This window comes from Medicago truncatula, chromosome 6, assembly GCF_003473485.1.
Source record: "Medicago truncatula cultivar Jemalong A17 chromosome 6, MtrunA17r5.0-ANR, whole genome shotgun sequence".
In the NCBI taxonomy this organism is placed as follows: domain Eukaryota; kingdom Viridiplantae; phylum Streptophyta; class Magnoliopsida; order Fabales; family Fabaceae; genus Medicago; species Medicago truncatula.
In genome coordinates, this window is record NC_053047.1 from 27,805,849 (window position 1) to 27,856,687 (window position 50,839).

At 33.6% G+C, this 50,839-nt stretch overlaps 1 protein-coding gene and 1 long non-coding RNA gene across 2 annotated transcripts; both read right to left on the minus strand.

Annotated features, from left to right (window-relative positions):
- Window positions 1-3,431: 3,431 nt before the first annotated feature.
- On the minus strand, window positions 3,432-8,197 carry LOC112422824 (uncharacterized). Its single transcript, XM_039827047.1, has 3 exons — window positions 6,622-8,197; window positions 6,079-6,503; window positions 3,432-3,458 (listed from the first exon to the last, which is right to left on the minus strand). The coding sequence occupies exons 1-3, from the start codon at window positions 8,195-8,197 to the stop codon at window positions 3,432-3,434; spliced, it is 2,028 nt and encodes a 675-aa protein (XP_039682981.1).
- An 8,740-nt stretch (window positions 8,198-16,937) lies between these two features.
- On the minus strand, window positions 16,938-34,861 carry LOC120580910 (uncharacterized). Its single transcript, XR_005646676.1, has 2 exons — window positions 34,621-34,861; window positions 16,938-17,022 (listed from the first exon to the last, which is right to left on the minus strand). It is a non-coding gene; the product is annotated as an uncharacterized lncRNA (long non-coding RNA).
- Between the last annotated feature and the right edge of the window lie 15,978 nt (window positions 34,862-50,839).

A 50,839-nucleotide genomic window follows, 5' to 3' on the forward strand; every position in this document is an offset into this window, starting at 1 on the left:
TCAGGCAAGAATGAGCGTCTCGATGAGCCGAAAACCCGGAAGGGCGGTTCATGCAAAAATGAGATTGAAACAAAAGGCAAGTAACTATATCTGGCCAACCACCATTCCCTTGGGGCATCTGCAGCTGTTAATGACCATCTTCATCTGAAGCTTCTGTGCTTGCGAATTCAAAATTTCCAGGAAATGTAGTGATTACTGTGTTCAATGTACCACCAACCAATAAAATTACCATTTTCCAAGCTTTGTAAATCCATGGAGTCACGCCTTCGGCTGACCACCACTCTTATACATCAAATTGAGCCTATGCTTTTGTTTGAAACTCTACTTTCTTTCTACTTTCAAAGCTATGTACAAAAAACATTTTCTTTCTATTTTGATAATGACAATGCTTGAAACAAACATCTTGAAAATTGAAAAAGTTTTTGTCTATTTTTGAAAGCAAACCTGAGCAATAGGGTACAATCAAATGAAACATGCATGAGCGAGTGTATGTTGATGTCTATTTCAATATGTGTTACAAGCAGGCTCTTCCCCAGGATAGTCTGTGGTCAATGGCAAGAATGAAAAAACAGAATGAAAATGCATGAAAATGAATAGGCTTGCTAAGTTGAAAACCCGGAAGGGCGGCTTAGGCAAAAAGGAGCACCCCCGCTGGATTGACAACCCGAAAGGGCAGTTCAGGCAAAAATGGGGCATTGAAAAGAATTTATTTCCCCGGTGGATCGAAAACCCGAAAGGGCGATCCAGGCAAAAATGGGATGCAAAAAAATGAAAGAATGAAAATTGAAAACATAACATGCAAAAAGCATTGACCATAGATGCGACATCCACGGTACACCCGGCACTGAAATGCCCGGCAACGACGGCATTATCCCTAGTAGAGTCTTCCGAGATTCTATCCCCAGCAAGTTGCATAGCTACCTGCCCTCAGCCATGGTTCCGATACATCTCCCAACGATGTTATCTCCAAAGAGGATTTCCAGGAATGTGTAATATAGCACGAGCCATTACGTGCCCAATACTCCAGTGTCTTGTCTGTCTCTGCGGAATTGTGTCTACAAATCGCCAACAGTCATGCATCACAAGCATTCATACATGCATAATCATGCATATTACGTGCCCATGCATTTAATGAAACTGTTATATCATCCATGCATATTGCATTTCCAATGTCAACATCAGTCTCAATTCAATACTCATGTCAGGTTCTCTGTCAAAACCTTGTGAGCCAATAATATTGGTCAATTTCTACCTTTCAAATCAAATCGACATCAAGTCAATTTCAACCTATATTTTGTAAAAAAAAAACCAATCCCCAGTGAATATGTTTCTGTTTGGTCAAGTGGCTAGTTCAAGTCCAAGAACAGCTTGTACCTATCAGTTTGCTTATGTTATCGATCGAGTTACCAGTTCGAATCCAAGAGCAGCTCGTACCTGTCTATGTGTCTATGATTTTGGTCAAGTGCCCAGCTCAATCCAAGAGCAGCTTGTACCTATCAATATGTTTCCGTTTGGTCAAGTGGCTAGTTCAAGTCCAAGAACAGCTTGTACCTATCAATTTGCTTATGTTATCGGTCGAGTGCCCAGCTCAATCCAGGAGCAGCTTGTACCTGTCAATATGTTTCTGTTTGGTCAAGTGGCTAGTTCAAGTCCAAGAACAGCTTGTACCTATCAGTTTGCTTATGTTATCGGTCGAGTTACCAGTTCGAATCCAAGAACAACTTGCACCCGTTTACTTTTCAATGTTATCGGTCGAGTTACCAGTTCGAATCCAAGAACAACTTGCACCCGTTTACTTTTCAATGTTATCGGTCGAGTTACCAGTTCGCATCCAAGAACAAGCTCGCACCTGTCTGTCTGCCTTTATTCCCGGTCGAGTGCCCAGCTCAATCCAAGAGCAGCTTGTACCTATCAATTTTCTTATGATTTTGGTCAAGTGCCCAGCTCAATCCAAGAGCAGCTTGTACCTATCAATATGTTTCTGTTTGGTCAAGTGGCTAGTTCAAGTCCAAGAACAGCTCGTACCTGTCTATGTGTCTTTGATTTTGGTCAAGTGGCTAGTTCAAGTCCAAGAACAGCTTGTACCCGTCTATCTGTTTCTGTTCGCTCAAGTGGCTAGCTCGATCCAAGAGCGGCTTGCACCTGTCTATTTGCCTTTGTCTCCGGTGGAGTAACCAGTTCGCATCCAAGAACAAGCTCGCACCTGTCTATTTGCCTTTGCTTTCAGTCGAGTGACCAGTTCGAATCAAGAACAACTCGTACCTGTCTACCTCTTCCATGTCCCAGGTCGAGTGACCAGTTCGAATCAAGAACAACTCGTACCTGTCTACCTTTTCTATATCCCCGGTCGAGTGACCAGTTCGAATTCAAGAACAACTCGCACCTGTTTGTCTGCTTTTATCCCCGGTCAAGTGCCCAGCTCAATCCAAGAGCAGCTTGTACCCGTCAATTTGTTCCTAGTCTCCTATCTACCCCGTTATCTGTTATCTTGTCAATGTCTACCAATCCCGCAATGGATACGACATCTTTTGTTAATTCCAGCTTTCGTTTGTCTCGCACTCATAATCCAAATGTTGCATGGCATTCATGATATTTGAAAATGTACAAGCGTATTTTTACGTCCAAACACAGTGCAAATGTTAATATTTAAGTATCTTCGTCCCGTCAGGCCAAAGACTCCGTCTCTTGACCCTCCAGACAAAGAAACTTAAATAGGGGCAGCTGTTATACCCTGATTTTGGACCTAAAAATACTCGTTCAAATTTCTTTTTAACACTGATATTTGTCAATTCTCTGTTATTTTACTCTGAATCTTTACTCTCTTTTTAAACGTATTTTACTACCTCTGTCTTTTCTGACATTACAAGTCATTTAAGAACTCTCTGAAACGTCGCATTACTTTTCTTGCATTTTTATTTCAAAAATCATACAAAAGGATATTTTGGCCATTTCCCGTAGTGGAACCCATTTTTAGTCCCTGTGTTTGCCTCTGAGTCTTTTCAACTTGTCTGTACGAATTATTGTTGAGTCTTTGTTTAAAAGTCATTTCAAAAATTTCATCTGAGTCAGTTTGAGTCAGTTTAGTCCCTAGGGGCATTTTGGTCTTTTCCTGTCAAAATTTCGGCAGAAAGGTATTTTAAAATACCTCATTTTTGTAGCTGGTTCATTTTAGTCCTTTTGTTAATTTTATTTTTTGGTTTCACTTTACGTTTTGTCCAAATTACCAATTTTAGTCCAATTTTATTTTTATTGCATTTTAGTCCCTGAAACAGTTTCTCAAAATTGTATTTTAGTCCAGAACTTTTTAAAATTGCAGTTAGGTCTTTTTTTATTGCGGTCCAGTCCTCCAATTTTCTCATTTTGCAGATAGGTCCTTAAAGTCAAAAGTCCAAGGCAGAGCCAAGCAAAGTCCAAAAACAGGTGTCCCTTTCTCATTGGGTTTCAAGTACACATGTCAGCTATAAATACAACACAGTGTCAGATTTTCAAGGGATCCATTCATTCTACGCCACATCACCAAAACAGAATCAGTTTTTCTCTCTCTTGTGAGTTAGATCAAAACAGAAAAATTCACAAGAACACGAAGAACAATCCGAAACCCTAATTCTCCAGAATCACCAAATCAACACAAATTCAACAATTTTTCTGCGATCCTCAGAGATTCATGGTGAATCTTCATCATTGAATCGGATTCCTTCGCAATTCAAAGTGCGAATTCGTCACTAGAAGTGACAAACTCCAGCACTGATCACGAAGGAACCAGTGAAGAGAAGAGAGAAAGAAGATGAAGATCTAAACCGGCAAAGAAGAAAAAGGGAATCAAACCAGCAAACAACATCGATTTATTTTCGATTTCCAGCAAAAATCAACAAACAAGATCAAATCGAAGATTTCCGAAGAATCTTCGATTCGAAATTTTCTAGAAAAATCACAGGTAAACTCAAACCTCATCTTTTCTTTCTCAAGAACAATAATAAGAACGAATCAATGTAGATCTTCAAAGTTTCAAAGAGTTTCTTTCAAAAAAACTGAAAACCTAAAAAAAAAAAAGATTTCAAAACCGTAACAAAAAATGTAGATCTACAAAGATTCAAGCCTTGCATGTGATTTCTAGCTTTAGATTCATGTTTAGAATGAAAAGACGAGTGGTTTAGGGTTAGTTTGGGTTAGATCTGGAAAATTAGGTCAACCGGAACCTGGAGTTTCTCGCCGGAGAAGATGAAGATTCCGGCGAACCTTGAAGGTTCCGGCCGATCTTCATCTTTCTCAGCCGTTTCTTTCAGAAACCGGCGAAGGTGAGAAGAGAGAGGTAGGAGAGAGGCGAGAGCTTCTCTCACTAGTTTAGGGTTAGAGAGAGAGAGAGCGTAGAAGAATGAAAAAACCGGCGTGAGCTCGCTTTTATAGACCCCTAGACCGGACCGGTTCAAGACCGGCCCAATCCCTTGCAATCCTGAGCGTTGGATCTAGGGTTTCCCTTCCTGGATCAATCCAACGCTCCCTGTGCTTCCAGGCTTTTAGGTTTTGGGCTTGGGCTTTTTTCTCTGCAGTTTCCTACGTTTTTTGCTTTTTCTTGCTATTCACACCCTGTTTTCTTGCTGATTGAACCTCTGTGTGCTTAATTTTTTCTCTAAAAATTCCTAAAAAAAATTGTTATATGTTTCTTAATACATTTTAACACTTTTGTGATGTTTTTCAATGGTTTAAAAAATGATAAAAATGTGTGTGTTATTTTTCTTGATTAATTTTGTGTTTGATCTAAGTTTGTGTATTTTTGTGGGATATTTTCTCATAAAATGTTGGCATGTGATGTGGATGATTGGTGTGTAATTTCATGGTGAATATGTTGCTGATCATATGTATGTCTTGCTGATTGTGGATGTAGATTTTCATTTCTTTCTTGCTTTGCAAGAAATATGTGTTTTTATCAAGAAATAAAGTGCAAAATATCTTTAAAAATGTGTCATGATTCTTGGCTTGAATGTGTCCTATTTGTTCCCACATTATAGCTCAAAATCAAACCCCTTTAACATTGCTATAATGAGGGGATTATAGGTCATGTGCATGTCTAAGTGTCATAACCAATTTTAGGTATATTTTGCCATTTTACTTCATTTCATTACCCTTTTTTTCTCTTGCTATTCTATTCAATTTTGTTTACCTTTCCACTATTTCTATGCCTTATGATACTAACCATTTCATCTCACATTTCATTCATCCCATAGTTTAGGCATCATTTTTCTATTCATTTCTATATCAAATGGGTTTGTAATAATTTTAGATAGATTAGTTCCTTTTAATTCCTTGCAAGACCATAGCATGTATTTAGGACTCAATGTAAAGGACTATGGACACTATAAGTAATGTACACCGACACAAGCACCGACACGCACACACGTTGCATGTTTACCGTTTAGATGTATGCTTAGGAAACGCGATTTTTTAGACAAATGCCAATTTTCAAAAAAATACTAAACCAATTCCATCACTCAAATTTTCCCAAACAAACCTTGGAGTCAAAACTCCATTGATTTTTTTTCCTTTATTTTCTTAAACAAATCCAAATGAATCCTAATTCCTACTTAGACTTTTTTAATAACAATGGAACCAACCATTCACCATTTTTCTCTCTTATGCCTTTAAGGCCTCTTTCTCTTCTTCAAAACCATTTTCCAACAAAAACTAAAATCAACCAAACACACAAAAAACATTTTTGAGAGAGAACTACATGGAGTTTGATCCCTTAAATGGGTATGTAGGCATGAGGTCAAAACCTCTCCAAGTCCACTAAAATAAAACCTCAAACACTTTCTTCCCCCCATTCTTAACATAAATCAATTTCCTTTTTCATAAATAGCATTAAAAATAAAGCGTAGACATAAACTAAGAAAACGGCTCCTATAGAGTACTATAGTCACCGCGGGTGCCTAACACCTTCCCGTAGTGAAAACGACCCCCGAACTTAGAATCTAAGGGTTTTTTTCTCAATTTTGCCCTTCCCAAGAAAAAATAGAGAATATCAAAGATTGAAAGGTTCAAGCCTAATTAATGACTTGACACCCGAAAATCGCGATAACACACGTCTTCAACCACCCCAAACGGATAGGAGATTGACCGATCAGCTAAAGTGAGAGTCATTCTTGTAGGTTTTGGCTCTCCACCTCCAAGATTCTTCATCATTGAAAGGGGCATCAAATTGATGCTTGCCCCTAAATCACATAAAGCTCTTCCAATGTCTACCGGCCCAATGGAGCAAGGAATAGTAAAAGCACCAAGATCTTTAAGCTTAGGAGGAAGTTTCCTTTGGAGAATAGCACTACAATTCTCGGAAAGAGAGATGTTCTCATCATCTTTTGGTTTTCTTCTCCCCGTTAACATTTCTTTCATGAATTTAGCATACACCGGCATTTGATCAAGAGCGTCACCAAAAGGAATATTCACCTGAAGTTGTGAGAAGAGTTGCATGAATTTCTTGAATTGTCCTTCCTCCTCCTTCTTCTTTTTGGCTAGATGAGGGTATGGAAGCTTCACATAAGATGGGATAATTTGTGGTTCATCCCCATCCTTCAAAATTTGGCTCTTAGACTTTCTTATGATCTGAGTCTTCATCTATTAACTTCTCACTTTTTTCTCCCTCTGTTTTTTTCTTCTTTTCATTTTCAACTACACCTTGATCACTCTCTTTTTCAACTACTTCCTCATCTTCAACATCTTCATCTACCTCCACAACATTTTCATCAACTTTATTGGGAACTTTTGGAACTAAAGGTGTCAAAACCTTTTTACTCCTCAACTCAATAACATTGCAAGTTTCATTTTTAAGGTTCTCTTGAGTATTTCCTGAGAATCCCCCTTTGTTCTGTTCAGCCAACTGCTTAGCTAATTGCCCAAGCTGTGTTTCAAGCATTTTCCTTGAGGCTTCATTGTTCTTCCTTTCAAGGTCTTGACGCTTCTTCATTTCTTCAAAGTTACTTTGAGTCATTTTCATGAAATTCATCATTGTTTCCTCAAGACCTGGAGGCTTTCTTGGTTGTTGTTGTTGTTGTTGCGGATTAGGAAACAAGGGATTTAAGGTGTTGTTGTTGGAGTAACTCAAGTTAGGGTGCTTATTCATGGAGTAAGGGTTTTTCCTTTGATAGTTCACATAGTTGGCTTCTTCACTAGCTCCCTCTGGCACACACTCACCATTAGGATGGCCTTCACCACACAAATCACACCGTATTGCAGCTGCTTGTTGTTTGTTGGACAATTGATAAGCATGTACCTCCTTGGTCAGAATTTCGATTTGCTTATTCATGGCTGCTTGGTTAGCTAGTATGGAAGTAGTGTCACTTACCCCAAAAACACCTCCTTCTTTCTTTTTCGCTTCAGCACGGTACTCATTGCTGGCCATGTTTTCAATCAGAATTTGAACTTCGTGATCAGTTTTTACCCTTAAACTACCTCCAGCTGAGGCATCTAGAAACATTTTGTTGCTATGAGTTAATCCTTCAGTGAAGAATTGGAGGTACTGTTTCTCAGAAAACTCATGTCCTGGACATCTCTTCAGAAGCAAATTGAACCTTTCCCAAGCATCATAAAGTGATTCACCTTCACCTTGCCGGAAGCTTGCTATTTCTTGCTTCTTATCCAAGTACTTGGACATAGGGAAATACTTCTCTAGAAACTTAAGCTCTAATTCCTCCCATGTTTGAATAGTCCCATTGGGAAAAGTCAATAACCAGTCTTTAGCTTTACCGATTAAAGTGAACGGGAATAGCCTCAGTTTCTTTTGGTCTTCATTAACATTTGCTGGAGGAACACAAAACTCACAAGTTTCAGCAAAGTGGCTTAGATGTTCATGAGGGCTGATGGTCCCAGTACCATCAAACTGTCTTTCCTTCAATCCATTCTGAACTGATGCCTTGATTTCAAAAGCAACAGGATTAGCAGGTCGGAACACGTGAGTTAGGCGACCACGGTGATTTGCTAGCCCATAATCTCCCAACTTAGGCCTTGCTGCTGGTGGGTTACCCTCTTCCATTGTGATTACCGGAGGAGGGGTGGTTGTTTCAGTTTCAATAAGTGTCGGATCTAGTATATGTGTGCGTGTACCCGGTGGAACTGAATTTGACAACCGGACAGCTCTCCGGTTGGCTCGTGCAGTCTTTTCGATTTCAGGATCGTACTCGAGGTCTTCGGAATTACGTCTACCTCGCATAAACAGCAAAATACCTCAGTAGCACTACACAATACAAAATAATTAATGAATACTGAAACAAGAGATAATTTTTTTAACAGAAAATAAATTGCAGAAATCCTAATTTAAAACGCAATTGCCTTGTTAAAATAAATCAACAGTCCCCGGCAATGACGCCAAAAACTTGATAGATATTTGGCAAGTGTACCAATAACTATCGAAGTAGTAATAAATATCGTTCCACAAGGACTGTATTAATTCCAATTATAGCAAGTACGTTATTATTTTAGGATATGTAAAAGTTATATTGATTGCCCTAGGCAGATGATTTTTGTATAACAAAAGTAAATAAAGGTTGTTTGAAAAGATGATTAAAGAAGAATGATTAAGCCGATGAATCCCCTATTGTTCTATATGAGTAATTATCTCCCTTATTTACTAATTACTATTCATTCTTTACGACGAATTAACAAATTGGTGTTGATCAATCTCTTGAATCAAAACCCTTTCCTAAGTTATAACCTTTTAATCTCTTAAACCGATTGAATAACTGCAGAAGCGATAAAAGAACGTTAATTCATATGTCATAATTCTCAATTTCCTATCTCTAGGTTCCTATGTTGAATCAAACAGAATTACTAATTCAGGATAAAAAGCTAGGGTTAATAGTCATTCAATTCCTAATATCAATTCATATAATTCAAGAAGCTAGGGTTAATAGTCATACAAGCAATTATATGAAAAGCAATGAACACAAATAACTCTGAATAAAGACTGAATAATATTATTAAATAAGAGAGTATCAACTACTAATTCATATATTACAAAGGTTCATCATGGCTCAATCATACTGAGAGTTTAGCTACTCATGGTTTTACGATTATAAACATAATTAACAGTGAACATACATAATCAGGACCAACTATGAGTTGGTATGAGATTCAGGGCTTGTTCTTCTGTCTTCTGATGTCTTCTATGCTCAAAATCGTACTTCCCAATCGAACTCTAATCCTTGGCCGCATCTCGCCTTATATAGAAAGATTTTTAGAGTTCCAGAAAGCCCATCATCGTGCCACGATACGATCCAATCGTGGCACGATAGCATCATTAATCCTACGTGGCAGCAGACAAAACCTAGCATCGTGGCACTTTGCATTTTGCTTCGTGCCACGAAATTTCCAGTGCTGAACCTTTGTCCCACGTTCACTTATCGTGCCACGAACCAGCTTCATCGTGGCACGATTCTTAACTCTTAGGAATTTTTCATCTTTTTCTCAGTTTCGTCAGTTGAGCTCTTGTTCCTGTTTTGGTCTGATTTCACCATGATTTACAAATAGTTGACTCTCTTAATGTCCTAAAAACGACATAAACATAACTAAAAACTAGTGTTGATGCAACATCATCAAGAATATTGATTTTGATTGCTTCACGTCTTCGGTACCCTCATGGAGGGTTTCCAAAGCATCCAATATTGCCTTAGCGGCCTTACAATGTGAAACCGACTGATACTCATTCAAGCAAATGGTGGAAATAAGAATGTTTCTTGCCTTCAAATCATATTGAACCTTCTTTTTATCATTGTCGGTCCAATTGCCCTTATGTTTAATTTTTGCAACGCCGTTAACTTCAATTTGGGGGGGGGGGGGGGGGGGTGAATAATTGATTTTCAAAAGAGTTTGTGAAGGTGTGAATTGAAAAAGTTTGACTTATCAGATTCCAATGATGACCAGTCTAAGACAATGTTTAGTAACTAAGATTCAAAATTTAATTGAGAGGTTCAAATATTGAATCTTATTAAAATCATCAAATATCAATAATCAAGCATACAAATTTCAAAATTAGACATACTCAAACCAAACCTAATTGCAATAAACCACACAGAGACTAAACTTAATTATGATCAAATTGAATTTGAAAAGAATCTTAATTCAATGAATCAAGATTATGTTAAGTGAAAAAATTAATCACAATCAAATCAAATAGTGTCAAGCACAAAATTCATATACAAACAGTAATGCAAAAATATAAAATGATAGGGTAGAGAACACTAGGATTTATAGTAGTTGCCCCTTTCGTCCTTGCTTCGAGATATGTTTACTCTTCTTCATAGAAAACGTTGTTATCATGAACTTTTACTATTGTTAAAAATTGTTTACAAATTGTTACGATTACAAATAATTCCCTCGATAAACCTAATCTTCAATCCTAAGCAATCACAACACCACCGATCTTCAAGTAACCTTTGAAATTGGAGATTCTCTAAGTTTTCGAAACTTAAGTTCCCATGAAATCCTAGGAATTCCTTCACTTTGAATTCTTATTTTCTATGTTTGAAGTTTGGATCCCCTTAAACTTGAAAAGTTAGAAAGACTCCCATAATTCCCCTTCGAGGTGGAAAGAAATCCCTCTTGTCCTTTATGTCCTTGATCCTTGATCCTCAATCAAGTTACTTGAAATAAACTAGTGTACAATTCCTATAACACTCTAGCAATCTATGACTAAAAATCCACAAAAAATCTTAGAAAAAGTGTTTAATCTCAAGAACAAGTGGAGAGAGAGGTTTGGAGACTCTAGAATATTATTTGCAATTGATTAAATGAGTTGGAAGGTGTACGAGTATAAATATATATATACATGACTGACAAGTGCAATTTTTGTGGCAAAACAACTACATGATTCGAATCATGTTAAGTATGATTCGATTCAGACACACGAAAAAGGAAAAAAAATCTAAAGCTGTGAAGATTTGATACGAATAAAAAATATTTGATATGATTCAAAAGTTTTCAGATAAAGATTGATACTTAAATTCTGGCGAGTAGGGGACAAATATTCTATGAGATGTCCAGGACACCAGGAATGTCGAATGAAATGTCCAGAACACTTAATAACAAATACTTAACACAATAAACAATGAACAACTTTAAAGTAAAGTACAAGAAGGAAATAACACAAGATATTTGTTAACCCAGTATGGTGCAACGTCACCTACATCTGAGGACATCCAAGCCAGGAAGGAAATCTATAATAATAGTATTAGTTTGAAGTCCTATGTGAACAACATTTGGTTCACTGCCTATCTCACCTAATCACTTCCCGTGATATTTCTATCTAAGAATATCTTAGATATGAGATCCCATCTCACTTTCTCTTAATCACACAACCCGTGATTTCAATGATTACACTCAAGAAGGAGACACACTCCAATAAATAAAACCTACTATTTGCTTAAAAGCTTTAGAGCAGTTCACAAATACAACTCAACTATCAGTCCAACTCAATGCATCAAGGGTATACAAGAGTGGCTCACAAATAACAAAGTACAAACTAAAACTCTAGATGACACTTTTCTCAATTGCGGCTTCAGTAGTCTTCTTTAGGTTTGAGTCTTCCTTTACATTGACAGAGAGTGCATGGGCTTGATCATCTGTCGGGCTAAACAATACAGTTGATCCAATAGTGTCTTCAGCTACAATTTTATAGAAGCATATATAATGTTTCATAAACTGTTTAGGACATTAAATACTAAAACACGGTCAAGGACAAACCGACAAAGGAGGCTTCTAGAACCACACGCTTCTTGGAGCACAAGCTACGTGAATCATCTCTTCTATCAAATCTTCTGTGATCTCACACATAAACCAAATCTTCCAAGATTGCGAAACATAATACTTCACCTTAAGTTAAGTTGTTGTACTAACATGTCTAGGACAACTGTCCCAACATCTTGCTAGAATATCTTATTTTAACATAATGCGGCCAACACAAATAAAAACCCAACATATACGAATCAAGAATATTCGATATGATTCATTCAGCCAAGGATAACTATGAAGCTATAAAGATTGATACGAATAAATAATATTTAATACAATTAAATTTTTTTCATATAAAGATTGATACAAATAAAGAGTATTTGATACGATTTGTTCAGGCAAATCACAAGACTAGAGAACTCAAATGATACGAACCAACAAATTGTGATTCGATTCGAGCATGATATAAATCATCAATTTGTGATATGATTCAAAGGTTCAGAGAAATGAGTTTTGCCACAAACTGAAACACAAAATGAAACTTGACACACAAGACACTTTGAAGAAACTTAAGATCATGGATGGCTAGATGCTTTAATATATACTAATTACTATGCACATGTAAAGATCGTTAGTAATTACTATGAACATGTAAACAATAAACATCATCAACACACTTAATACCTAGTTTTAATCAAACATCATCAAAACAACTCCATTACCAAGGGCAGCTTCATTATGCTCGTTAAGATCTACTTTAACCATATTGAGTACCTATTTATGCAGTTAAAATTTAGAATTACTCAAGTATCCTTATGAAATGAACTAGGACACAATTGTCTGTTAGTCTTGGTTATTGTAACTGGATTTTGGATAAATGTTCATTAGATAAACGCTTTAGACATATTGCATCATCTTAATGTGATAATTAGCGTTCTTTCAAACTTTAAATAACATTAATTCACGTAAGAAATTCAAAAGTTCTAATCGCTTTTTCCATCCTTGTTTTATTCAATTTATTTTCATTCTTTAAAACCAAAGTTTATGCAAACCCTCCAAATTGATCTTTCTATTGACTTCACCTTTATTCCTTCCTCATGGTAATGTTACCTAGAAGACTAGTCTCTGACATGGATCATGCTTTCATCAATAATATTTGGCGCAAACTGTTCAAGTTGAGAATGAGCACTTTCTACCATCCTAAAATAGATGGATAAAATGAAGTCTTGAATCTTTCTATATATAGTGCAATACCTAGAATTTGTTCACCACCAACCTTCCCTTTGGTTCAACTTCCTTCCTTTAGTTGAATGGCAAGATCCTCCTTTTACCGCTCAATGTTTAATTTTGGGTTCATCACCAATAGAAGTAGTTGACAAAATATGTTGCAGACTCTACAAGTGTATTTAGAGTAAGTTATTCACGTACAATCTTATCTAACTAATTAACAACATAACTAACTAACTAACAGACTAACAGTAAGAAGTAGTTAACCAGCTGTACTTTCTAACAATAGCTTGTAGTTCAAGAAACTATCCAAAAATCACTTATTCTCACAATTAACACTAGTAGTTTTTGTTATATAGTTCTTACCTATAAGATGATGATACTGCTAAGGTACTGCGATTGAAGATAGCATGATGATGAGTTTTAATGTCTACAATAGCGGTGGTGTTGAAATGTATATCCCTTTAGGATAGGATAGCTCATTTGGTTTGAGCTAAAGGTTAAGGAGTTAGAGGATTAGGGTTCAAGTCCTAGAAAGGAGAAAAAACTAGCATAAGAATTAACGTACCAATATTTTCCTTTCAGAAAATAAAGAACTTTATGAATTGCCAAACTTCGTCTTAAGCGTGTGGCATCACTGAAGAGGATCCAGTCACTCGGGGAGATCTCAGTCAAGTTCGAACATGCATGCTACCCTCCTACCCACACAGACACTAGAACATATGTTGGTCTAAGTGTCAATTTTCCTTCTTGTGAGTCGATCAAGAAGTTAATGAGCGTCTCCTTCTTCAAAGATACGATCGCCCGCCTAATTATATCAAAAAAAGACATCCCTAACAAAACCATGCCTTTATTTATAGCTGAGAAACTCCTTGCAATGAATAACAAGGAGAAATGTAAAAAATGTTTAAGCTAAACACTCGCAGGGCAGCTCTCCTTTGGCAAGTGAATTTCTAGAGCCTCTAAGTCAAATGAAATATCACCTGCCAATAGAGACATGCCCTATGACTGATTTGCTTACTTTAATGTGTCTAGTTTGCTAAGTATCAAATGACACTCCCAACAAGTTATATAGGCTAATTCTCAAGGGTTTTATGCTTAGGATATACTTCTCTTGAATGCTACTACTTCTCCTTTTTTAAGAACAATGGCATATGCTTGAAGGAACTAGTATCATATATAGTCTTGAAATAAGTTTTTCCATTAAGATTCTTTCTTTATTATTTTTCATGTTCAGCTTTTAGAAATAGAATCATAATATGCTCCATTTTATGAAGTGGTTGAGAGACCACATCCAATGTCATAAGGTAAAATTTATCACCACTTCATAATATATGAAAGAGATTGCACACAAGGAATTAAAATTTGATACCGATATGTTTTCTTCTCATTTGTGTCTTTGTTTGAAATTAGAAGAATCAAATTTCCACCTCACTGTTTGCCTCATTTAGTGTGCTATGTTTCAACTGTATTAGAAGAATGAAGTCATTCTTTCAAAACAATATAGATTCTCTGTTTAGATATGATTAAAAAATACTCTGATTTTATATATTCACAGCTTCTGTTTTCTACTTCTTTAAAGTGCAAGAATTGGGAGGATGGACCAAAAAGGCTTACTGAGTTTTGGATATCCATGGTATAACCCACAAATATATGCCAATGTTTCATTGGCTTATTCGATCTTGTTAATTCATAGAGGTTTATTTATGTTTTTCTAACCTATGCAACATTGCATAGGATAAGGTGCAATAAATGTACCTCTTTTTTCAACAAAGACTATCATATTAATCATTAACTACTTTTTTTTTATAACATTTTTTTAAGTGCATGGAAAAGAATCGATGAATTAAATGGAACGCTAAGTGCGAAGAAAATTTATTTAAATATAGAAGCCAGAAAAAATTTAACTCAATTATGAAAGCAGAAAATTTATATACTCCAAAAATAACTATATGCTTCAGGAATATTATGGAAGGATTTAGATAACAAGAACAAATTTAACTCAAAATTTAGATAGTATCAACAAATTCAAAGACTAATCATTCCGTAAAATATAAAAAAGTCATTTTGATGTACAATTGCAATTTAAGTAGTGGAGTATAGTCATGCTACGTTACATAAGGAACAATTTCAAATAGAAACAAAATAGTTATAGCAATTTCTTTGTTTGAATTCCAAAAGGCTTGTTTGACATGGTTTGACATGGTTGACAGATATATGTTTGACATGGTCATTAGAAACAATTTCTTTGTTCTTTTTAACTTTTTCTTATACCAAATCATTGAGTTCCACATGTCTAGATATACATAAACCTTTGTATTGACCATAAAAGTCTATTAAGAAGAATTCAAATCAAAATAGTTAAATTTCAACCTCATTGTCTTTCTTAATGTTCCGAAGAAATATTAAATGTACAACAACAAATGCTTGTGTCTTTAAAACAATATTCAGCTTTAGCCTTCAGCTTTAGAACAAAAGCAAAGAAAAATAAATTTCAATGAGCTTATTTTATTTATTTTGTTTTAATTTTCAGTTCAAACTGCCAAAGATGCTCATCATGCTTTGGTCACTCTTTTTGTAAAAAAAAAAAATGCTTTGGTCACTCTTCGAAACTCTAAAGGCTTGTTTGATCTCATAATCGGCGAGTTTCATATATTTGTAATGAATGGATTTGAATTCCAAAAGCAAATTCAAGATGAATTTCAACTTCCTATTATAGGTAAGTATCATTTTTCACTCCCAACTATTAAATCTACCTTGCAATTTTGTCCTTTTTAACTTTTTATGTTTTGAATACTCTTTATTAATATTATGCAGTTCTTTCACTATCGTATACATTATGATATGTTTAAATATATGACTTTTACCTTTTGTTTCAAATAGTGATGTCGAAAGACAATACATCAGACATAATCTCCATGACTTTAGAACACGGAGCAACACACTACATTGTTAAACCATTTTGTCCTGAAGACCTTAGAGATATTTGGAAATATGCTATGGAAGCAAAGAAAAATAAACTATTTATTGATAGTTTATTTGCAGCAAGTGAAGAAGAAGAAACATCAACTGATCAACTACAAACAAAAAAGAAATGTAGTAAAAGAAAGAGTTTTGGTAATCACCAAGGTGAATGGGAGTTTGGAGTTGTTAAGATGAAGGGGAGTTGTGATGATTTTACTAAATTTCTTATTAATTTCAAACTCCCCTTCATCTTGGCTATAATCACAACTCTTTCTTTTACTACATTTCTTTTTTGTTTGTAGTAGATCAGTTAATGTCTCTTGTTCTTCACTTGCTGCAGATAAACTATCAATAAATAGTTTATTTTTCTTTGCTTCCAATGCATACTTCCAAATGTCTCTAAAGTTTTCAGCACAAAATGCGTTAACAATATAGCGTGCTGCTCCAAGTTCTAAAGTCATGGAGATAATGTCTGGTACATGTATTGTCTTTAGACATCACTATTTGAAACAAAAGGTAAAATGTCATATATTTAAATATATCATAACTTATACTATAGTGAAACTACTGCATAATATTAATATAGAGTATTGAAAACATAAAAAATAAAAAATTGCAAGGTATATTTAATGACTAAAAATTAGACTTAATATTTAGTTGGAAGGGAAAAATGATACTAACCTATATCAGGAAGTTGAAATTCATCTTGAATTTTCTTTTGGAATTCAAATACATTCATTTCAAATATATGAAACTTACTGATTATGAGATCAAACAAGCCTTTAGAGTCTTGAATAGTGACCAAAGCATGGTTATCATCTTTGGCAGTTTGAATTGAAAATTAAAAAAAAAAAAAAAAAAAAAAAGCTCATTCAAATTTTGTAATGTACAAATGAATGTTAGCCACCATTTAAATATTGAATATTTAACAATTAAATGGATAACAATTTAATATTTATGGATCTTTTCAAAAAAAAATACATATTATTTTTGGATACTTTTGGTATTTCGTCGATTTGATTTGGAGGTTTTTGACAATTTTATTTGATGAATATCTTCATTCCCATCTGCAGATTGACCTTCATCCATTATTGCAATGATCAAACTGGATCTGTAAATCTGAACAATTTTGAGAAAAAACAAAACATGTAGAAGAAATGGTCAAACTATTAGATTGATAATTCTATTGATTGGTATTGTCGTTACAAATTAGTTGTAAATCAAATTTAAAGCACACAGTTTGACAACTAGATTAATTTCTGAACTTTTCAGATGAATCAAGGATCAATCTCTAATGGAATTTAAGAGGCACTGAGATATTGAAAATTTGATTTAATAAATAAAGTATATATGAGAACACGTGAACAGAAAAACAAACAGTATGAAGAATCGCGAAAAAACTGGTAAACATAAAACAAAGGAAAAATAAGGAAGAAGAAGAAATTGGGGAGAAATATATTGTGGATGCGGCCACTTTTATATGCAATTTCCACCGAGAGAGAAGATGAAATTAGGTTTAGGTTAATGGACTTGGGCCAATGTAAGTTTTATACCACAACAACAAACTAGTTCTATCGGCCCCTCTTATTGGTCCCACCTCCCCCCGCCCCCCCAAAATAAAATAAAATAATACCCTTGTATTCACCGGTCCGTGCTTACATTCCAATTTGATAGGACTGTATCATACGTACGATAAATAATATTGTAGTTTTTTCATGTGGATATGAAGTTAAAACTTGGACGTTTATTTTTCCAGCATCGAATCAAATACATTTTCTCAATAATATGCAAAATAACCATACGAGACACTCCTCACCTTACAAGTCGGTTTTGTAAGAATGAGTTAGACCCTAAATTTCGACATAGTATCAGAGCCTATCCTAGATCTTTTGTTGGGTATCCCATATCATCCACGCTTTAGGCCCATTGGGCTAGGCTGAAGCGTGACGGGGTGTCTTGGAAATTCCACCTTTATTACGGTCCGCCCCTAGTCGCCTAAATTGCGACCTTTGGTTTGCCTTCATTACAGCCTCTAACACCTTCATTGTGTTGGCTTTGAGGGGCTGGATTTTGTCCCACATTGGATAGATAGGACTGTTAAGAAGTGTTTATTAAGAGGAAGCACCTCTCACCTTACAAACTAGTTTTGTACATATGAGTTAGGCCCCAAATTTTATAATCATTTCTGCCAAGTTGCATATAGTTTGACTCGTTTGGATTGAAAGAAACAAGAGGTGCTTCAAAGATCACATGAAAAGTCTGATAGATAGGATAATATCAGAAAATAACTTCAACTACAAGCTAATTAAAGGTCATGGCAATGACTCCATGCACGATTTCAAAGTAACTCAATTTTCTAGACTACAGCCAAGAGTGCTATGAGTCATACCCTCTTAGAGGTTTTACAAACTCCACCTTCTCCCTCTCTTGGATCAAAACCAATGTGGATGTGATGCAGTACAGAAGCGTAGGCTAGCAAGCTTTAAACCTAGATTGAAAAAAGACAAGTTTGCATTCGACAAACTTATGAAATAAAGGTTCTGGAAACCACCAAAAATTGAGAAAAGCTCTCTGAAATAATATTGAATAAAAAGTTGCCTCTTAGGCTACATCTGTAAAGCTTAACTAGGGAAATAACAAACCTTAAAGGGCCAAAAATAACAAACATAAAATAAAACAAACAAATAATAAAATTAGGCTGAATTAATAAATACTAATAAATTACTAAGAAAACCCTCCTACATCAGTCTCATCCACCTCTAAGGAAATAGACCCCAAGTTCTCATTATGATAAAGAGCTTCCCATGTATATTGACTCCTCCAATGAACAAGAGACAACCCTCCTGAATGCATTCTAACACTAATACAGTGGTTTCTACACTCATTTCATCCAAAAATCAAAGAATCAAAATATAAACCCAATTCCCAAATTAACCAAAACCCTCATGTTAAAATCAAAATCAGAACTTTAATCTATACTATTGAGAGTAAACCTCACCCTTACCTTAATCGAAGAACAAAGCTCTACAGAATTCTTGTTCTCTCCTCTTGGTTTCTCTTCTCCTAGCCTTTTCTCCCAAAAACTGCTTGTACGTAAAACTGTTTTTCTGACTTCTCCAACTCCTTACTTAACTCCCTCTTAATTCTAATTAACTTCCGCTTAATTCCCTTAATTAAAATATAACCCCTAGAATTCCAAATAATTCTATTTCTCATATTATTCTAATAAATACTAAAAATAAATCATTTAATAAAATATAACACACCACATAATCAACAATAATTATTTAAAATCATATAAAAGACTCTAAATAAATCAGAAATAATTAAAATAACAACTAGTGCGTTATAGAGCGTACAATGAGTTGGATGATCGTAATTGACTAAGAGAAACCCACAACTAAGATTGACACCATATTTTCAACTAAGATGACTCTTATCCTTTCAACTAAGATTGACTAAAAAAAATAGTTCATCATTAAAATCCTTTTATCCATCATAATCAAATTCAACAATCAAATGTCTTGACTCTTGAAAAATGAAAACCATAACCTAATCACTAGTAAATATTGTTGGTTCAATTTCTCTTTGATTCGTAAGGGATAAGTTTAGATCTGAGTAGTGGGAGACAAGGAGAAGTTCTCTTTACCAGCCCCCGCGTCGGATTTCTTATTCACGCAAAACTATGGGGATTTGGAGGCTTGTTCATGTTTACATGTTAGAGATTTAATCTGTTCGTGTAAACTAGGACAAGTTTCACAACTTGAAAAATCCATCCAATTTGAATCATACTTGGATGAATTAGCTTTAGGTGGCTCAATGTGAGGAATTAGAATTTTCTCATTTACTAGAGATGCATACTCGTCTTTTCAACATTTTAAATTATTTTTACGTGGTGAAAGCTCGGCTTCCAGTTTTAGATTATTTTTCTTTTAAACAATTAATTTCTCAAAAGCTTTCAAAGCATCATCATGCATGTCTACTAGAGCTTCTTGTAATTTCTCATAGGAAGGATTATATTTGGATTTGGAGTTGTAACGCCCTAGTCTTTAATTTAATTATTTTGGATTTATGTGGAGTCTATTTATGATTTTAAAATAATATTTGTGGATTTTATGGTGTGTTAGATTTTATTATATAGTTTATTTTAATAATAATTAGAATAAGTGAGAATTAATATTATTTTGGAGTGTGGGGAGTTAATTAATATTTAATAGAATTAAGGGGAGTTTAATGAAAAGAAAGGGAAGTTACTTTTTGGGAGTTAAGAAAAGAGAAAAGTCAGAAAAACGTTTTTACGTGAAAATCAAGTTTTGGGAGAAAAAGGAGAGAAGAGCAAGGAGAGCCAAGTCTGTCAATTGATGTGCTTATTTTTCTGCAATTCTAAGGTAAGGGTGAGGTTTACCGCAATTGTATAGGTTCTGAATTCTGATTTTGATTTTAATAGGTTTATGAGAGAATTGGGAGAAACTAGGTTTTTGTTAGATTAATGGGTTTTGAGAGTAAGGATTGCTTTATTGATGTTAGAAATGGGTTCTGAGTGCATATAACCATTCATTCATATCTGTAAACTGATTTGGGGAGTGGATTGGAGGAAAATGGAATTTTTGGGAAAAACCTGCATTCTGCCCCTACAGAAAGTTCATCGCTCGCCTCGCGAGTAGCCTTTGCTCGCCATGGCGAGTACCTGTGAGGAAAACTGGATTTTTAAAGTGTTGTTATAAGCCGTAATTTGGGTAGTTTTATGTACCTAGATGATTTAAGAGAGGACTGGAGCAAGTTTTAGATTAAAAAGATGAATAGGGAGCTTAGAATTGATGATTTAGTGAGAAAAATGTCAAAACTCCCGAGAGCACCATATTTTCGTTCGCCTCGAACTCGCCATGGCGAGTGTCCTGTTTTTTGAGCTCGCCATAGCGAGCATATGTGCTCGCGAGGCGAGTTGCCCAGTATTTGTTTGATTGATTATGTTGTTGATGGTTGATTTATCTTGATGATTAAGCATGGCTATTATAATGGTGTATTTTTCTGGATGTTCTAAATTGGTTATAATGAATTGATGCTGGCTGGAATGTATGCTTCATTTAATTAAGTCATACATGAATGTTGTATTTTGGAGTGGTGAGTCATATACATATATATGCATAGGTTGGGTTGTATGTAGATATACACAAGTGGGTCAGCTGCATAAGCATAACAGTGGGAGAGCTTCGGCTCTGGAACGCCTTGTCGTTCAAAGTGGTGGAGCACTAGTTGCTCAAAGTGGTGTTTAGTGGTGAGGACTTATGTCCTGAAAATGAATGCTTTAACCATTCTACAGCGGTGAGGGCTACGGTCCTGATTATGGTACCACATACATGGGTGTTGTTAGAGGAGTCTTAGTGGAGTGGTGATGAGTTGCATGATTCGTTGAGTTGGTTTTTAATTACCATTTGTTGATGACATTGAAAATGATGATATTAATATAATGTTGATGAATTATTATGATAGGGTGTTAGATTCAATTGATGCATTCTTTATCTATATTATTGTTGTGAATCTCACCCCTTCTGCTTGAAAATGTTGCCCTTCCTATGGGTAACTTGCAGGTGATCCTGAGTAGTTGGTGCTGGCTCAAAGTGTCTAGGGCTCTGATACGTGGGATGAGATTTCATCGTTTAATTTCTTTCCTATGTATCAAATTTAGAATATTGCTGTTGTAGCCCTATTGATGTTGGATTTTATGATGTTAAGGCTTTCATGCCAAGAATTTATTATGGAGTTTAAAACAGTTATGAATTGTTGTTTGATGAGAATATTCCGCTGCAGATTTAATGATAAATTCGAATGATGTTTAATTAAATAGATTTTTATATTCTATTTAAAGTGATTTTGAAAATGTGATGTGACATGCCCGTTTGGATTTTACTCTGATGTTGAATTATTATTATTTAATTAATTTTGGGAAACGGGGTGTTACAGGAGTCGGAAAAAATTACTTCATGATGCTTATGTCCCATGAGACATAGGTCGGCAATTTCACTATTATCATTGTCCTCCCATGCAATATAAGCTTTCCTTCCTTTTTCTCTTTCCATTGATGTTAAACTTGGACTTTCTACTTGCTTTGGTCAAGTCCAGACATTCATTTTCAAGAAGCCTGATTTTCCACATCCATCTAAATTGGGTACATGTTCCTTCTCGAATTTAGCTCATTTGAGAATAGCTCTACTAAAGTTTATAAGATTTTTGATACTATGCTTCAACCCATTTTTTTCAATGTATCTATGGTATAGGTGCACAGATAATTCCATCTCCTCATGTCAGTGAGGTCTTCATCGGTATCATTATCCTATTCCACCAAGTGTTTAGCCTTGGACGACGAGGCTTTGAATGCAGTGGTCTTATTTCCCTTTTTCTTGATATCTTCCTCATTTTCTTTCAACCTTAGGATCTCGTGTTCATGATCTTTCAGCTTGCCAAAAAGAATGGTGATTCCAAGGGTGTTAAGGTTGAGATTCCTTTATTGCGGCGACCTAGGACTGCCAATCTCTAGTCATGCATCTCAGTACCTTGTTAGTACAATCTTCGTTTGAGATGTCTTTTCCTAAGTATTGCGGTTTGTTAACAATATGAGTGAAGCTCATTTGCATGGAGGAGATGGTTTCACCATCCTCCATGTGAATAGTTCATATTGTTAGATGAGAATATTGATTTTGATTGCTTCACGTCTTCGGTACCCTCATGGAGGGTTTCCAAAGCATCCAATATTGCCTTAGCGGCCTTACAATGTGAAACCGATTGATACTCATTCACGCAAATGGTGGAAATAAGAATGTTTCTTGCCTTCAAATCATATTGAATCTTCTTTTTATCACTGTCGGTCCAATTGGCCTTATGTTTTATTTTTGCAACCCCGTTAACTTCAACTTGAGGTTCGGACCGCTAGTTGACCATGGCGTTCCCAACATCCATGTCGACTTATTGAATATGGAAGTTCATGCATTCTTTCCAATATTCACATTTTTTGCCGTAAAAAATTGGAGCCCTACTGTACTCCCACTAAGGCTCTTTGTTCATCATATCGACTCTTTCGGTAGTTAACTGTTAGTGAACAGACCACGTTCTTGATGTCATTTATTGGTCTTTACGATGAACAAGAAGGTGCATATGGGGGGGTTTAAAAAGGTTTTTTGATTTTCAAAAGAGTTTGCGAAGGCCTGAATTGAAAACGTATGACTTATCAGATTCCAATGATGACAAGTCTAAGACAATGTTTAAAATCATCAATTATTAATAATCAAGCATAAAAATTTCAAAATTAGACATACTCAAACCAAACCTAATTACAATAAACCACATAGAGACGAAACTTAATTATGATCAAATTGAATTTGAAAAGAATCTTAATTCAATGAATCGAGATTATGTTAAGTTAAAAAATTAATCACAATCAAATCAAATAGTGTCAAACACAAAATTCATATACAAATAGTAAGGCAAAAATATAAAATGATAGGGTAGAGAACACCGGGATTTATAGTAGTTGCCCCTTTCGTCCTCGCTTCGAGATATGTTTACTTTTCTTGATAGAAAACGTCGTTATCATGAACTTTTACTATTGTTGAAAATTGTTTAGAAATTGTTAGGATTACAAATAATTCCCTCGATAACCCTAATCTTCAATCCTAAGAAATCACAACACCACCGATCTTCAAGTACCCGTTGAAATTGGAGATTTCCTAAGTTTTCGAAACTCAAGTTCCCATGAAATCCTGGGAATTCCTTCACCTTGAATTCTTATTTTCTATGTTTGAAATTTGGATCCCCTTAAACTTGAAAAGTTAGAAAGCCCCCACAATTTCCCTTCGAGGTGGAAAGAAATCCCTCTTGTCCTTTAGATCCTTGATCCTCAATCAAGTTACTTCAAAATAAACTAGTGTACAATTCCTATAACACTCTAGCAATCTATGACTAAAAATCCACAAAAAAATCTTAGAAAAAGTGTTTAATCTCAAGAACAAGTGGAGAGAGAGGTTTGGAGACTCTAGAATATTATTTGCAATTGATTAAATAAGTTGGAAGGTGTATTAGTATAACTATATATATACATGACTGACAAGTGCAATTTTTGTGGCAAAAACAACTACATGATTCGAATCATGTTAAGTATGATTCGATTCAGACACATGAAAAAGGAAAAAAAATTTAAAGTTGTGAAGATTTGATACGAATAAAAAATATTTGATATGATTCAAAAGTTTCGAGATAAAGATTGATACTCAAATTCTGGCACGTACGGGACAAATATTCTATGAGATGTCCAGGACACCAAGAATGTCGAATGAAATGTTCATAACACTTAATAACAAATACTTAACACAATAAACAATAAACAACTTTAAAGTAAAGTACAAGAAGGAAATAACACAAGATATTTGTTAACCCAGTGCGGTGCAACGTCACCTACATCTGGGGACATCCAAGCCAGGAAGAAAATCTACTATAATAGTATTAGTTTGAAGTCCTATGTGAACAGTAGTTGGTTCACTGCCTTCTCACCTAATCACTTCCCGTGATATTTCTATTTAAGAATCTCTTAGATATGAGATCCCATCTCACTTTCTCTTAATCACACAACCCGTGATTTCAATGATTACACTCAAGGAGACACACTCCAATAAATAAAACCTACTATTTGCTTAAAAGCTTTAGAGCAGTTCACAAATACAACTCAACTATCAGTCCAACTCAATGCATCAAGGGTATACAAGAGTGGCTCACAAATAACAAAGTACAAAATAAAACTCTAGATGACACTTTTCTCAATTACGACTTCAGTAGTCTTCTTTAGGTTTGAGTCTTCCTTTATATAGACAGAGAGTGCATGTGCTTGATCATCTGTCGGGCTAAACAATACAGTTGATCCAATAGTGTCTTCAGCTACAATTTTATAGAAGCATATAAAATGTTTCCTAAAATGTTTAGGACATTAAATACTAAAACACGGTCAAGGACAAAACGACAAAGGAGGCTTCTAGAACCACACGCTTCTTGGAGCACAAGCTACGTGAATCATCTCTTCTATCAAATCTTCAATGATCTCACCCATAAACCAAATCTTTCAAGATTGCGAAACATAATACTTCACCTTAAGTTAAGTTGTTGTACTAACATGTCTAGGACAGCTTTCCCAACATCTTGCTAGAATATTTTTTTTTAACATAATGCGGCCAACACAAATAAAAATCCAACATATACGAATCAAGAATATTCGATATGATTCATTCAGGCAAGGATAAATATGAAGCTATAAAGATTGATACGAATAAATAATATTTAATACAATTCAAAAAATTTTAGATGAAGATTGATACAAATAAAGAATATTTGATACGATTTGTTCAGGCAAATCACAAGATTAGAGAACTCAAATGATACGAACAACCAAATTGTGATTCGATTCGAGCATGATACAAATCATCAATTTGTGATACGATTCAAAGGTACGGAGAAATGAGTTTTGCCACAAAATGAAACTTGACAGACGAGACACTTTGAAGAAACTTAAGATCATGGATGGCTAGGTGCTTTAATATATACTAATTACTATGCACATGTAAACATCGTTAGTAATTACTATGAACATGTAAACAATAAACATCATCAAACACACTTAATACCTAGTTTTAATCAAACATCATCAAAACAACTCCATTACCAAGGGCAGCTTCATTATGCTCGTTAAGATCTACTTTAACCATATTGAGTACCTATTTATGCAGTTAAAATTTAGAATTATTCAAGTATCCTTATGAAATGAACTAGGAAACAATTGTCTGTTAGTCTTGGTTATTGTAACTGGATCTTGGATAAATGTTCATTAGATAAACGCTTTAGACATATTACATCATCTTAATGTGATAATTAGCGTAAGAAATTCAGAAGTTCTAATCGCTTGTTCCATCCTTGTTTTATTCAATTTTTTTTCATTCTTTAAAACCAAAGTTTATGCAAACCCTCTAAATTGATCACTTATAACTAACATATAATTGGTAAGTTTTCTAACTAATCGTATAATACCTGTGGATACAAACTCTTTTATTACTTGATGAGTTCTGATAGACTTGCCAAATATCAATCAATTTGCTAGTTAATTATTCCATATGGGAAGATCTTTCTATTGACTTCACCTTTATTCCTTCCTCATGGTAATGTTACCTAGAAGACTAGTCTCTGACATGGATCATGCTTTCATCAATAATATTTGGCGCAAACTGTTCAAGTTGAGAATGAGTACTTTCTACCATCCTAAAATGGATGGACAAAATGAAGTCTTGAATCTTTCTTTAGTGCAATACCTAGAATTTGTTCACCACCAACCTTCCCTTTGGTTCAACTTTCTTCCTTTAGTTGAATGGCAAGATCCTCCTTTTACTGCTCAATGTTTAATTTTGGGTTCATCACCAATAGAAGTTGTTGACAAAATATGTTGCAGACTCTACAAGTGTATTTAGAGTAAGTTATTTACATACAAGCTTATCTAACTAATTAACAACATAACTAACTAACTAACAAGTAGTTAATCATCTGTACTTTCTAACAATAGCTTGTAGTTCAAGAAACTATCCAAAAATCGCTTATTGTCACAATTAACACTCGTACTTTTTGTTATAGTTCCTACCTATAAGATGATGAGACTGCTAAGGTACTTTGATACTGATTGAAGATGGCATGATGATGAGTTTAAAAAATGAACTAATCAATTTTATGAATTATAGCGTGTGAGTTTTAATGTCTACAATAGAGGTGGTGTTGAAATGTATATCCCTTCAAGATAGGGTAGCTCAACTGGTTTGAGAAAAAGGTTATAAGGAGTTAGAGGTTTAGGGTTCAAGTCCTAGAAAGGAGAAAAAATTAGCATAACAATTACCGTACTAATATTGTCCATTCAGAAAAAGAAGAAAAAAAAAAGAGACACTTTATGAATTGCCAAACTTCGTCGAGTGTGGCAACCTTGAAGAGGATACAGTCACTCGGGGAGACCTCAGTCAAGTTCAAACATGCATGTTACCCTCCTACCCACACATACACAAGAACATATGTTGGCCTAAGTGTCAATTTTCTTTTTTCTGAGTCGACCAAGAAGTTAACGAGCGTCTCCTTCTTCAAAGTTACGACCGCCCACCTAAATATATCAAAAAAGACATCCCTAACAAAATCATGCCTTTATTTAAAGCTGAGAAGCTCCTTGCAATGAATAACAAGGAAAAATGTAAAAAATGTTTAAGCTAAACACTCGTAGGGCAGCTCTCCTTTGGCAAGTGAATTTCTAGAGCCTTAAAGTCAAATGAAATATCACCATATCACCTGCCAATAGAGACATGCCCTATGACTGATTTGCTTACTTTAATGTGTCTAGTTTGCTAAGTATCAAATGACACTCCCAACAAGTTATATAGGCTAATTCTCAAGGGTTTTATGCTTTGGATATACTTCTCTTGAATGCTACTAATTCTCCTTTTTTAAGAACAATGGCATATGCTTGAAGGAGCTAGTATCATATATAGTCTTGAAATAAGTTTTTCCATTAAGATTCTTTCTTTATTATTTTTCATGTTCAGCTTTTAGAAATAGAATCATAATATGCTCCATTTTATGAAGTGGTTGAGAGAACACATCCAATGTCATAAGGTAAAAGTTATCACCACTTCATAATATATGAAAGAGATTGCACAAAGGAATTAAAATTTTATACCGATATGTTTTCTTCTCTTTTGTGTCTTTGTTTGAAATTAGAAGGATCGAATTTCCACCTCACTATTTGCCTCATTTAGTGTGCTATGTTTCAACTGTATTAGAATAATGAAGTCATTCTTTCAAAGCAATATAGATTCTCTCTTTAGATATGATTAAAAAATACTCTAATTTTATATATTCACAGCTTCTGTTTTCTACTTCTTTAAAGTGCAAGAATTGGGAGGATGGACCAAAAACGCCACTGAGTTTTGACCATTCGCTATCATGAATAAACCAATTAATGTGCCAAAGAAAACAACTGTTTTTGGATATCCATGGTATAACCCACAAATATATATACCAATGTTTCATTGGCTTATTCCATCTTGTTATAGGGTTTTTCTAACCTATGCAACATTGCATAGGATAAGGTGCAATAAATGTACCTCTTTTTTCAACAAAGACTATCATATTAACCATTCACTTTTTATTTTATTTTTATAACCATTTTTTTAAGTGCATGGAAAAGTATTGATGAATTAAATGGAACGCTGAGTGCGAAGAAAATTTATTTAAATATAGAAGCCAGAAAAAATTTAACTCAATTATGAAAGCAGAACATTTATATACTCCAAAAATAACTATATGGAAGGATTTAGATAACAAGAACAAATTTAACTCCAAAAATTTAGATAGTAGCAACAAATTCAAAGACTAATCTCATTCCGTAAAATATAAAAAATAGTCATTCGGATGTACAATTGCAATTTAAGTAGTGTAGCATAGTCATAGCTACGTTACATAAGGAATTAGTTGAGAACATATGAGAAAAACGTGAAAAAATTGAAAGAGGGTAATTATATAACTTATTGTGGTATAGCTGTCATATGAGAACAAATGAGTGAGTTTTGAGCACTTGTCACCTGAGAAAAATATATAACGCACAAGGAAAAAATATTGTGAATGAACCAAGCTGAACTAAATATTGAGTTGTAAAAAGTAAATTATTCAATGTATGTATATAGTCAAGAACCTAAACCAAATATATAAATTATTCAATGTATCTAAAAAGTAAATTGTCTCTTGTAAATAGGACCGGAGGTAGTATTTGGAAGATGAATATTTAGTTTTTCAAAAAATACAATAAATAGAGTGGTAGAGGAGAGAGATGGAGGGAAATTAATATGATAGTTTTTTTTTTTTTGAAAAAAAGAGGTACATTTATTACACCTTATTCTATGCAATGTTGCATAGGTTAGAAAAACCCATTTATATTTTAGTGTTATTATGATTCAAAAATTGCTTTTCTCCTTATGGTATTTCTCATTCCACCCCGATTTTCCCTAAATAACTTTAGCGTGAGTTAACTCGCGGTGGCACCCAACGTAAGTTATTATGCGCCGGTGTTAGCTAACATCACAACATTTCTTGACTGAGATGCTTTTATTTTAGCCCCTAAACGTGCATTTTTCACCATATCTATTATCGGCTACCACTACATTCATTTACCACTCATTCATTCACAATACCTTACGTTCATAAATTGTGGCTGCGGTTGCAGTCATGATTGCTTGCATCGCGAATGTTGCGATACATATTGTAGTGGTTAAGGCTTGAAATATATCTAAGTTATACTTTTTTGTTATTTTTTGTTGAAACATGTGTGGGTTAATTTTTTGTTTGTTATTTTAAAGTTCTTATTTGTTGAAATTTACCTTGAATTAGTGTTGGAAAAAAGTCACACAACAGAGAATAGAAAGAAATATATAAATACTTGGTCATATAAATAAAGGTTTTTTGTGTTAATATTTCTTGCACCAATAATTAGTGGGTTTTGCTATAACTGATATGAAAAAGATACGTGAACACCCTTTAGGTGATACACCCTCCTACCACTCTTGAGTTGGTAAAAAAAATATTAAAAAAAGAGGCCTAGTGACATGGAAAGCAGCTTATAAAACATTAAAAATAAAATTAAAACAAACATAAAATAAGAAGGTAAAAGGAAACATCATATCTTTCATTTCTCTCTATCCTCACTGGAGAAGTCTCTCTCTACCAACACGCGATCTCCTCCCACTGTTTGTCCTCTTCTGCGATCTCTTCCGACCAACCCGTTTTCGTTACACAACTGTTGTCTCACAATCACTGTCGGTTCACAATCAGCAATTGTTTTCTTCCCACAATCTCTCTATTCTTAGGCGAGGTTAATCTCAAATTTTCATTTTATTTTATGACTAGGATTTGTGTTTATGGTTTATATGTCTGCATCTTGAATGTTTTTCTCCAAAATTGAATGTTTTTTTTTAAATGATTTGTTAAACCTTAATGATTTGTGTTGATTTGAAATTATTTGTGAACAACTTCAAAGGAATTAGAATTTCATGGTGTAGAAATTAATCATATTATGATATTGATTTTGTGAGAATTATGAGTTAATTGAAGCCTGATAGTATTTAGAAGTTTAGGTCATAATTTTGTTAAAATCTTCTGTTACATTACTGTCTTATTGTCTCCTTTTGGGTTGTTGCCTATTAAGATCTTATGTTGTTGGTTGCATTTGATGGGATCTACAAATGGGGTTGGGATGATAATTTGTATTGGTTAAGTTATGTCATTCTTTTGTTAGTTTGTGTGAAACATGTTATACATAGAATAACATTCACCTCTCATTGTTATTTTCTCAGTCAAAATTCACAAGTTCTCCTCCAATTATTTAGTATGTCTTTAGTGATTCGTGGTCAAAGTTATGTTAAAAAATGGCTAACTGCGGGAATTTTGGAAAGAAAAAAAAGTGTGGTTAATTATTTGTTATAATATGGTTAAGTGCATTAAACTAGTGTTGAGAACATGTGTTTGTATTTGTTATAATTGTTGTGAATATTGTTGCAAAAGAAACATTAAATTCAATAATCAGTTTCAAGATCTAAGGTGAAATATTGTTATTCATTAGAATATCCCATTAAAATGTATTCTCTGTAAATTGTATACATAATAGTAGAATAAATTAGGTGAAGAAGGAAATGTTTGTGATCCATTTTGTGATTAAATTAAATCTATTTAAAATCATCATAACATCTTAAATGGGTTTTGCTGGACTTATATTATGAATTGATGTGTAGTTTCATTTTTCTCGTAGTAGTAGTTCAGTTGATTAGTGTACAGTTTAAAGAATTTGTAATTTTCATGTTTGAAGAGAATTATGCCTATGAATGATTCATGGTGAATAAGCTTGTAGGTTGAATTGTATGGTTGTGCGGAGTTGTGATGTTTTTGATGATGAATCTTGTGATTATATTAATGAGTTTGTGGTCATAGGGGATGTCTTATGTTCAGTTTTGAATTGGTCAGGCGTCCCAAGCAATATACTCCCGCCGGTCCTATTTATAAGAGAATTTTTTGTCAACAAAAGTTGATGTATCTAGTTAAAAATTCAGTCCAAATACTGTTGACCTAAACTTCTCTTATAAATAGGACCGGAGGGAGTACTTCACATAACATATTTTTTGGGATTCATTGCTCTGCTGTTTCATTTGATCATGTATCTTCTTTGTTTAAGCTTCATGGGGTTATTGGAACCCTTTTAATTGTGCGGTTAGTTGGACTAAGTTGTACTTTTAGTTGTAGAGGCATTTGGTTTTGGCTACACATATCTTATCTTGGGTTTCTTTGATTTGTTGTCATTGCTTTTTTAGCATCATTGGGGTGTTTTTGCATGTTTCTTGTTTAGTTTTATATGTTAAGTCCTGCTGTTAGTTTACAAAATGATGAATTTATTTGGGTGTAGTTTTATTTACTTAGCATTCCTTATTCAAGCTTTTCAACATGTTCATTTAGTCATGAACCATGAAACAGAACAAAAAGGTATGTTACTTCCTTTGATCAATGATGTTTCTGTGTGTTAGATTCTGTATTCTTGTTAGATTATGATTAATTAAAAGTTGGTCCAAGAACAAATATAGTTGCTCATTAAGCCATTGAACAAGTAATGATAAAAAAAAAAATGGACTATGCTAATTTCAATAACATGTTAGGTTACCTTCTATTATTATTTTCTTAAGTTCGATATAGAAGCATTAACATTGATGAATTTTCAGGTTGATCCGTTGATTAGCAAGTTGATTTTGATAAAAACAACACATCCATGAAAGTTGTGAAAATGAGAGCTTTGATATTGAATGCAGTGCTTAGATCAATTGAATTATCTAGGATTGATACTTATCAACAAGTCAACCTAATAACGTGCCATCATAGATGATACAGGATGAGGTGAACTCAATCACAAGGAAAAGTTCATCCCTTTGCAGGAAATTTGTAAATTAGTGATAGGACTTGATGAGTTATAGTTCTATTGTAAAATTATAACAAGACATGCTAAGTTTTAGTTCCATTGGAAGATATTATCATTTTGTTATAAGTTCGTAACTTATTTTTGTATGTAATGAAATTTGGTAAAAAAATGGTTTACTCTTTTGATAAAAAGTGGATAAAAGCTTCAACAATTTGGTTAGTTCGCGAGTTTCTTTCATATTTTTGAAATTTCTAAAAACTTATCATAGAAATACCACGAGTGTGTCCCTTTTATATGTTTATATAATGTTATGAGATGATAAAAAGTAACAAATGTTAATTTCAACACTATTTTTTTTTTTAGGTACTCCTTTGATAAAAAGTGGATACATGCTTCAACAATTTGGCTAGTTCACATGTTGCTGTCATATTTTTGAAATTACTCAAAACTTATAAGAGAAATACCATGAGTGTGTCCCTTTTAAGTAACTTGTAAAATTATGAGGTGATAATGTTAATTTCTACAATAAAGATGCTTCAGCAATTTGTTAAGTTCACACGTTCTTGTCAAATTTTTAAAATTTCTCAAAACTTATCAGAGAAATGTCATGAGTGTGCCCTTTTTATGTGTGTTGTAATTAAGAGACGATATACAAAGTCACATGCTAATTTCAATACTAAAAAATTTGTAGTTACTCTTTTGATGAAAAGTGGATACACATTTTAACTGTTTGGTTATTTCACAAGTTCCTGATATTTTTTTTTTCAATTAACATAACAAAAATTACTGGAATTAGAGTTCAAGAAACGTAATAGGTGGTTATTTTTGGTATATTATTGACTTAAATTGACATATAGTTTTCATATGATAACCCATGTAACCAAATAATTGAAGCATATACCCACAATTTTACAAAGGAGTAACCATATTTTTTTCATGCATTCTAAATTTCTCATTTGTAAGTTTACCAACCTCACAAAAGAAACTTAATGGAATTATAGTCAAAGAAGTATAATAAATTGTTACTTTCAGTATTTCTTTGATAGATTGGTTTAAAATGATATAGTTTTCACAAGATAATTCCTAGTAACCAAGTAATTGAAACATATAACCACAGTATTATAAAGATATAGCCATCTTTTTTTCAAGCATCCAAAATTACTCATCTATAAGTTACATGATAATCAAGATAGAAAGTTAAGTGACTAGATGCAATTATCTGTGTTCATAGTGCAACATTGATACATGAATAATTATTTTTACAATCAAACAAGTATTCGATTAAAGATGGTTATGCCTATTAGTATAAGTAGCAGAGGCTGCGGTTTTAGGGACATATCCCAACCATGAGTTAAAACCAAACTTTTTTCTACTACCACTAGGCTATGGACAAGAATAATCTTAGTTCTTTTAATAAAAGGAACAACACAATTGGACATAGTGGATGAAATGTCTACGCAGTCTGGAATAATATTTTATATCTCAATCATCCAAATCAGACCTTGGATACATTTCATTGTGACTTTAGAATCAGTTTCTACGAGGACGTGTCCATTTTGATTTGTTGTGAGGATCCATTGGAGACACCGCTGTAGAGCTAATACTTCGGCCAAAGCAGAGGATAGTGGCCTTCATTCTAGTTTTGTTGCAACAAATTCTATAAATCTTATACAGTATCTAGACTACTATCTCATTGTATCATCCTTGAAGCATCTTGCATCCACGTTAAGATTCAGATTCATCACAACAGAAATGGTTGTACAATTGAGCTTTGAAGTGAACTCACAACATAAATCAAATGTAATTTAGAGACCAAGAAACCTAGAAGGTGGTCACTTTTGATATTTAGCTGATAAATTTGCAAAACTGATATTTTTCTCGAAGAAAAAATACACAAAACCAAATAACAAAACCATATAGCAACGATTTTTCAAAGGCACGACCATAGTTTTTTTCCTGCGTTCAAAATTTGTCATTTATTAGCGTGATTAAGAGACCAAGAAACATAGAAGGTGGTAACTTTTGATATTTTGTTGATAAATTGAAAAATTGATATTGTTTTCACAGGAAAATACATATAACCAAATAATTGAAGCATATAACCACAAATTTTCAAAGGCGTGACCAAATTGTTGTTCTGCATTCAAAATTGGTCACCTATAAGTTTATCAATATCACAACATAAATCTAATGCAATTAAGATACCAATAAACATTTGATTAAATTATCTTATTATGAAATCTAATCAGCATTACACCTCCATTGTTAACTAATAAACTGACTCAATTTCCATAAAAAAAAAGTAAGGATTTATTAAGAGACTAACCCAGTCTCTAAAGACTTAATCGATCAAACTCAATCAAATACTAATAACATCAAATTCCACCCATGATTAACTACACATCTTCAATATCTTAGCTAAAGTGCATATATGGTTCAAAAAAATCACTTTATATCCCATCTTAGTACTCTGGATTAACCAAATTGAGATTACAATTTTCACAAAAATGTTTAAATTTAATTCAAATTAAACTGATAAATGAACCGAATTGAGATTTACATTTTTCATAAAAAATGTTTAAATTTAATTCAAATTAAACTGATATGAGGAACAAGAGAATTGAATCACACACACAAAAAGAAAGGAACAAACAAAAATCGCAAGTCGGAACTAGTGAATCGAACAAAAAGACCAGAGATGAATATACCTTAGTTGAAGATGGAAGAGGGAGAAAACAGGAGGAACAAAATAGGGATTCCTGAGCACAGAAAAATCGACAGCGACAACAAGGATGTGGTTGGAGATCAACCTTCCGAAAAATCTATCAAGATGTAACGGCGACGGCATCAGCGAGAATGGTTGTGGAAATCATCTTCCCTAGAGAAAATGGAATAAGAGTGGGAGAGAGAGAGGACCGAGTGAATGAGATGAGAGAGAGAGAGAATGTAGAACTTTCTTTTTCTTTTTATCTTCTGGTATGACATGGATTATTAAGCTATTTCTTTTAATAATTAAATGTGCCACACAAGGGTGGTATGAGTGGTAGAACCACCTAAGGTGATCCATCTATCAGTGCTCCTTGAATCATTTCATCATTTCTTTCCCAGTCCTTGCCAGAGGAACTAGAAAATTCTTTATCGTGACTCTTAGAATTTTTCATCATTTCAGCTTCTTTTTTATTATCATTAGAAACAATTTCTTTGCTCTTTTTAACTTTTTCTTATACCAAATCATTGAGTTCCACATGTCTAGATATACATAAACCTTTGTATTGACCATAAAAGTCTATTAAGAAGAATTCAAATCAAAATTGTTAAATTTCAACCTCATTGTCTTTCTTAATGTTATCTAGGAGTGGGAAAAAGTAAATCAAATCATTTATGATGTTCCGAAGAAATATTAAATGTACAACAACAAATGCTTGTGTCTTTAAAACAATTTTCAGCTTTAGAACAAAAGCAAAGAAAAATAAATTTCAATGAGCTTATTTTATTTATTTTGTTTTAATTTTCAGTTCAAACTGCCATATATGCTCATCATGCTTTGGTCACTCTTCGAAACTCTAAAGACTTGTTTCATCTCATAATCGGGGAGTTTCATATATTTGGAATGAATGGATTTGAATTCCAAAAGCAAATTCAAGATGAATTTCAACTTCCTATTATAGGTAAGTATCATTTTTCCCTCCCAACTATTAAATCTACCTTGCAATTTTGTCCTTTTTAACTTTTTATGTTTTAAATACTCTGTATTAATATTATGCGGTTCTTTCACTATCGTATACGTTATGATATGTTTAAATATATGACTTTTACCTTTTGTTTCAAATAGTGATGTCGAAAGACAATACACCAAACATAATCTCATGACTTTAGAACAGGGAGCAGCACCCTACATTGTTAAACCATTTTGTCCTAAAGACCTTAGAGATATTTGGAAATATGCTATGGAAGCAAAGAAAAATAAACTATTTATTGATAGTTTATTTGCAGCAAGTGAAGAAGAAGAAACATCAATTGATCAACTACAAACAAAAAAGAAATGTAGTAAAAGAAAGAGTTTTGGTAATCACCAAGGTGAATGGGAGTTTGGAGTTGTTAAGATGAAGGGGAGTTGTGATGATTTTACTAAATTTCTTATTAATTTCAAACTCCCCTTCATCTTGGCTATAATCACAACTCTTTCTTTTACTACATTTCTTTTTTGTTTGTAGTAGATCAGTTAATGTCTCTTGTTCTTCACTTGCTGCAGATAAACTATCAATAAATAGTTTATTTTTCTTTGCTTCCAATGCATACTTCCAAATGTCTCTAAAGTTTTCAGCACAAAATGCGTTAACAATATAGCGTGCTGCTCCAAGTTCTAAAGTCATGGAGATAATGTCTGGTACATGTATTGTCTTTAGACATCACTATTTGAAACAAAAGGTAAAATGTCATATATTTAAATATATCATAACTTATACTATAGTGAAACTACTGCATAATATTAATATAGAGTATTGAAAACATAAAAAATAAAAAATTGCAAGGTATATTTAATGACTAAAAATTAGACTTAATATTTAGTTGGAAGGGAAAAATGATACTAACCTATATCAGGAAGTTGAAATTCATCTTGAATTTTCTTTTGGAATTCAAATACATTCATTTCAAATATATGAAACTTACTGATTATGAGATCAAACAAGCCTTTAGAGTCTTGAATAGTGACCAAAGCATGGTTATCATCTTTGGCAGTTTGAATTGAAAATTAAAAAAAAAAAAAAAAAAAAAAGCTCATTCAAATTTTGTAATGTACAAATGAATGTTAGCCACCATTTAAATATTGAATATTTAACAATTAAATGGATAACAATTTAATATTTATGGATCTTTTCAAAAAAAAATACATATTATTTTTGGATACTTTTGGTATTTCGTCGATTTGATTTGGAGGTTTTTGACAATTTTATTTGATGAATATCTTCATTCCCATCTGCAGATTGACCTTCATCCATTATTGCAATGATCAAACTGGATCTGTAAATCTGAACAATTTTGAGAAAAAACAAAACATGTAGAAGAAATGGTCAAACTATTAGATTGATAATTCTATTGATTGGTATTGTCGTTACAAATTAGTTGTAAATCAAATTTAAAGCACACAGTTTGACAACTAGATTAATTTCTGAACTTTTCAGATGAATCAAGGATCAATCTCTAATGGAATTTAAGAGGCACTGAGATATTGAAAATTTGATTTAATAAATAAAGTATATATGAGAACACGTGAACAGAAAAACAAACAGTATGAAGAATCGCGAAAAAACTGGTAAACATAAAACAAAGGAAAAATAAGGAAGAAGAAGAAATTGGGGAGAAATATATTGTGGATGCGGCCACTTTTATATGCAATTTCCACCGAGAGAGAAGATGAAATTAGGTTTAGGTTAATGGACTTGGGCCAATGTAAGTTTTATACCACAACAACAAACTAGTTCTATCGGCCCCTCTTATTGGTCCCACCTCCCCCCGCCCCCCAAAATAAAATAAAATAATACCCTTGTATTCACCGGTCCGTGCTTACATTCCAATTTGATAGGACTGTATCATACGTACGATAAATAATATTGTAGTTTTTTCATGTGGATATGAAGTTAAAACTTGGACGTTTATTTTTCCAGCATCGAATCAAATACATTTTCTCAATAATATGCAAAATAACCATACGAGACACTCCTCACCTTACAAGTCGGTTTTGTAAGAATGAGTTAGACCCTAAATTTCGACATAGTATCAGAGCCTATCCTAGATCTTTTGTTGGGTATCCCATATCATCCACGCTTTAGGCCCATTGGGCTAGGCTGAAGCGTGACGGGGTGTCTTGGAAATTCCACCTTTATTACGGTCCGCCCCTAGTCGCCTAAATTGCGACCTTTGGTTTGCCTTCATTACAGCCTCTAACACCTTCATTGTGTTGGCTTTGAGGGGCTGGATTTTGTCCCACATTGGATAGATAGGACTGTTAAGAAGTGTTTATTAAGAGGAAGCACCTCTCACCTTACAAACTAGTTTTGTACATATGAGTTAGGCCCCAAATTTTATAATCATTTCTGCCAAGTTGCATATAGTTTGACTCGTTTGGATTGAAAGAAACAAGAGGTGCTTCAAAGATCACATGAAAAGTCTGATAGATAGGATAATATCAGAAAATAACTTCAACTACAAGCTAATTAAAGGTCATGGCAATGACTCCATGCACGATTTCAAAGTAACTCAATTTTCTAGACTACAGCCAAGAGTGCTATGAGTCATACCCTCTTAGAGGTTTTACAAACTCCACCTTCTCCCTCTCTTGGATCAAAACCAATGTGGATGTGATGCAGTACAGAAGCGTAGGCTAGCAAGCTTTAAACCTAGATTGAAAAAAGACAAGTTTGCATTCGACAAACTTATGAAATAAAGGTTCTGGAAACCACCAAAAATTGAGAAAAGCTCTCTGAAATAATATTGAATAAAAAGTTGCCTCTTAGGCTACATCTGTAAAGCTTAACTAGGGAAATAACAAACCTTAAAGGGCCAAAAATAACAAACATAAAATAAAACAAACAAATAATAAAATTAGGCTGAATTAATAAATACTAATAAATTACTAAGAAAACCCTCCTACATCAGTCTCATCCACCTCTAAGGAAATAGACCCCAAGTTCTCATTATGATAAAGAGCTTCCCATGTATATTGACTCCTCCAATGAACAAGAGACAACCCTCCTGAATGCATTCTAACACTAATACAGTGGTTTCTACACTCATTTCATCCAAAAATCAAAGAATCAAAATATAAACCCAATTCCCAAATTAACCAAAACCCTCATGTTAAAATCAAAATCAGAACTTTAATCTATACTATTGAGAGTAAACCTCACCCTTACCTTAATCGAAGAACAAAGCTCTACAGAATTCTTGTTCTCTCCTCTTGGTTTCTCTTCTCCTAGCCTTTTCTCCCAAAAACTGCTTGTACGTAAAACTGTTTTTCTGACTTCTCCAACTCCTTACTTAACTCCCTCTTAATTCTAATTAACTTCCGCTTAATTCCCTTAATTAAAATATAACCCCTAGAATTCCAAATAATTCTATTTCTCATATTATTCTAATAAATACTAAAAATAAATCATTTAATAAAATATAACACACCACATAATCAACAATAATTATTTAAAATCATATAAAAGACTCTAAATAAATCAGAAATAATTAAAATAACAACTAGTGCGTTATAGAGCGTACAATGAGTTGGATGATCGTAATTGACTAAGAGAAACCCACAACTAAGATTGACACCATATTTTCAACTAAGATGACTCTTATCCTTTCAACTAAGATTGACTAAAAAAAATAGTTCATCATTAAAATCCTTTTATCCATCATAATCAAATTCAACAATCAAATGTCTTGACTCTTGAAAAATGAAAACCATAACCTAATCACTAGTAAATATTGTTGGTTCAATTTCTCTTTGATTCGTAAGGGATAAGTTTAGATCTGAGTAGTGGGAGACAAGGAGAAGTTCTCTTTACCAGCCCCCGCGTCGGATTTCTTATTCACGCAAAACTATGGGGATTTGGAGGCTTGTTCATGTTTACATGTTAGAGATTTAATCTGTTCGTGTAAACTAGGACAAGTTTCACAACTTGAAAAATCCATCCAATTTGAATCATACTTGGATGAATTAGCTTTAGGTGGCTCAATGTGAGGAATTAGAATTTTCTCATTTACTAGAGATGCATACTCGTCTTTTCAACATTTTAAATTATTTTTACGTGGTGAAAGCTCGGCTTCCAGTTTTAGATTATTTTTCTTTTAAACAATTAATTTCTCAAAAGCTTTCAAAGCATCATCATGCATGTCTACTAGAGCTTCTTGTAATTTCTCATGGGAAGGATTATATTTGGATTTGGAGTTGTAACGCCCTAGTCTTTAATTTAATTATTTTGGATTTATGTGGAGTCTATTTATGATTTTAAAATAATATTTGTGGATTTTATGGTGTGTTAGATTTTATTATATAGTTTATTTTAATAATAATTAGAATAAGTGAGAATTAATATTATTTTGGAGTGTGGGGAGTTAATTAATATTTAATAGAATTAAGGGGAGTTTAATGAAAAGAAAGGGAAGTTACTTTTTGGGAGTTAAGAAAAGAGAAAAGTCAGAAAAACGTTTTTACGTGAAAATCAAGTTTTGGGAGAAAAAGGAGAGAAGAGCAAGGAGAGCCAAGTCTGTCAATTGATGTGCTTATTTTTCTGCAATTCTAAGGTAAGGGTGAGGTTTACCGCAATTGTATAGGTTCTGAATTCTGATTTTGATTTTAATAGGTTTATGAGAGAATTGGGAGAAACTAGGTTTTTGTTAGATTAATGGGTTTTGAGAGTAAGGATTGCTTTATTGATGTTAGAAATGGGTTCTGAGTGCATATAACCATTCATTCATATCTGTAAACTGATTTGGGGAGTGGATTGGAGGAAAATGGAATTTTTGGGAAAAACCTGCATTCTGCCCCTACAGAAAGTTCATCGCTCGCCTCGCGAGTAGCCTTTGCTCGCCATGGCGAGTACCTGTGAGGAAAACTGGATTTTTAAAGTGTTGTTATAAGCCGTAATTTGGGTAGTTTTATGTACCTAGATGATTTAAGAGAGGACTGGAGCAAGTTTTAGATTAAAAAGATGAATAGGGAGCTTAGAATTGATGATTTAGTGAGAAAAATGTCAAAACTCCCGAGAGCACCATATTTTCGTTCGCCTCGAACTCGCCATGGCGAGTGTCCTGTTTTTTGAGCTCGCCATAGCGAGCATATGTGCTCGCGAGGCGAGTTGCCCAGTATTTGTTTGATTGATTATGTTGTTGATGGTTGATTTATCTTGATGATTAAGCATGGCTATTATAATGGTGTATTTTTCTGGATGTTCTAAATTGGTTATAATGAATTGATGCTGGCTGGAATGTATGCTTCATTTAATTAAGTCATACATGAATGTTGTATTTTGGAGTGGTGAGTCATATACATATATATGCATAGGTTGGGTTGTATGTAGATATACACAAGTGGGTCAGCTGCATAAGCATAACAGTGGGAGAGCTTCGGCTCTGGAACGCCTTGTCGTTCAAAGTGGTGGAGCACTAGTTGCTCAAAGTGGTGTTTAGTGGTGAGGACTTATGTCCTGAAAATGAATGCTTTAACCATTCTACAGCGGTGAGGGCTACGGTCCTGATTATGGTACCACATACATGGGTGTTGTTAGAGGAGTCTTAGTGGAGTGGTGATGAGTTGCATGATTCGTTGAGTTGGTTTTTAATTACCATTTGTTGATGACATTGAAAATGATGATATTAATATAATGTTGATGAATTATTATGATAGGGTGTTAGATTCAATTGATGCATTCTTTATCTATATTATTGTTGTGAATCTCACCCCTTCTGCTTGAAAATGTTGCCCTTCCTATGGGTAACTTGCAGGTGATCCTGAGTAGTTGGTGCTGGCTCAAAGTGTCTAGGGCTCTGATACGTGGGATGAGATTTCATCGTTTAATTTCTTTCCTATGTATCAAATTTAGAATATTGCTGTTGTAGCCCTATTGATGTTGGATTTTATGATGTTAAGGCTTTCATGCCAAGAATTTATTATGGAGTTTAAAACAGTTATGAATTGTTGTTTGATGAGAATATTCCGCTGCAGATTTAATGATAAATTCGAAGGATGTTTAATTAAATAGATTTTTATATTCTATTTAAAGTGATTTTGAAAATGTGATGTGACATGCCCGTTTGGATTTTACTCTGATGTTGAATTATTATTATTTAATTAATTTTGGGAAACGGGGTGTTACAGGAGTCGGAAAAAATTACTTCATGATGCTTATGTCCCATGAGACATAGGTCGGCAATTTCACTATTATCATTGTCCTCCCATGCAATATAAGCTTTCCTTCCTTTTTCTCTTTCCATTGATGTTAAACTTGGACTTTCTACTTGCTTTGGTCAAGTCCAGACATTCATTTTCAAGAAGCCTGATTTTCCACATCCATCTAAATTGGGTACATGTTCCTTCTCGAATTTAGCTCATTTGAGAATAGCTCTACTAAAGTTTATAAGATTTTTGATACTATGCTTCAACCCATTTTTTTCAATGTATCTATGGTATAGGTGCACAGATAATTCCATCTCCTCATGTCAGTGAGGTCTTCATCGGTATCATTATCCTATTCCACCAAGTGTTTAGCCTTGGACGACGAGGCTTTGAATGCAGTGGTCTTATTTCCCTTTTTCTTGATATCTTCCTCATTTTCTTTCAACCTTAGGATCTCGTGTTCATGATCTTTCAGCTTGCCAAAAAGAATGGTGATTCCAAGGGTGTTAAGGTTGAGATTCCTTTATTGCGGCGACCTAGGACTGCCAATCTCTAGTCATGCATCTCAGTACCTTGTTAGTACAATCTTCGTTTGAGATGTCTTTTCCTAAGTATTGCGGTTTGTTAACAATATGAGTGAAGCTCATTTGCATGGAGGAGATGGTTTCACCATCCTCCATGTGAATAGTTCATATTGTTAGATGAGAATATTGATTTTGATTGCTTCACGTCTTCGGTACCCTCATGGAGGGTTTCCAAAGCATCCAATATTGCCTTAGCGGCCTTACAATGTGAAACCGATTGATACTCATTCACGCAAATGGTGGAAATAAGAATGTTTCTTGCCTTCAAATCATATTGAATCTTCTTTTTATCACTGTCGGTCCAATTGGCCTTATGTTTTATTTTTGCAACCCCGTTAACTTCAACTTGAGGTTCGGACCGCTAGTTGACCATGGCGTTCCCAACATCCATGTCGACTTATTGAATATGGAAGTTCATGCATTCTTTCCAATATTCACATTTTTTGCCGTAAAAAATTGGAGCCCTACTGTACTCCCACTAAGGCTCTTTGTTCATCATATCGACTCTTTCGGTAGTTAACTGTTAGTGAACAGACCACGTTCTTGATGTCATTTATTGGTCTTTACGATGAACAAGAAGGTGCATATGGGGGGGTTTAAAAAGGTTTTTTGATTTTCAAAAGAGTTTGCGAAGGCCTGAATTGAAAACGTATGACTTATCAGATTCCAATGATGACAAGTCTAAGACAATGTTTAAAATCATCAATTATTAATAATCAAGCATAAAAATTTCAAAATTAGACATACTCAAACCAAACCTAATTACAATAAACCACATAGAGACGAAACTTAATTATGATCAAATTGAATTTGAAAAGAATCTTAATTCAATGAATCGAGATTATGTTAAGTTAAAAAATTAATCACAATCAAATCAAATAGTGTCAAACACAAAATTCATATACAAATAGTAAGGCAAAAATATAAAATGATAGGGTAGAGAACACCGGGATTTATAGTAGTTGCCCCTTTCGTCCTCGCTTCGAGATATGTTTACTTTTCTTGATAGAAAACGTCGTTATCATGAACTTTTACTATTGTTGAAAATTGTTTAGAAATTGTTAGGATTACAAATAATTCCCTCGATAACCCTAATCTTCAATCCTAAGAAATCACAACACCACCGATCTTCAAGTACCCGTTGAAATTGGAGATTTCCTAAGTTTTCGAAACTCAAGTTCCCATGAAATCCTGGGAATTCCTTCACCTTGAATTCTTATTTTCTATGTTTGAAATTTGGATCCCCTTAAACTTGAAAAGTTAGAAAGCCCCCACAATTTCCCTTCGAGGTGGAAAGAAATCCCTCTTGTCCTTTAGATCCTTGATCCTCAATCAAGTTACTTCAAAATAAACTAGTGTACAATTCCTATAACACTCTAGCAATCTATGACTAAAAATCCACAAAAAAATCTTAGAAAAAGTGTTTAATCTCAAGAACAAGTGGAGAGAGAGGTTTGGAGACTCTAGAATATTATTTGCAATTGATTAAATAAGTTGGAAGGTGTATTAGTATAACTATATATATACATGACTGACAAGTGCAATTTTTGTGGCAAAAACAACTACATGATTCGAATCATGTTAAGTATGATTCGATTCAGACACATGAAAAAGGAAAAAAAATTTAAAGTTGTGAAGATTTGATACGAATAAAAAATATTTGATATGATTCAAAAGTTTCGAGATAAAGATTGATACTCAAATTCTGGCACGTACGGGACAAATATTCTATGAGATGTCCAGGACACCAAGAATGTCGAATGAAATGTTCATAACACTTAATAACAAATACTTAACACAATAAACAATAAACAACTTTAAAGTAAAGTACAAGAAGGAAATAACACAAGATATTTGTTAACCCAGTGCGGTGCAACGTCACCTACATCTGGGGACATCCAAGCCAGGAAGAAAATCTACTATAATAGTATTAGTTTGAAGTCCTATGTGAACAGTAGTTGGTTCACTGCCTTCTCACCTAATCACTTCCCGTGATATTTCTATTTAAGAATCTCTTAGATATGAGATCCCATCTCACTTTCTCTTAATCACACAACCCGTGATTTCAATGATTACACTCAAGGAGACACACTCCAATAAATAAAACCTACTATTTGCTTAAAAGCTTTAGAGCAGTTCACAAATACAACTCAACTATCAGTCCAACTCAATGCATCAAGGGTATACAAGAGTGGCTCACAAATAACAAAGTACAAAATAAAACTCTAGATGACACTTTTCTCAATTACGACTTCAGTAGTCTTCTTTAGGTTTGAGTCTTCCTTTATATAGACAGAGAGTGCATGTGCTTGATCATCTGTCGGGCTAAACAATACAGTTGATCCAATAGTGTCTTCAGCTACAATTTTATAGAAGCATATAAAATGTTTCCTAAAATGTTTAGGACATTAAATACTAAAACACGGTCAAGGACAAAACGACAAAGGAGGCTTCTAGAACCACACGCTTCTTGGAGCACAAGCTACGTGAATCATCTCTTCTATCAAATCTTCAATGATCTCACCCATAAACCAAATCTTTCAAGATTGCGAAACATAATACTTCACCTTAAGTTAAGTTGTTGTACTAACATGTCTAGGACAGCTTTCCCAACATCTTGCTAGAATATTTTTTTTTTAACATAATGCGGCCAACACAAATAAAAATCCAACATATACGAATCAAGAATATTCGATATGATTCATTCAGGCAAGGATAAATATGAAGCTATAAAGATTGATACGAATAAATAATATTTAATACAATTCAAAAAATTTTAGATGAAGATTGATACAAATAAAGAATATTTGATACGATTTGTTCAGGCAAATCACAAGATTAGAGAACTCAAATGATACGAACAACCAAATTGTGATTCGATTCGAGCATGATACAAATCATCAATTTGTGATACGATTCAAAGGTACGGAGAAATGAGTTTTGCCACAAAATGAAACTTGACAGACGAGACACTTTGAAGAAACTTAAGATCATGGATGGCTAGGTGCTTTAATATATACTAATTACTATGCACATGTAAACATCGTTAGTAATTACTATGAACATGTAAACAATAAACATCATCAAACACACTTAATACCTAGTTTTAATCAAACATCATCAAAACAACTCCATTACCAAGGGCAGCTTCATTATGCTCGTTAAGATCTACTTTAACCATATTGAGTACCTATTTATGCAGTTAAAATTTAGAATTATTCAAGTATCCTTATGAAATGAACTAGGAAACAATTGTCTGTTAGTCTTGGTTATTGTAACTGGATCTTGGATAAATGTTCATTAGATAAACGCTTTAGACATATTACATCATCTTAATGTGATAATTAGCGTAAGAAATTCAGAAGTTCTAATCGCTTGTTCCATCCTTGTTTTATTCAATTTTTTTTCATTCTTTAAAACCAAAGTTTATGCAAACCCTCTAAATTGATCACTTATAACTAACATATAATTGGTAAGTTTTCTAACTAATCGTATAATACCTGTGGATACAAACTCTTTTATTACTTGATGAGTTCTGATAGACTTGCCAAATATCAATCAATTTGCTAGTTAATTATTCCATATGGGAAGATCTTTCTATTGACTTCACCTTTATTCCTTCCTCATGGTAATGTTACCTAGAAGACTAGTCTCTGACATGGATCATGCTTTCATCAATAATATTTGGCGCAAACTGTTCAAGTTGAGAATGAGTACTTTCTACCATCCTAAAATGGATGGACAAAATGAAGTCTTGAATCTTTCTTTAGTGCAATACCTAGAATTTGTTCACCACCAACCTTCCCTTTGGTTCAACTTTCTTCCTTTAGTTGAATGGCAAGATCCTCCTTTTACTGCTCAATGTTTAATTTTGGGTTCATCACCAATAGAAGTTGTTGACAAAATATGTTGCAGACTCTACAAGTGTATTTAGAGTAAGTTATTTACATACAAGCTTATCTAACTAATTAACAACATAACTAACTAACTAACAAGTAGTTAATCATCTGTACTTTCTAACAATAGCTTGTAGTTCAAGAAACTATCCAAAAATCGCTTATTGTCACAATTAACACTCGTACTTTTTGTTATAGTTCCTACCTATAAGATGATGAGACTGCTAAGGTACTTTGATACTGATTGAAGATGGCATGATGATGAGTTTAAAAAATGAACTAATCAATTTTATGAATTATAGCGTGTGAGTTTTAATGTCTACAATAGAGGTGGTGTTGAAATGTATATCCCTTCAAGATAGGGTAGCTCAACTGGTTTGAGAAAAAGGTTATAAGGAGTTAGAGGTTTAGGGTTCAAGTCCTAGAAAGGAGAAAAAATTAGCATAACAATTACCGTACTAATATTGTCCATTCAGAAAAAGAAGAAAAAAAAAAAGAGACACTTTATGAATTGCCAAACTTCGTCGAGTGTGGCAACCTTGAAGAGGATACAGTCACTCGGGGAGACCTCAGTCAAGTTCAAACATGCATGTTACCCTCCTACCCACACATACACAAGAACATATGTTGGCCTAAGTGTCAATTTTCTTTTTTCTGAGTCGACCAAGAAGTTAACGAGCGTCTCCTTCTTCAAAGTTACGACCGCCCACCTAAATATATCAAAAAAGACATCCCTAACAAAATCATGCCTTTATTTAAAGCTGAGAAGCTCCTTGCAATGAATAACAAGGAAAAATGTAAAAAATGTTTAAGCTAAACACTCGTAGGGCAGCTCTCCTTTGGCAAGTGAATTTCTAGAGCCTTAAAGTCAAATGAAATATCACCATATCACCTGCCAATAGAGACATGCCCTATGACTGATTTGCTTACTTTAATGTGTCTAGTTTGCTAAGTATCAAATGACACTCCCAACAAGTTATATAGGCTAATTCTCAAGGGTTTTATGCTTTGGATATACTTCTCTTGAATGCTACTAATTCTCCTTTTTTAAGAACAATGGCATATGCTTGAAGGAGCTAGTATCATATATAGTCTTGAAATAAGTTTTTCCATTAAGATTCTTTCTTTATTATTTTTCATGTTCAGCTTTTAGAAATAGAATCATAATATGCTCCATTTTATGAAGTGGTTGAGAGAACACATCCAATGTCATAAGGTAAAAGTTATCACCACTTCATAATATATGAAAGAGATTGCACAAAAGGAATTAAAATTTTATACCGATATGTTTTCTTCTCTTTTGTGTCTTTGTTTGAAATTAGAAGGATCGAATTTCCACCTCACTATTTGCCTCATTTAGTGTGCTATGTTTCAACTGTATTAGAATAATGAAGTCATTCTTTCAAAGCAATATAGATTCTCTCTTTAGATATGATTAAAAAATACTCTAATTTTATATATTCACAGCTTCTGTTTTCTACTTCTTTAAAGTGCAAGAATTGGGAGGATGGACCAAAAACGCCACTGAGTTTTGACCATTCGCTATCATGAATAAACCAATTAATGTGCCAAAGAAAACAACTGTTTTTGGATATCCATGGTATAACCCACAAATATATATACCAATGTTTCATTGGCTTATTCCATCTTGTTATAGGGTTTTTCTAACCTATGCAACATTGCATAGGATAAGGTGCAATAAATGTACCTCTTTTTTCAACAAAGACTATCATATTAACCATTCACTTTTTATTTTATTTTTATAACCATTTTTTTAAGTGCATGGAAAAGTATTGATGAATTAAATGGAACGCTGAGTGCGAAGAAAATTTATTTAAATATAGAAGCCAGAAAAAATTTAACTCAATTATGAAAGCAGAACATTTATATACTCCAAAAATAACTATATGGAAGGATTTAGATAACAAGAACAAATTTAACTCCAAAAATTTAGATAGTAGCAACAAATTCAAAGACTAATCTCATTCCGTAAAATATAAAAAATAGTCATTCGGATGTACAATTGCAATTTAAGTAGTGTAGCATAGTCATAGCTACGTTACATAAGGAATTAGTTGAGAACATATGAGAAAAACGTGAAAAAATTGAAAGAGGGTAATTATATAACTTATTGTGGTATAGCTGTCATATGAGAACAAATGAGTGAGTTTTGAGCACTTGTCACCTGAGAAAAATATATAACGCACAAGGAAAAAATATTGTGAATGAACCAAGCTGAACTAAATATTGAGTTGTAAAAAGTAAATTATTCAATGTATGTATATAGTCAAGAACCTAAACCAAATATATAAATTATTCAATGTATCTAAAAAGTAAATTGTCTCTTGTAAATAGGACCGGAGGTAGTATTTGGAAGATGAATATTTAGTTTTTCAAAAAATACAATAAATAGAGTGGTAGAGGAGAGAGATGGAGGGAAATTAATATGATAGTTTTTTTTTTTTTGAAAAAAAGAGGTACATTTATTACACCTTATTCTATGCAATGTTGCATAGGTTAGAAAAACCCATTTATATTTTAGTGTTATTATGATTCAAAAATTGCTTTTCTCCTTATGGTATTTCTCATTCCACCCCGATTTTCCCTAAATAACTTTAGCGTGAGTTAACTCGCGGTGGCACCCAACGTAAGTTATTATGCGCCGGTGTTAGCTAACATCACAACATTTCTTGACTGAGATGCTTTTATTTTAGCCCCTAAACGTGCATTTTTCACCATATCTATTATCGGCTACCACTACATTCATTTACCACTCATTCATTCACAATACCTTACGTTCATAAATTGTGGCTGCGGTTGCAGTCATGATTGCTTGCATCGCGAATGTTGCGATACATATTGTAGTGGTTAAGGCTTGAAATATATCTAAGTTATACTTTTTTGTTATTTTTTGTTGAAACATGTGTGGGTTAATTTTTTGTTTGTTATTTTAAAGTTCTTATTTGTTGAAATTTACCTTGAATTAGTGTTGGAAAAAAGTCACACAACAGAGAATAGAAAGAAATATATAAATACTTGGTCATATAAATAAAGGTTTTTTGTGTTAATATTTCTTGCACCAATAATTAGTGGGTTTTGCTATAACTGATATGAAAAAGATACGTGAACACCCTTTAGGTGATACACCCTCCTACCACTCTTGAGTTGGTAAAAAAAATATTAAAAAAAGAGGCCTAGTGACATGGAAAGCAGCTTATAAAACATTAAAAATAAAATTAAAACAAACATAAAATAAGAAGGTAAAAGGAAACATCATATCTTTCATTTCTCTCTATCCTCACTGGAGAAGTCTCTCTCTACCAACACGCGATCTCCTCCCACTGTTTGTCCTCTTCTGCGATCTCTTCCGACCAACCCGTTTTCGTTACACAACTGTTGTCTCACAATCACTGTCGGTTCACAATCAGCAATTGTTTTCTTCCCACAATCTCTCTATTCTTAGGCGAGGTTAATCTCAAATTTTCATTTTATTTTATGACTAGGATTTGTGTTTATGGTTTATATGTCTGCATCTTGAATGTTTTTCTCCAAAATTGAATGTTTTTTTTTAAATGATTTGTTAAACCTTAATGATTTGTGTTGATTTGAAATTATTTGTGAACAACTTCAAAGGAATTAGAATTTCATGGTGTAGAAATTAATCATATTATGATATTGATTTTGTGAGAATTATGAGTTAATTGAAGCCTGATAGTATTTAGAAGTTTAGGTCATAATTTTGTTAAAATCTTCTGTTACATTACTGTCTTATTGTCTCCTTTTGGGTTGTTGCCTATTAAGATCTTATGTTGTTGGTTGCATTTGATGGGATCTACAAATGGGGTTGGGATGATAATTTGTATTGGTTAAGTTATGTCATTCTTTTGTTAGTTTGTGTGAAACATGTTATACATAGAATAACATTCACCTCTCATTGTTATTTTCTCAGTCAAAATTCACAAGTTCTCCTCCAATTATTTAGTATGTCTTTAGTGATTCGTGGTCAAAGTTATGTTAAAAAATGGCTAACTGCGGGAATTTTGGAAAGAAAAAAAAGTGTGGTTAATTATTTGTTATAATATGGTTAAGTGCATTAAACTAGTGTTGAGAACATGTGTTTGTATTTGTTATAATTGTTGTGAATATTGTTGCAAAAGAAACATTAAATTCAATAATCAGTTTCAAGATCTAAGGTGAAATATTGTTATTCATTAGAATATCCCATTAAAATGTATTCTCTGTAAATTGTATACATAATAGTAGAATAAATTAGGTGAAGAAGGAAATGTTTGTGATCCATTTTGTGATTAAATTAAATCTATTTAAAATCATCATAACATCTTAAATGGGTTTTGCTGGACTTATATTATGAATTGATGTGTAGTTTCATTTTTCTCGTAGTAGTAGTTCAGTTGATTAGTGTACAGTTTAAAGAATTTGTAATTTTCATGTTTGAAGAGAATTATGCCTATGAATGATTCATGGTGAATAAGCTTGTAGGTTGAATTGTATGGTTGTGCGGAGTTGTGATGTTTTTGATGATGAATCTTGTGATTAT

Coding starts and splice junctions, on each gene's coding strand:
- LOC112422824 (XM_039827047.1), bottom strand. CDS start 8,197: ATGCGAGGTAGACGTAATTCCGAAGACCTCGAGTACGATCCTGAAATC. Junction 6,504..6,621: donor AAAAACAGAGGGAGAAAAAA/GTGAGAAGTTAA, acceptor ACCCTCATCTAG/CCAAAAAGAAGAAGGAGGAG. Junction 3,459..6,078: donor CGTTTGGGGTGGTTGAAGAC/GTGTGTTATCGC, acceptor TTGTATTTATAG/CTGACATGTGTACTTGAAAC.